Raw genomic sequence first — 71,425 nt, forward strand, 5'->3', positions numbered from 1 at the left:
AAATGACAAGGGTAAACTCACCTCCAGTCAGGAGGAAATTAAAACAATAATAAGAAATTACTTTGCCCAAATGTACTCCCATAAATTCAACAATCTAAACGACATGGATGATTATTTTAAAAGACACAAATTACCCAGACTAACAAAAGTGGAGACTGAATACTTAAATAACCCCTTCTCCGAAAGAAAAATTGAACAAGCCGCCAAGGAACTCCCTAGAGAAAAATCTCCAGGGCCAGAAGGTTCACAAATGAATTCCATCAAACATTTTAAGAACAATTAATTCCAATATTATACAGACTATTTAGGAAAATAGGGAAAGGAGTCCTCCCAAATTCTTTTTATGATACAATTAAAGTTTTTATACCTAAACCAGGAAGAGGCAAAACAGAGAAAGAAAAGTGCAGACCAATTTCTCTAACTAGCATAGAGGCAAAATTTTTAAATAAGATTTTAGAAAAGAGAATATTAATCACGAGAATAATATAGTATGATCAGACAGAATTTATACCAAGAATGCAGGGGTGGTTCAATATTAGGAAAACTGTTAATGTATTTGATAATATCAACAACAAAACTGACAGAAACTACATGATTATCTCAACAAGATGCAGAAAAAGCTTTTGACAAAATGCAACACCCATTCCTATTGCTAAGAATAAATGGAACTTTCCATAAAATAATAAGCAGTATCTACCTAAAACCTTCAGCAAGCATTACATGCAATAGGGATAAGCTAGATGCACTTCCAATAAGATCAGGGATGAAACAAGGATGTCCATTATCACCACTATTATTCAAGATGGTACTAGAAATGTTAGCTGTAACAATAAGACAAGAAAAACAAATTGAAGGAATTAGCGTAGGCAAAAAAGAAACTAAGATATGATGATATTCTGAGAGAATCCAAGAGAATCAAGTAAAAAACTACTTGAAATAATAAACAAGTTTGCCAAAGTTGCAAGTCACAAAATAAACCCACACAAACCTTCCACATTTGTGTATATTACTAACAAAACCCAACAGCCAGAGATAGAAAGAGAAATCCCGTTTAAATCTAGGGTAGATACTATAAAGTATTGGGGAGTCTACCTGCCAAAACAGACCCAGGAATTATATGAACACAATGACAAAACATTTTTCACACAAATAAAGTCAGATCTAAGTAAGTGGAAATACATCAGTTGCTCGTGGGTCGGCCGCACCAATATAATAAAAACGACAATATCACCTAAATTTATTTACTTATTCAGTGCCACTCCAATCAAACTATCTGATAATTATTTTGTAGTGTTGGAAAAAAATAATATCAAAATTCATCTGGAAGAAGAAAAGGTCCAGAACAGCAAGGGAACTATTGAAAAGAATTGCTAGGGAAGGTGGCCTAGCTCTACCAGATCTGAAATTGTATGATAAAAAAGCAATTATCCAAACCACTTGGTACTGGCTAAGAAAAAGAAGGGTAGGACTATGGAATAGGTCAGTTACCCAAAACCCAGTAGTCAATGAATATCAGATTGACTAACATGACAAAACAGGGTGATGATAAATGTTGGAGAAGATATGGGAGACTTGGAACATTAATTCATTGTTGGTGGAGCTGTGAGCTGATCCAGCAATTCTGGAGAGAAATTTGGAACTATGCCCAAAGGGCTACAAAAATGTACATACTCTTGGACCAAGAGATCATAAAAATGAGAAAGAATTCCACATGTACAAAAGTATTTATAGCAGGACTCTTTGTGGTGACCAAAAAGTGGAAATCAAGGGGATGCCCATCAACTGGGGAATGACTGAATAAATTATGGTATATGAATGTAATGGAATACTATTGTGCTGTAAGAAATGATGAACAGGAAGAAATCAGAAAGGCCTGGAAAGACTTCTGTTAACTGTTGGTGAGTGAAAGGAGCAGAATCAGAAGAACTTTATACACAGAAACAATCTCAGCGTGCAAGGATTTTTTCTGGAAGTGTTTCAACTTCATTGCAATGCAAGGACTTAAAAAATTCTCCATGGTCTCTTAAGGCTAAATGCCTTCCACAGCCAGAGAAAGACCTATGGAATTCGACTGAAGAATGTAGCAGATCATTTTCTTTTGTATTTACACTTTGGTTTGTTTTATGATTTCCCCCACTCGTTCTAATTCTTCTATGCAACGTGACTAAGGCGAAAATGTATTTAATAGGAATGTATGTGTAGAACTTGTATAAAATTTTATGCCAACTCGGGGAAAGATGGGGAAAGGAGGTGGGAAGGAGGGGGAGGGAGGGGGAAAAATCTAAGTTATATGGAAGTGATTGTAGAACAATGAAAACAAATAAAATAATAATAATAATAACAACAACAATAAAATAACGCCTTTAAAAATAGGCTAACTCAATTGGCAAGTGAGTTCCAAAAAGGAAATGAGAAGAAGAATGCTGTAAAAGACAGAATTAGCCAAATGAAAAAGAAGGTTCAAAAGCTGACTGAAGAAAATAGTTCTTTCAACATTAGGATGGACCACACGGAAGCTAATGATTTTTTGAGAAAACAAGAAATTTAAAAATAAAACCAAAAATTGAAAAAAAAAAGAAACTAATGAGAAATATCTTATTGGAAAAGCAAATGACCTGGAGAATAAATTCAGGAGAGAAAATTTTAAAATTATGGAACTACCTGAAAGCCATGATCAAAAAAAGAGCCTACACATCATCTTTTATGGAATTATCAAGGAAAACTGCCCTGATACTCTACAACCAGAGGGCAAAATAAATATCGAAAGAATCCTCAGATCACCTCCTGAAAGAGATCCAAAAAGAGAAACTCCTAGGACTATTGTAGCCAAATTCCAGAGTTTCCAGGTCAAAGAGAAATTGTGCAAGCAGTTAGAAAGAAACAATTCGAATATTGTGGAAATACAGTCAGGATAACACAGGATGTGGCAGCTTCTTTGCTAAGGAATCAAAGGGCTTGGAATATGATATTCCAGAAATCAAAGGACCTACGAATAAAACCAAGAATCACCTACCCAGCAAAAGTGAGTATAATAATTCAGAGAAAAAAAACGATCATTCAGTGAAATAGAGGACTTTCAAGCATTTTTGATGAAATGATAAGAACTGAATAGAAAATCTGACTTCTAACTACAAGAGTCAAGAGAAGTATGAAAAGGTTAAGAGGAAAGAGAAATCATAGAGGAGTTTCTAAACTTGAACTGTTTACATTCCTACATGGAAATATAATTTTTCTAACTCTTGAGACTGTTTTCAGTATTCAGGTAGTTGGAGGGATTATAAAGACACACACACACACAAATACACAGACACACACAGAGAGAACACAGGACGAATTGAATCAGAAGGGATGATACTTAAAAAATAATAAAATTGAGGGATAAAAGAGGAGTATATTAGGAGGAGAAAAGGAGAAATGGAATGGAGCAAATTGTCATTCACAAAGGAGGTAAGAAAAGGTTTTTTCAGTGAAGAAGGAAAGGGAGGAGGTGAAAGGGAAAAAGAGAAGTTTACTCTCTTCACATTTGGCTTAGGGAGAGAATGACATGCTCCTTCAGTTTGGTGTGAAAATATTCCTTGCACTACAGAAGGGTAGAGGAGAAGGGGACAAGCGGGTTGAGGGAGGTGATAGAAGGGAGGACAAATGGGAGAAGGGAGTAATCAGAAGCAAACACTTTAGGGGAGGAACAAGGTCAAAAGAGAGAACGGAATAAATGGGGGGGTAGGATAAGATGAAAGGAAATATAGTTAGTCTTACACAACATGACTATTATGGAGGTATTCTACAAAACTACATTTATACAGCCTATGTTGAATTGTTTGCCTTCTCAGTGGGGATGGGTGAGGAGGGAGGAAGGGAGAGAAGTGTGAATTCAAAGCATTAGGAATGAATATTGAGAATTGTTTTTGCATACAACTGAGAAATAAGAAATATAGGTAAGGGGATATAGAAATCTACCTTGCCCTACAAGAAAAGAGAGAAGAAGGGGATAAGAAAAGGGAGGGGTGTCATAGAAGGGAGGGCATCTTGAGGGAAGGGACAATCAAAATGCAAGGTGTTATGGGGTGGGGGGAGGGCAGAGATGGGGAGAAAATTCGGAACCCAAAATTTTGTGGAAATGAATGTTGAAAACTAAAAATAAATAAACTTAAAAAAAAACAAAACAACAACAACACCACACTGACTTCCAAACTGTCCAAAGATATGAATGCTCCCTTAACTGCCTGATCTAATGGTCTTTTCTCAGTCCTCATCCTACTTGACCTTTCTGAAGCCTTTTCAAACTAGAACCCTTTTCACCTTGATATTCCTAACTCCCTGTGTTTTGTAACACTACTCTTTTCTGGTTCTCCTCCTAAGTTTCGGCTTCTCTCCTCAGTCTCCCTTGCAGATTGCCATCCCCATTAACCTGACCTCCTAGAAAGCAGGGACAGCCCTCAGATTTCTTTGTATCTTTTGTGATTAGCTGGGTTCGTGGAACATAAAACGAGATTAATAAAAGCAGAAAGCATTTTTCTGCTTTGTTGCTTTTACACTCCTTATATAGTGAACATATTTCTCTAGATGGCAGGTAGGTGGCCCAGGGAATAGGAGTGCTGGGCCTTGGATCAAGGAGACACATCTTCATGGGTTCAAACCTAGCCTTACACAAATATCAGTTACGTGGCCCTGGTCAAGTCATTTAACCTTGTTTGCCTCAATTTGCTCATCTGGAAAAGGACAAGGAGAAGGAAATGGCGAACCACTCTGGTATGTATGCCAGGAAAATCTCCCGAAGGCCTTCACAGAGAGTCAGGCACAAGTGAAAGGCTGCAAACAGCATTTCACTAGAACAGGGTACCATTTGCTCCCACCACACCACTGGGAAAGCGGAAGTCAGCTGGAGGCTGGCTAAAGGAAAAGTGAAGGAGTTTCCCTTCATTAAAAATGGGTAGGCAGGAGGGGAAGGGGGTGCCAGCAGTCAGGACTTGGGATCCACTCTCCAGTAGGCAGAGCCTGACCCTGCGCTGTCCCAGATGCTGAGGGCAAGAGCTTGGCCAAGGGGTAGCCCAGACACAGGCACCTCCGTGGAGGGAGGAGGAAGGGGTGTCTGAGGCTGTTCCTGGGGGCCGTCCCTTCACTCTCCCCCACTGCCCTCTCACCTGCACTTTTCATCCACATCGTTGACTCCAGGCTTTTCGTGCAGCAGCAACTTCCACACTTTCTCCACATTCCCGAAGGCGGCAGCTTTATGGATCTTATCGAGGTCCTTGGCTTTCAAGATGTAACCAGTAGCCGGGTCGAAGGGTCGGATCCCGCTGTCCCTCCGGGAGAAGTAGGTGGGAGCTGTGCCTTCAGCCCTCCTGCCAAAGATATTTAAAATCTTCTTCATGTTGTCAGCGGGTCTCAGAGAGGGTGGGGGAATTCACGAGGAGTTCTCCCTTGGTGTCACGGACTTCTCTGGGCCTTCGCTGATTCTCCAAAGAAAACTTTTACCGCCAGAGGCGCCAAGTGAAGTGACTCCTAAGCCAGTAACAGCAAGGAATCGATCCTAGAGACGGCTGTAGCCCTAGCAACGCCTCGAGGGGGACCGAAATGCGCATGCGTTCTCCAGATGCAGGAGTCACGCGCATGGGCCCAACGGTAAAGCTAAGCCTGGGTGAGTGCACACGTGCCAGGTCAGTTAGCTCTCCGCGGGAGGGGTCCACAGCTCAAGATCACTAGGGTGGCTGAGCCCTGGGCTGGCTGCTTCCTGTGCTGGAGGTTCTGTGGAGCCTCGAGCTGTGACAGGATGCATAGAAGACGCGGGGGAGGTGATGGGGGCCATGTGAAACCTAAGGGGAGGGTGGGGCATGTGGATTGGGAGGACCTGGGTTCGAATGTCGAATCCCGGACCCGCTCTGTTGTTTCCCTTTGTGAAGTCGGGTAAAGCACTTCCTCTCTGAGCCTCAGTTTCTTCTTCTGTACAGGGAAGACTTGGGTCTCGATATCTTCCCAAGTGTCTGCCAGCCATGAATAATTCTGTGAAGCCCAGACTGAAAACCAGCTCCATGTTGGTGCTCTGATGTCTGATGGATACCCTGGGGCAAACGCAGTCTAGGTTCCTCTCTCCTCTGATTCTTACTTCAGGAGGACAGGGCAATGATTCCTCTGGGACAGGGAGCCTGGCACAGGGAGGGTGGAGCTGGCCTTAGCCAGGCAACCCTGGGTTCGAGCCCAGCCTGAGCAGAATTACAGTTGCCCTATTGATGCTGTTATTAGGGTGGGGCCTGAGGGAGTTACAGCAGTTCTTTGGAAAAAGATATCTCAGGTTCAGCTGATTATATGTAAGGCTAGAGAACAGAATGAGACTATTTTTTTTTTTAACATGGCCAAAGCAGAAATTTATTTTGCTTGACTTGACAAGCGTATCAGTGGAGTTTTGATGTTCTTTCTTTCTCAGTGAGGAGTAGGGCAATTGGATGAGAAAAGGTAGATTTCTTTTTGAAAAAAAAAAATGATAAAACAAAATTTTAAAAATATACCTATTACATACCTACATGATAGTGATAGATTATTGCACAGGAAAAAATGATGAGAAACAGGAGGCCCCAGTAGAGAGCAGGCCAGCCTGTAGGTCAAGAAAATGAGAGTTCAGGTTCTACCCTGCCATATTCAAACTGTGGAACCCTTGGAATGCCATTTAACCTTTCAGGGATCTGAGGCAGCTCTCCTATAAGCCTCTAAGGATAGAGATAAGTTGTTTATCTACACAAGTGGAAGGAGTTAACACTGTTGGAATTGCTAGTAAAATGACAGGTCTGAAAAAAAGAAAAAGAAAAAAGAGGAATTGTACATAACAGGTATTCAGAGAAAGGTGGGAAAATGTATGTGGACTAATAGAATTAAATGAACATAACCAGGAGAACAGCACAAAACAGGAAAATCACAATGGAAATGAAGCGCGCAAAGACAGTCACATTGTAATTGTGATGACTAAGCTTTGAGATTAGCCCAAGAGAATTAGGAAATGAAGCTTGCCTACCCACTCTGTGGAGATGGGGAACTGTGGGAGCAGAATGTCACACAGGTAGTAAATGTCTGAGGCCATGTGAACTAAGGGCTTCCTGACTCCTAAGGCTCTACCCCCTGACCACATTGTTGCCTCTTAGACTAAATGGGTTAAGCGACTTTCTCAAGGTCACACAGTAAATATCTGAGGCCATTTGAACTCGGGTCTTCCTGCCTCCAAACCCAGCATTCTATCCACTGAACCATCTAGCTGCTCCCCCTTGCTGAAGTTAGTAAATGACTATTCCTGTCTTCACAAGGGAATCCTGTGATGACAGCAAAGATGCATCCATGATCAAGAGCTTGGTACCCAGACCAGACTTTCCGCATGCTACCATTTGCGTGAAGGACAAGACTGCTACCCTGAAGGTGGAACAATTTTTGTTTTCAGTCTCAAGAGAGGTACCTACTGAATGCCCAAGAGTGCCTTTGCTGTATCTCTGGAGATGCAGGCGTGGCATCTACTAGGACCACATCACTCTAAACAGTGGAGATATATACATACATACATACATACATATATATATATATATATGTATATATATATAAAGAAATACATATACATATGTGTGTGTGTGTGCGTGTGTGTGTGTGTGTTGCTGGACTCAAGATCACAGCCTCGCTTGAGAGGCAGGCTGATCTTACTTCCAACCCCTCCTAAAGGGATCCTTCTCCAAAGCCCTCTCTTAACTCCCCATCTTTTCCCTCCTTCCTTCCTGGAAAGTGGCTCCTCACTGTTCAGCCCCAAAACCTCTATCCACTGCCAGGGAGCCCTGTTTAAAAGCAAAACTCCAACTCCAGCACCAGAGTGAAGCCTCTGCACTTTTTATTCCTAGACCTACTCAGCTCTGGTCCTTTGTATACTGCACCCTGAGGTCTATGAAGGTCTTTCCATCTGACTCACAATGGAAAGATCCTCTGTTTTTTGTCTTCAAATATAAGCTCCTTGAGGACAGCCTTACTTTTCTAAATACATTCCCAGTTCATTTCATAAACGTCTAATAAATGCTTTCCCATTCATTGTTTATTCCTCATTCATACGAAGTAAACAGAACCAGGAGAATCCAGACTGTGACTGCAATAGTGGCAAGGAAAAGAAGACACTTTCTTAGGGAACAGAGGAAAAAGGAAGCAGAGTTTGAATTAAAATGGCTAATGTTTGTCCAGGGAAACAGATCATCAAAAAGGCTTGCATCCTCTCTACTTGTAATCACTCAAACGTGTTGGAATGCTCTCAGGTCCTGTTGAAGAGAGAGTCACTGAGACTTTCTCTGTAGCCCTTGGGAGCATTATTGAAGCCAAAGCGGTGGGCCTGAGATTTAGCAAGGAGCTAAACACAGGCCATGGTATAGGAAAAGGACCAGATTTACGTGGGATGATTTTAGGGTTTCCTTGTGGGGGTTGGAGATCTAGGGTAAGTCTTGCAAGATAAAGGCACAGGGTGAGGAATGTAAAGGACACATAATAATGAAATCCCATTCCCCAGGAAGAGGGTTGGGAACAGGGAAATTTATGTTCCCCCAGGATGAGGGGTGGGAACAGGGAATCTGATGGTTCAGGATAAGGGGAAGTTGTGGTAAAGGGAAACTTCAGGGCACCAAGGGATTCACAAAGTCACAAAGAATATTGGGTAAAATACCTGCACAGTAGGTACCAAAATCTTTAAAAATTGACCACTCCCTAATCACTCCCCAAAATACCTAGTTAGCATATTTGGCACACATCTTACTATACAATGATTTATATAAAGTTTTTCTATAACTCTTTTACATGACAAGTTCCCTAAGAACTCTTGCCCGCTGAAAAGCATAATAATAATCAACTTTTTTGCCTACTTGATTTAAGACTGCTTGAATCCAGCGAATTCTTTCCAGACTAGTTGACAGGGACCTCTAGCGGTTCCTATACCTTTCTTGACCCTCATCATATTTTTGGCGACTCCTCCAGGGCATAGTCAGACATCTCAAGTCTTCTCCAAGTCAAGGGGAGCTGTCTTTTCCCTTAAGCTTCCTAAGCTTTCCCCTCTCCTTGCCCTATAGTTGAGGTTCACCCCATCCGCACTTACGAAGTCTTACCGGGGTTCAGGCAGAGCCTCCAATGGGCTCTGGCATTCTCCCGTGAAACAAGAGATGCCTTGTGAGGTTCAGTGCACTTTCTCTCCCTTGGGACGCCTGGAGACGATTGACTGTCGGCACTGTTGGTACTCTTTCTCCCTTTTGCCTATCCTCCTAAAGCTTACGTGCAGAAAAGATGCACCAATCTCCTCCTATACCTCGAGATTTCTCTCTAGGCACTCTTGGAAAAAACTTGGTCTTCAAGACCTCAACAAAAAGTGTCTTATGTTCTTTTGCAGCACTGCCTGGCCTCAATACATTCTGGAGGATCAGAAGCAATGGTCTGGTGGTGGAACCCTAAATTATAACACGGTCTTACAGCTACATCTCTTTTCCCACAGCGAAGGGAAATTTACAGAAGTTCCCTACGTCCAGGCTTTTATGACTCTGTCCCAGAATCCAGACGTCTGGAAGCAATGTAGGATGCTCCTAGTTAAACTTCAACCAGCAAAGGGGAATCAGAATGAACTTCACATACTTGATGATCCCCTCCTTTCAGAACCCCAGCTTTGGCTCCTGGAGAACCTACATAATCTCACAACCCCCTTGCCACTCCATCGGCCCCTCCCCTTCTTCTTCCCCTTCCAAACCATATAAGGAAATTAACAGACTCCTGCAACTAATCCCTCCCCCTTACCTGCCAGTGCCACTTGCCCATTGGTCTCCTAAACCTACACCTTCAGGGAATTCACCACTGGCAGCACTCCCGAACTACATTTCCCAGGAGCCTCTGATATTAGCAGAACCGCCTGCTCATTGGTCTTCTGGGCCTCTGCCCCCACACTTCATTACCCAGAATCATTCGTTCCTTAGTCCCCCTCTCACTAGTCAGGTAACTCTTTACCTTACCCAGTCCAAAGCTCCTGAATCCTCCTTTCCCTCCAAGGTATTCCCATTAGGGAAAATGGCAGATACCACTACAGGAACGATTCGGGTGCATGTTCCCTTTTCAATAGCTGATCTCGCCCAGGTTAAGGAAAAACTTGGTCATTTCTCAGAAAACCCGACTAAGTTTACAGAGGGCTTTAGAGCAATCCGTCTCCAATTTAAATGATCATGGGGAGGCTCAAATATCATTCTTTCCACTTGTTGCACCATTGAGGAGAATAAGAGTATCTGGAATTCAACCCAGAGGTTTGGGGATAATCTGACTGTACCCACACCCACCAGGTACACTCTGGGAGCCACAGAGGTCCGGTTGTGGATCTTGGATGGAATTATCAAAGGGATGCAGACAGGGAAAAAAGGGACCATATGTTGTTATGCCTAATAGAAGGAGTGCAAATGGGAATTAAAAAGACTATGAATTATGACCCTCTCAGAGAAATTACCCAAGGAGCTTATGAAAGCTGAGCCCTCTTCCTAGGATAGCTAGTGGAAGCCTTAAAGCAATTCTCTAACCTGGATTCCAAGTCCCCTGAGGAGGCAACTATTGTGGGCATGCATTTTATTGGCCAGTTCACTCCACACCTTCAGCATAAACTTGGGAAGTTGCCCATGCGACCCCAGGCACCCCATCAGCTGGACTGAAAGATCTGTGAATGATTCAGTGTCACCACAGCAGGAGGCCTGTAGACCTGTAGAAATGTATATTTGGTGGCTAGAACTTGCCTCCCCAAGGTCATTTAAAGTCATTATCAATAATTCTGATAAATTCTTAAATGGCTTATCCACCAGATTTGTCAATGTCACCAAGGTGGAGGGATAATATATTCAAATACAAACTCAGGATTCAAAAGAATGTCAATGAGCTGGATGTAATGGGATTCATTTGGATGTTGAAAAATGTAAAACTGCATAGTTCAACTTCACAGGGATAAAATTAAGGATGTTGGTCTTTAGATGGCAATTCTTCTCAAAAAGATCTGGCAGTTGTAGAGGATTCTAGTGTGAAAATGATTTTTAGTTGTCAAATCCAAAAACCTTTCTCAATCGTGATTCTCCTTGCCCTGTACACAGCCTTGGACACTCGATCAGTCCCTTCTCCTTGATGATCTCTTCTCTCTAGACTTTTGGTTCTGTCTCTCCTTTTCCTCTTACCTATTTGATCATTCCTCAATCCAAATTATGACCTGTAACCATGGGCATCTCTCAGGATTCTGCCCTGGGTTCTCTTCTCCTCTACTATTTACTTGTTAATCTCATAACCTCCAGAGTAGATTTAATTAACGTAGAGATTAATTTATCTCTATGCTGACAATTCTCAAGTTTACCTTTCCTGCCCAAATCTCTGTGCAGAAATGCTGTTTCACCTTTGAGGCCTCTCCAGTTGCAAGACATTTGCAAAACAGAACTCATTATCTTTTCCCCAAAACCTCCCCCATTCCTACCTTCCCTATTATTGTAGACAGCAACAACACCTTCCCATTCTCTTTGGCTCACAACCTACGAATCAGCCTGGATTCCTCACTGTCTCTCATCGCCACTCCTCTTTTCCACCACATCCAAGCTCTTGCCAAGGCCCATTGATTTCACCTTTGCAACAACTCTAGAGTATGCCCTCTTCTCCCTTCCCAAGCAGACTTTCATGAACTTATGTCTACATTCTTGCAGTGGATGCTTGCCTCTTCACATTACAATTCATTCTCCATTCTAATTCTAGAGTTGTAAATTAGTTAATTGGTTCTGGACTTGAAACCTAGGACAACCCGCTGGAGGGACATCAAAGAAGTAGCCAGTGTAAAAATATAGATCAGGTACGGAGGAGGTAGCTGTATTCCTATACAGAAAAGAGTATGCTGAACCAAAAAGAATCATAGAATGCCTGCAATAGAATATATTCTAGTTCAGCCAGTCCAGGAGTTAATATTCAAACCTTACTGGAATAATAATACCTACAGGAGTATTAACTACTCTGGTGCAGGTAACACTTGTTATCTATATTTCTTAAGTATAAAAATGCACACATTCAAGGGTAAGTTGAATTGTTCTGTTTCCATCACAAAAGCTTTCCCCATCCCTTCTTGAAATTCAACTGGTGTGAAAACTCACCTTCATTTTGACTGATTTAATTTTTCTTATTAGCTGCTGCATAATGGTGTTTAAAAGAGATGTATATTTATATATATTTTTAAAGTTTCTAACCTATACTCCTTGTGCATGCTTGTACAGGAATTTTTACCATGCTAGCCTAATAAAGGCTTCTTTTGCTTTATCTCAAGACTCTTGCTGAGGTGTTATCCCAGACTTATAATGACTCCTTAGGGTCAACTTCAAATATTATTCCACCACACCCATGATCTATTCATATAGACTCAGATTCCAAGGATGAAATGGAGTTCTGAGGGGGTGTACTATCTCTGTAGTGTATTCAAGGAGTTGCAGTCCATTAATTAATTAGAAGGCTTTTGTCATCTGACAAAATCTGAATACATCTGAGTACATCATCTGAGTACAAAGACCTGAGTCTTCATGGTCTACAGAAATTAGTTACAGGATATCTATATATGTTCTGGAGGTAATTGGGGAAGGTGTGTGTGTGTGTGTGTGTGTGTGTGTGTGTGTGTGTGTGTGTGTGTGTGTGTGTGTGAAAATAGCCTTGTATATGATTGGAATGCCACTGTATCACTTTCTAAGTCGGGGACAGGGTGGGTGTACACAAGGGATGCTACACATGAATACATTCCCTCTAGGGGTAGCTCGGTCGTGCATTGGATAAAGCACCAGTGCAGGAGTCAGGAGGACCTGAGTTCAAATCTCACCTCAGACACTTGGCACTCACTAGCTGTGTGACCTTGGCCAAGTCACTTAAGCCCAATTGCCTCATCATGGGTCATCTCCAGTCATCCTGATGAATATCTGGTCACTGGATTCAGATGTGTGTGTTCATCCTTCTTTGCCGAACTAGACCATGCCATCAGAGAAATAATGACCTGACTTGCACTTGACTTTGTTTTGCACGGTGTGCAGGTCACCAGCCTCACTTCTCCTCCAGAGCCATCTGAATCCAGTGACCAGATATTCATCAGGATGCCTGGAGATGACCGGGGATGAGGCAATTGGGGTTAAGTGACTTGCCCATGGTCACATAGCTAATGAATTTCAAGTGTCTGAAGTGAGATTTGAACTCAGGTCCTCCTGATTCCTGCAGTGGTGCTCTATCCACTGCACCACCTAGCTGCCCTTATGCAACATGATATGGCTCTACACATGCATACCTTTTAAACATATTTTATATTAGTTATGCTGCACAGAAAAAATTGCAATGAATGAGAGAGAACATGAAAAAGAGAAAACAACAGAACAAAAAAAGAAAATAGTTTGCTTTGATTTTCATTCCAACTCCATAGTTCTTTCTCTGGATATGGATGGCATTTACCATCATGAGTGTTTTGGAATTGTTTTAGGTTCTTGCATTTCTGAGAAAGGCTAAGTCTATCAAAATCAGTCATCTCACACTGCGGCTGTTATAGAGAACAATGTTCTCCTGCTTGTTCTGCACACTTCACTGAGCATCAGTTCATTTAGGTGTTTCCAGTATTTTCTGAAATCTCCTTGTTTATCATTTCTTATAGTACAGTAGTATTCATATATATGTGTGTGAGTGTGTGTGTGTACACATATCTATGTGCGCATATATACATGTATATGTATATACATATATGTGCTTACATATGCATGTATATATGTGTATGTACATGTGTGTACACACATGTAATATATGTGTGTTTATATATATTTATTCATTCATATACCACAGCTTGCTCAGCAGTTCCCCAGTTGATGGGCCTCTCCTCAATTTCCAGTTCTTGGCAACCATAGGAAGAGGTGCTATAAATATTTTTGTACATGTTGGTCCTTTACCCGTTTTTATTATCTCTTTAGGATACAGTGCTCGAAGTGATATTGCTGGGTCAAAGGGTATGCACATTTGTTATAGCTCTTTGGGCATAAGTCCGAATTGCTCTGTAAAAAAACAATTTTTTTATATTCATTTTTACAACTTTCAGGTCCAGATTCTCTGCTTTCTTCGCTTCCCACCAACCATCATTGAGAAGGCTAGCAGTTCTATATAGGTTATACATGTGCCATCTTGCAAAACATTCCCAAATATATATATATATCAGGTACATGAGACTCATTCAATAGTAAAAAAAATTATAAGCAAAATTAATCATATCAATAACAAAACCAACATGCAGGAGATAATTATTCGAACAGATGAAGAAAAATTTTGACAAAATATAACAACCATTCTAGTTAAAAACATGGGAATAAAGAGAACTTTTCTTAAAATGATAAGTAGTATCTAAAAGAGGGAGGAAGTATTATTTGCAGTGGAAATAAGCTAGAAGTCTTTCCAATAAGGTCAGGATGAAGCAAGGATGTCCATTATCACCATTACTATTCACTATTATACTAGAAATAGCAATAAGCTATAGCAAGAAATTGACCAAATAAGCTCAGGCAATGAGGAAACAGATAATACGATGGCTTAGGGAAACCTAGAGAGTTAACTAAAAAAATTGTTGATACAAGAGAATAGAAAATAACCGCACACAAATCATCACTATTTCTGTCTATTACCAAGAAAATCTCAGCAAGAAGAGAAAGATAAATATCATTTAAAATAACAACAGATTGTATATATGGGAGTCTATCTGCCAAGAAACACACAGGAATTACTTGAACACGATCATAAAATCAGTTTCATACTAGTAAAACAAATCTTAATAAACTGCAGAAATATTCATTGCTCATGGATAGGTGAATACAACATAATACCAAAAACAATACTGCCTAAATAAATATATTTATTCAGTGCCATATCAATAAAAGTACCAAAGAATTAATATGCAGAGCTAGAAAACAAATCATTTAGAGGCACGAAAAGTCAAGAAAATCAAGGGAATAAAAAAAGAAAGGCAAAGAAGGGGGGCCTAATCAAGAGCAGATTTCAAAATATACTATAAAGCTGCAACCATAAAAGAAATTTGGTATCAGATAGGGAAAAAAGTGGCTGATGAATAGAAGAGATTGGGTACATAATTTATAGAAGAAAACGTGAATAGTAAGTTAGTGATTGATAAACCCAAGTATCTTAGCGATTGGGGCAAGTATTCACTATTTGTCAAAACTATTAGGAAAGTTGGAAAGGAATTTAAGAGAAGTCAGACATAATCTAACTTCTCATACCATTTACAAAGATAAGCTCAAAATGGGTATATGATTTAGACAGAAAGGGTGATTTCATAAGCAAATTAATGGAGCATGTAAGATATGATCTCTCAGACCTATGGATAGAGGAAGAGTTCATGACAGAACAAGAGAAAGAGAAGGTCATGGGAAGGATACAACTTTTATTACATTAAGTTAAAAAGGTTTTAATGCAGTTAACATTAGAAGAAAGCAAGAAACTGGAAAAAAAATATCTTCACAGCAAGTCTTTGTGATAAAGGTCTGATTTCTCAAGTATATCAGAAACTGAGACAAATTTCTAAGAATAAGGGCCGTCATCCAATTGGCAAGTTAACAGGCAGTTTCTAGAGGAAGATATCAAAGTTACTAATAGTCATATTTTCAAAAAAAATCACTCTTTGAATTATTAATAATTAGAGTAATGAAAATTAAAACAATTCTGAGATACCAAATCACACCTATCAGATTGCCTAACGTGACAGAAAAGCAAAATGACAAGTGCTGGAAAGGATGTGGGAAAATAGGCATGTTATCCATTGTTGGTAGAGATGGGAACTAGTCCAACCTTTCTGGAGAAAAATTTGGAAAACTTCTTAAAAGCTGGAAAACAGTGCATGCCCTTCAACTCAGCAATACCACTACTACATCTACATCCTCAAAAGATCAAAGAAAAGAGGGAAAGTACCATATATACAAAACTGCTTACAGCAGATCTTTCTGTCAGGGCAAAGAATTGAAAGCAGAGGGGATGCCCATTAACTGGGGAATAGCTAAACAAGTTACGGTACAAAAATGTGGTATATTTCCAAAAAATCTCAGAAGACTTATATGACCTGATGCAAAGTGAGGTTAGCAGAATGAGGAGAACAATTTACACAGTCACAATAATGTAAATATTGTTGTTGCTTTTCCTTCATTTTTTGAAGAGGACAATGACATCACAAGTTCATATTTTGACTTGCTTGTGAACTGTGAATTGATTAACTCCTCCAGCGTTCCTCAAGTCCAGTGACAGCACAGAAGTCAAGATGATTGGTCTTTCCCCAGGGTGCAGTGGATGACCATGGTGTCTTTGATGTCTGACCGAGCTCTAAGTGCTCCACAGCACATGCTTCAACCACTTTCATGGTCATTGAAACTGCCCATCCTCAGGGAAGTCTTCATATTCTTGAGGTAGATATCTCTTTAATTCCCTGACAGGTTTGACGTCTGTCAGTTACCCTCAACCTGGTTTAGCCAGTCTGGGAGATGGTGTTATCAGAGTATGGCTATTGGGCATGCTGCAGCTTCTTCAAACCAAAGATGAGAACCACCCATCTGTTGCACTGTAAATATAGCCAAGCAAAACTTAGCAACTCTGATCAACACAATGACCTACCAAATTCCAAAGGACTTATGATGAAAAATACTATTCACCTCCAATTAGAGAACCGATGGACTCAGAGTTTAGATTGAAGCATATTATTTCTCATTCTTTTTCTTCTCGAATGTGGAAATTTGTTTTGCATGGCTTCACATTTGTAATGGGCTTTATATTTCTCACTGGGTGGGAGATGAGTGGGAAGCAGGATAGAAGTCCCACTGAAAATAGAATTTAAATGCATATATGTAATTTTACGCATTCGATATTTAAATTCAATTTTGTTTTTAATTATTAAAATTTTAATTTTTATTCATAAAAAGAAAGTGTATTCATATAATGAAATCTAGGAACCGAAACAGGAGAAGAATAGGGGAAACAAAATATTTGGGAGACAGTCAATACAAGGAAAAACAAAAGTGATGTTATTATTGGACCTAGTCTGGCAAGTGTCTTAGATTAAACGAAAGTAGATTTCAAAGGATTCGGAGGAAACACAGGGTAGTAAGATCCCACAGAGTAAAACCTTTTAGGGGAATTCTTCTCAGGAGGGATGGGAGATGTTCAAGAATGAAATTCTGAAGACAAGAGGAAACCACGCCAATGAGAGGAAAATCAGATTTGTTTCAGAAGAGTGATGTGGGTGCATAGGAAGCTGAGATTACAGTTTTGGCTTAATCAAGAAAAGAACATAAAATGTAGAGAATGTTAGGTAATGAGAATGAATATGAGTGGTCTTGTAAAAATGTGCTTTTCAGTGTTCTGATACGACAAGAAGGCAAATATTCCAGTAATAAATTGGTAATACCATATTAATAATGTTTCAGTACAGATAATGTTGACCCCCAGATTTTTAATACAAATTTTGTATTAAGTGGACTGAATATTTCATAGAAATTGACTGAAAATGTCATGCTAATTTGCCTGATGTGGACGGAATTCATGAATTATATTGATATGTACCCATATTACGTCATAATTTTGTAAAGAAATATCACCAGTTATAGGTGATAATAAGCAAGGGTTTTATACTGCCCCTTTTTCTAAGCTTGGAAGGAAGATGCAAACAGCAAAACACTGCCAGCCCTCAGGGCCCTTAGGGAAACAGAAAAGGAAGCCAAAGGGGCTGGGCGAGTAATACTAAATGGTAGAAAAAATCCAGGAGGTGCAGCCTGGAATACAATGAAGACATGTTGGACTTGGTCAACCTCCTTCAAATGGAAACCCTAGAAGGAACCAGCCAATGTGAGGAAGACCTAGGGTTTTTGCCCTGTGACAAGTTCAAAAATGAAGTGGAGTTGGCTTCCAGTGTGCAGAGCTTTTTGTGGCATGGGTAACTGGGCCAAAGGAAAGGCAAGCAAAGCGTGGGTGGCTCTGCATCCCCAGGACCACCACTGCTCCCCTAGGCTTGGGTCATGGAGTCAGACAATGGAGATAGATGAACCTCACCAGAGCCTGCTTGGAGGGAGTATTTTCTAAAGCAGGATGGGAGGGAAGGTTGGTGCCCAGGAGATGGCCACCTCCAAAGCCTTGGGTTAAGCTCTGCTGAGCATCTGGGTGGTATAAAGTGCCTGGATCAAGAACGTGCACTTTGGGTCAGGGTATAGCTGACCAATTAGTCTGGTCAAGGTGAAGCTCTCATCCCATTAAGGCACTTGCCCCACCTTCCTTTCGATTTTCTTCCTTCTCTTCCTTGCCAGCTTACAGGACAGCCCCAACACACGTGCCTGAAGCAACTATCACCTTCAGTGAGGCCATCATTTTGGGCATTCGTAGAGAGTGTCCCTGTTCCTTTCACTACATTTCCCAGAAGATCGCGGGGCTTACTTTTGTAAGATTTCATCCTGTATATTGAATACAACTGGGCGTGCATGGCCGGAAGCTACCCTGGTGAGTCTGGAAGTTGTGCAGATAGGCTCAGTCCTCTCCCCTCTGCCCTGCGGGCCCTCCTGCTCAGGATGGTGGTACAGCCCTATGCCCAGCCAGCCTCGGAGCCCTGTGGGGCAAGCGTGGGGACAGGCAGGGCCGGGAAGAAGTGCAGGCAGCCTGGCTAGCCCCAGCCTGCCAGGTGAGGGAATCCCCGGGAGGGTGGGCAGTGCCCCGTGGATGAAGGGGCCCTCCCCTGCACTTGGTCCTTCTCTCGTTCGTTGCCTCAGGGGTTCACCAGTTCATTTATTCCTGTAATTGCTCCTCATTCCACCCCTCCAGTTCCTGGGGGGTCAGCTTCACTGTGTGTGACATCAGCTTCACTGTGCATGGCGTCAACTTCACTGTGTGTGATGTCAGCAGGTTTGAAGGCCACACCAAATGTCAGAGAAGCCTTTTATTCTCGAGGTTTCAGTGACTTTGGAGAAACGAGCCCAAGCCTAACCTGAATGTATTAGACATGCATTTTGATTTATCGCCTTTGAAAAAAAAGAAATACGTTTTGATATCTTTTCCTTCTCAGTCATTTTCATTTCCCAACATCAGCCTTCCTCTCTCCCTTGATAGGCATCCCTGAAAACATGTAAGGGAGCGACTGACTGACACAGTGACACAGTCAAAGGTAGTCAGAGACCCACACCACAAAGCGCTGACGTGGAGGCACTTTCAGGGTTCTGTTCTGTTTTCACAGTACTGAGTTTGAATTGCCTTGTTTTCAGCATTGTATTAAATGTACAGGCGGTTTTACTTCACTCTGCATAGTTCATAGAAGTGTTTCACGATAGTGTAGTCATCATATTCATCATTTTTATGGATGAATAACCTCTCACATTAGGGTACTTCCCCCAGTCCATTGGTATTTACTTACTCCAGCTCCTTGATATTACAGAAAGTGCTACTGCAAATATGTTGATGCATGTAAGTCCTTTATTTTTGTCATTGACTTCATTGCGGTAGATTGATAAAGGGGCTAGGGCTTCAGGAGGGGGCTACAGTGTGAACTTAAATTGCTTTAACAAAGAGTCAGGATGGAAAAAAGAGGAGAGAGTGAACAGTACAGGGAGACAATTGAGGAGTCAAGAAATCAGAGTTCATGGGGTAGGAGAAGAGGAAGTCTGGGAGCATGGTTGAAGAAAAAAGGGCAAAATTTGATGCTTAGGAGGGACAGGGTTGGCATGACAGGTGAGGCTGGAGGGAAACAGAGGGATTTCCTGGCTAGAACTAAATTGAGGTAAAAAAGGTGGCAGAATTTAGGTGGCAAAGAGTCAAGTTTACATGGGGAGGAAGGAAATCAGAGAGCACCCTAACTGAGTAGAGGAGGGGTACCCAGTAGGAGAGGGAGCAGAACTACTGGGACCAGAGAGATGATGAGGTGAGGGGACTGAGCCAGAGGCTGGGGTCTTAGGTGAGGGCCCTAGTGCGGCTTGGGTAGTGGGCAGGGTCAGGGATTCATGAGATTTCTATGAGGGATTGGGGCTAGATTTAGGCCAGCTAGATGTTGCATGCTGCAACCCAGAGTAGCAGCAGTCATGAGCCCCAGTGAGACCCTTTGGGGAATGAACATACACATCAGGGAAGAAGTGTTTATGTGAGGCATTGAAGGAGATAGTGAAGTGTTAGAAGTGTGTGTGTTTGTGTGTTGGCCCTTCGTTGCCAAAGATGACCATGCCATCAGAGATGACATGACTTGACTTGCCCTTGACGTTGTTTTGAGTGAGGGAGGGCTGTTTAGGTCACCAGCCTCACTTTTCCTCCAGAACCATCTGAGTCCAGTGACCAGATATTCATCAGCATGAGTGGAGATGACCCAGGATGAAGCAATTGGGGTTAAGTGACCTGCCCAAGGTCACACAGCTAGTGAGTGTCAGTGGTCTGAAGTGAGATGTGAACTCAGGTCCTCTTGAATCCTGCACTGGTGCTCTATCTACTGGACAAGTAGGTAGTGCAATGAAGGATGAACACACAAACACATAGGAGACCTAAAAGGAGTGGTCAAACAGGAAAACCAAAAGAAAGAGCATTGACGAGGAAAGGATGGTGAAGATTATCAGATGCAGCAGAGAGGTCAAAATGTATGAGGACTTTCAAAAAAAGACTATCAAGTTTGTCAATTAAGAAAGCATTGAACATTTTGGAGAGAGCAGTTTCATTTTGTAATGAATTCAGAAGCCAGATTGAAAAACTTGAGGAATGAGAGGAAATTAATGTAATTGGCTTTAATTAATAACTTTTTGGCAGTTATTAAACTAGGACAACACAGAAATAGTATATTTATTGTAATCCTTGGCGCAGAAGCGTTCATTGCTTGTGTTGCTTAATGTCAGAAGTTGCAAAGAGTTGGTGAAAGTGGGAGAGAAGAGAAATTCGTAATCTTTAAACTTCCAGTTCTGAGAGAGAACACGTGAAATTCTTAACTTTTTTCAGGTTGATAAAGGGAGAAAAAAGACTTGGAAGAAGCTGATACTGTGAAGGAGTTGTCAGTCTCTTTCATGTCCTTATCCCCAGTTTGACACATTAGACACTTCAGGAATTTCTCCTTAGGTGAGATCTGAGACTCTCTCTCTTGGTTGAACTGAATTATTTTAATCACAATGGTAGGAATCATCTACTATATATATATTGCTTGCCATATATTCTACATATTTTTTCTGTAATTTCCAGTTTGTTAACTTGGATAAATGAATTTATTTGCTACGCTATATCTGTCCATTGTGAAATAAGCATTTGGTCAGAATGGGGTCAGTCTTGGAGATATGTATATGTGTGTATGCACGTGTGTGTATGTGTAGATATAACTAAGTGTATTTTCATACACATGCATTTGCGAATGCACACATGTACACATTGTGTGTGTGTGAGAGAGAGAGGGAGACATACACACACTCACACACACACACACACACACACACACACACACACAGTGCTTGGGACGCTCCTTCCCATAAAGGAAGAGTTATCGAAAGTGAAGCTGGGAGGGTGGAACCAAGATGATGGAGTAAAAGGAGCATTCCTGCTGAACTCTCCTACCATTCCACACCAAAAACTTCAAAATAACCCCTCAAATAAAATTTTGGAGTAGCATAGCTAACAAAAGCTCAGGGTGTGATATTTTTCCAGAACAGGACAGCTTACTTAAGAGGGATGAGAAAAGGTCTTTGACATTGGTGTGGGTGGCATGGAGGAGTGTAGTGGTGTTGCCAGATGTTGGGTTTGAAGGCTGTAGCATTGACTGCATCTTCCTGCATCCCACTACCTTGGAAACCCTAAACATAGAGACTCTAAGAATCATCTGTGAAAACAACAGATTGAAAGAAAATGAGCTAGGGACAGTTCTCCTACTTCCCAGTTTTAATATAAAGCATTCAAAGTCAAGAAAAAAAGCTGGAACAATGAGCAAAGAACAAATAAAGACCCTGACCATAAGAAGCTGCTTTGGCAATGGTTAAGATCAAGAACAAACTCAGAAGCCATTGGTATAAAAAGACGTGCAAGCAAAGCCTCAACGAAAAAATGCAAATTAGATACAAGCTCAAAACTAATTTCTAAGGCAGCTAAAGGAAGAGCAAAAGAAAAATTATGTTAAAAATCAAGTAAGAATAGTAGAGGAAAAACAGGGAAAGACAGGAGAGCGGTGCAAGACAATTATGAAAAGGCAAACATTTTGGTAAAAGATGAGCAGAAAATACGAGGCTAGAGGGGGGGGCGAAATACCTTAAAAAATCTAATTGACCAAATGGTAAAAGAGGTGCAAAACTAGGCTGATGAAAATAAAAACCTTTTAAGAAGCAGAATTGCCCAAATGGAAAAAGAGACTTAAAACCTCACTGAAGAAAATAATTCATTAAAAATTAGAATTAAGGAGCAGCTAGATGGTACAGTGGATAGAAGACTTACTTGCCTTGGAGTCTGGAGGATCTGTATTCAAATTCAGCCTGAGACACTTAATACTTCTGTGCCCTTGGATTATTCATTTAACCCTTAATGCCTCAAAAAATAAAATAAAATTGGGCAAATAGAAGCTAATGGCTCCATGACACATCAAGAAACAGAATAAAGCGAAATGAATGAAAATGTAAGGAAAAAATGAATATTTAATTGGAAAAACAACTTACCTGAAAAGTTAATTAATGGGAGGTAATTTTAAAAGCCACAAAAAAGAGTCTAAGACACATTTCAAGAAATTTTAAGGAAAATCTATCCAGATATCCTAGAATCAAAATGCAAAATAGAAAATGAAAAAAATCACCAATCATCTCCTGAAAGAAATATGAAGATGGAACTACCAGGAATATTACAGTCAAATTCCAGAACTCCCAATTCAAGAAAAAAACAACGCCAAGGAAACTACACCAATATATCACGAAGATCATAACACTGTGATCAGGTGGAATTTATGACAGAAATTCAGGAGTGGTTCTATATTACTAGAACTATAAGTGTAGTTGACCTGTCAATAACAAAAACAACCACATCAATGAATACAGAAAAAACTTTTAACAAAACATATCCATTCCTATTAAAGACATCAGAAAGCATAGGAATAAATGGAGCCTTTATTAATATGGAAAGTAGTATCTGTCTAAAACCAAGAGCATAGATTTGTAATGGAGATAAATTAGAAGCCTTTCCAAGAACACCAATTGTGAAGTAAAGATGTTCATTATCACCACCACTATTCATTATTATACTGGACATTGTAGCTATAATAATAAAAGAAAAACAAATCCCAGGAATAAAAATGGGCGGTAAGGAAACAAAACTATCATTCGTTGTGGATAATGAAGAACTAGACATTCAATTAAAAATCTAATTGAAACCATTAAAACCTCCAGGAAATTTTCAGGAAATAATACTAACCCTAAATACACCATCACCATTTCTGAATATAATCAACAAAACCCAGTAGAAAGAGGAAGAAGAAATTCCACTTAAAATAACTACAGACAGTATAAAATACTTGGAGTCTCCCTGAAAAGACACACTTGCAAACCTGTTTGAATACAATTTTAGAACACTTTTCACATGAAAAAATCTAAATATCCAGGGAACTATTCATTGCTTAAGGGCAGGCTCAGCCAATATAACTCAAATGACAATTCTACTGAAATTAATTTATTTATTCAGTTCCATACCAAGGAAATTACCATGTTATTTTAGAGAGTTGGATGAAATAATAACAAAAATTATGTAGAACAACAAAAGGTGAAAAATATCAAGGAAATCAACAGAAAATACATGCAGAAGGTAACATAGCCATACCGTATTTAAACTATATCACAAAGTGACAATCATCAAAACAATCTGACATTGGGTAAGACAGTAGTAGAACAGTGTTAAAGATTGGGTATGCAACATAGGAAGGTAAATGACCATTGTCATCTAGAATTTGATAAACTGAAAAATTCAAACCTTAGGGACAAAAAGTCATTATTTGACCAAAAAACAATTCTGAGAAAACTGGAAAGCAATTTGGCAGAAACCAGTCATAGAAAAGATCTCACACTGTGTACTAAGAAAAGATTCAAAGAGAAGGGTGATATCATAGGCAAATTAGGGGAACATGGTAAAAAGGTACCTGGTAGATAAGGGAAATTTTATGACCAAACAAGCAATAGGTAGCTTGGGAACTAAAATGGCTAATTTTGGTTGCATGTAATAAATTTTAAACAAACAAAACTAATGCAGCCCAAATTAGAGTTAAAGCAAGAAACTGGCAAAAATATTTGACAGCAAGTTGCTTCAGATACAAGTTTCATTTCTCAAAAATATGGGGAACTGATCCAAATCTATAGAAATAGAAACCATTATCCGGTTGATACGGACAAGTTTTCAGAAGAATAAATCAAAACTCTGAGGAGTCATAAAAAATGCTCTAACTCTAATGCTCCAATCTAAACTAAATGCTAATAATCTGAGAAATGCAAGGAACAAGTCTGAGATGTTTACCAGATTGGCTAATATGAGAGAAAGCAAAAATAATAGACGTTAGAGGGGATATGAAAGAACAGTTACACTAAGGCTCTATTGGTGGACTTATGAAATAGTCCAACCTTTCTGGAAAGCAATTTGGAATTATGACCGAAGAGCTATCACCCATACATATTCTTTGACCCAGAAGTACAAGTACTTATTCTATAACCCCAAGAGATCAAAGCAAAAGGAAAATAATTTATACATACAAAAATACTTGTAGCTGCTCTTAAGGCGGCAAAAAATTGAAAATTGAGAAGTTGCTCATCAGTTGGGGAATGACTGAAAAAGTTATAGTATATGACTGTGACAGAATACTATTGTGGTATTAGAAATGATGGTTTTAGAAAAATCTGGGAGCTGATGAAAATGAAGTGAGAAGAACTACATAGTACTGTACACAGTAATGGCATTTTTGTAACATTAATCAACGGTGAAAGACTTGGCTACTCTAATTAATATAGTGATCCAAGGTAATTCCAAGAGTCCCATGATGAGAACTGGTACTCACCTCTAGAATGAGAACTGATTAATTCTGAATGAAGATTGAAGCACGTATCTTTTCACTTCATTTTTCTTGCTTTTTTACAACATAGCTCATGTGAAAATGTTTTACATGGTTTCACATATATAATTGGTATACTATTACCTTCTTAGTTGGTGGGGGGAGGGGATTGAAAACAGGGGGAAAACTTTGAACTCAAAAAAAATTTTTTTTAAAAAGAGTAGCTCAAACCTGAAAAGTATTTCCCCTAGACTTACAGTACTTAAGGAAGAAACTATAAATCTTAACCCTTTCTAAGACGAGCAGAGTGGCCAGCTACTACCTCCAATCTCCTGCTTTCTTTCTTGGCAAGAATCAAAGACTCCTTGGAGAAGGATGGAAGGATGACATTCTAGAAATATCTGCTTTTGCCTCCCTGAAAGTCACATCGAGACAGACCCACATAAACACTCATAACCTACATGGGTCAACCAAAAAGAACCACTAGCCTCTTACACTAGATTTTGGTGAAGTGTTTGATAAACTATCTCATGCTATTCTTATGGAGAAGATCGAGAGCCATAGTATAATCAGATGGCATAGCTAAGTTTAGAAGTCATATTAGATGACTTTGGAACTTGTTGAATGGCATCCCTCAAAGAATATTTGTTAATGAGCTGATGTTAACCAGGAAAGAATTCTCTATTAGCATGTCCCATGCATCTTTGCTCAGTTTGTTTAACCCTTTTGTCAATGACTCAAAGATATAGATGGATATGATTAATTTTTAGATTATTCAAACTGTGTGATGTAACCAGCATAATGTAAGATAAAATATTCATCCAAAATAGATCTTAACACAATGGAATATAGGGATTGAATTTTTTAAAAAGAAAATTGCATACAAATTTAATAAATTTGTAACCATTTATACTTTGCATCAAAAAACAACTCTACAAGTACAAGTTAAGTAGGCATGGGCAGTAATTATTTGGGAGAAAAAAGATTTGAGCAGAGTTTGAGGTCGAACTGAGTCAACACTGATGTGGCAATCCAAAAAGGGAATGTGACTGAGCTGCATTAAGGGAATTTTATCTGTTCATAATGAGATATCCCAATGCACTCTGCCCGTGTTAGATGACATCTGGAGCATTGGGTTCCATTCTGAGTCCTACTTTTTTGAAAGACCATAAAAGGGCAATCCGGATTGTAAATGGTAATGATTCCATCATATGAACGAATGCCAGTTGTACTGGAGATATTTAACTTGTAGAAGACAAAACTGGAACACAGTGTCTTTAAGCATTTAAGACTGTGTCACATGGGAAACGATTTAGATTGTTCCATATGGCTCCAGAGGGCAGAATCAGAAGAAGTGGGTAGAAGTCTCAGCAGCAAATTTGGACTTGAAGTCTGAAAAAAAAAATAATTGTTAGAACTCTTCAAAAGTGAAATGATCTGCCTTGCATAAAGTAGTGGTTTTCCAAAGGCCACCTAACCTCCCATAGACTGTATCATAGTGGGGACTGTTTCAGGCATGAGTTTGACTAGATAAAAACTGGGTTCCTTCTGAACATGTTGACTTCCCAAATAGAATCCGAAGTCCTTGAGAATAAAATCTATTTTTTTGCCTTTCTTTGTATCAGGAGAACTTAGCATATATAAAATGTGCTTGTTCAATTAACTTTTCTAAAATCTCTACCCAATGAAAGCGCAACAGACTTGGGGTTAGAAGAAACACTTGCTAACTTCAGACAGTTTCTTCTCTGGGTCCCAGTTTCCTCATCTCTAAAAGAGGCAAATTGAAATGTTTCTCTACAGATCAATTTCCAGTTTTTAACCTATGATTTCCCCCACCTCTGATTCCCTCTCCCTTTTGTTCCCCTTACCCTCTGTCCTCCTTTCTCTTCTCTCCCCACTCAAACCATCACTTTCTAAATTATGTCGTACTCATCTGAAGTTAAGTGACAAGCAACCGGCAAAGAACTATGAGCAAACAAAATATAATCAACCTAAGTATTAGATAAGGAACGAAGGAAGTCACTAACATGTAGCAGTATTGAGAAAGGCTTCTTGCAGAACATGGGATTTTAGCTGGGACTCAGACAAAGACTGGGAAGCCTCGAAATAGAATGGAAGAGAGAGAATTACAATTGCATTGGAGCTTTCACAGAGTAACCAAGGTGTTTGTTCCAAAATACCTAAGCATAGCTTTCAAAAATGTATTTATTTAAAGGACTGATATTGAGTTACCTAAGCCTAGGGAGTATTGAATTTGTAATGACTTAGCTCCAACTGGAAATGCGTTTAAGCAGGACACAGTTTGGTAAAATTAGGCAAGAGATGAAGTGGATTGTATGAAAATTGTGCCTTCTTCTGGCCCCCTCCTTCTAATCAATATAGTCAGTAAATTTATAGGTAACCGCTATAAAGGGACAATAGCAGGAAAAGGGATTGCAAAGAGGAGCCTGAAAGTCATGTACAAACTGTCTTAAAAGTCAAAGGAGCATGATTTGCAAATTGTGTCATACATTAATGAAAATTTATATCTCAGTAACATGTGCTAGTTCAGGGGAAACTATCTAGGTGTTGATGTCAAAGTTTTGATCCTGGGAAATGTGAATTCCAGACCACATCCAGCCCCTGCAATTTCAGATCAGCAGTGTATCCAAAGGGTGCTGATGACTTTCAGATGATGTGGATATGCCAACGAACTATCTCCAAACTGTCATAGACAGTTGGTCTGTTTCCACAAAAAATAAACTCTTGCTTCTTCCTCACCCCCAGTACTCTTCCATCTGAATCAGGTCCATGCTGGCCGACTCTAACCCACAGTTACATGAGTGATATTCTCTGCCTCTCCCCTTCCCTATCCTTTACTCCACACCACCTGCCTTCCTTCCACTCCATCCGTTTCCACGACATCTGTCTCTATCACTCTTCACCATTTGTCTCTGCTTTTAAAGGATATTTTGCCCCCATATTCTGTATCATTAAAGTGTTATTGCCACCTCTTTTCTCACTTCCAACTTGTGGTGTTTTCTGGCAAGTACACGAAACACTAGATATGCCTGCCCCCATTTCAAAATTTCATAAATTATCAATTCATAGATATTTAGCCCCTCAAGCCTCCTGTGTTCTTTCCAGCATTGATCCTTCTCTGATCACTTTCAGATGCCTAAAAACTCATGCTGTATACACATTCCTTTCATATCTTTCAAAACCTGTTCTCTGGAAAGAATATGTTTCCGTTAAATATAAAGGACTAATATTTAAAAATCTTTATCTTTTAGGAGGGAATAGGGATGAGGAGAGTTTTTTTAATTTAATTGACTGACAAAGCACATATCTAAAGAACTAGAATTCTAGGTAGAACCTGAGTCCTGCACTTCTTGAGGTGGGGGAGGTATTTGGGGGCTTCCAAATGACAGCAGAGTAAAATGATAGTGTTTAGAATGGAAGAAAGTTGGTTTCCTTGCAGTGCCTTGTGCTGGAAATTATCTATTTTTACACTTCATGGCATGCCTTGGCTCAGAATGGAGAATTAATGGGATCGCTGAAGGTGAAGGTGCAGGTTTTGCTCAAGATAAGATTTTCTCAGAAAAGGGTCGAAAAAGGCTGCCTTAAGAAGTAACAAGTTCTCTGTCATGAAGAATGTTGGAGCAGATTTTGGATGAACACCAAATATACAAAGACACGTGAATAAAAAAGGATGGGATTGACTACCTAAATTCTGAAGTTCCTACTAATTTTAATCATTGTATTTTCAGATTCTATATATTTTTTCCCACTCTAAGTTATAAGAATGTAAGAGCTTTAAAGTTTTCCTAGCTAAAGTTTGTAGGCTTTAAGTTGTAAAATAGAAGCATATAGTTCATAATTACACAAAGCCTCTGAAAGCCTGCATCCTCTCAAAAAAAAAGCCTACTCATATGTACTGAAATTTCTTTTCAACGTGTTTAGAATGTACTTTATTTTTAAAGAAGTATCTTTTTGCACTGACTAAACTGTGGTCCTCATGGACAACCCCTTAAAAGAAAGCTGTTGATGCCTGTGTTGAATCTTACTCAAATTGAGGAGAATTGTACTCGTATAGCGTTAGAGCTAGTAAAGGGTCCAATTCCCTCAATGGAGGAACAGGGAGGGAAGGCAATTTGCTCAGTGCTTGCACCATGAGGTATGTCTTCTGCCTCCCAGTTCAGTTCTTCTCAGTGCACAACATTACATTTCTACCTGTAGGACTGGGAAATGACTAGTTACTCAGTCAAGTGCGTACTTCTATGTAAGTGGGGTGTTTCTGTTCTTCAACTGTTTTTCAGTTCAACCCTAAATGCCTGACTCTTCATGACCCTGTTTAGAGTTTTCTTGGCAAAGATGTGGGAATGATGTGTCATTTCCTTCCGCAGTTCATTTTACACATGAGTAAATTGAGGCAAACAGGGTTAAGTGGCTTACCCGGGGTCACACAATAAATATTTAAGGACAGATTTGAACTCAGAAAGATGAGTTCCTGACTTCAGACCCAGCACTCTAACCACTGTACTACCTAGATGCCTGAAAGTAGGTGGTATAACTTCAGTAAAACTTCTCTTACCTTAACTGCTAACTTCAGGTTTATCATTTTTTCAACTTTGCCAGGAATAGCATTCAAAGACTAAGTCTTCTGGTAGTGATCCTCTCAGTCCCTCTTCCATATATACCCCCAGGAGCACTTGTACATCATCATCTAAAGTGAAGTTCTGAAGACATAATTAATTTGAATTTTTATTTAATTTCCATGATACAATACATGCAGTACAAATCAGACAAAGTGGTACATCCAGAGCCCTCTGGTCTTGCATTCTAAGAAGTCTGGCAATAATAATGTTTCATGTGTATGTGTGTAGGTCTTTTAACTTTCAAAGCACTTTCTTTATTTTCTCAATCAATCTTTCCATCATGCCTGTGGGAGGAAAATGTAGCAGAGTCATTATTATGATGATTCAGCAGGTGAGGTATCCAAGGCTTCAGAAAGCTTAAATTTGAAATAATTTACATTGAGATGACCTTCTTTTGGTGTTTTTCACTGAAGAAGGAAACTCAAATACTTGTCCATGGGCTGGTGTGGAACCAGCATTGTCAAATGAGTTTCCCAGAAATCTTTTCTTTCTTCTGAAACCCCCTGTCAGGGAAGCAGCAGATTCTTTACTGTTATTTTCATTAAAGCTTAAGCTCCTGGTCACTAAACCAGTGGGAGGCAAAGGCCATTCATACTGTCTTCACACAGTGCTCCATTCTCCTGGCACCTGGATGTACTCCAGTACCTGTGACTTTCATTAAATCTTGCAGCAGCCATACATTTGGCAGCAGTCTGACCAGAGGAGCACAGGAGCTTCTCACATAGACTCTGTCCTCTATCTAAAGAAGCAAAAGCAAAAGAATGAACAATTCAAAATGTTATGCCCTTGTCACCAAGAATAATTCATGGGTGTATAGTGAAACTTTACATTTTACCAACCCTTTCCTTATAATAGCCTTGTGACACAGGTAGTTTGATATTCTCACCCCCATTTTAAAGATAAGGAAATTGAGACTCAGAGAGTGACATGCCTTGCCTGTTCTTACACAAAAACTGGCAGTATCTGGATTCAGACTCAGATCTTCTCAAATTTGAAGTTGAGCACTCTTTCTACTTCATTACCTCTTACAGAGAAATTTGTTAACTAGAATGCCTCTTCAAGCACAATTTTGTATTATATAATGTGTTGAAATGGAATCCCCTGCTAGATTATAAACGACCTGAAGAGTTGGAAGGGACTTTGGAGATAGTCTTCTTCAGTCTCTACCTAAAACAAAGCTAGCACCTATAGCAACTATGGAGACCAGAGAGCCTCTGCTTGAACATTCCCAGCTCATTTAAGCATGACCCTCATATTTAGGAAACTTTTATGTTTTTCCTACATATTCTTCCTTATAAATTGTACTCATTAGTCCTACTTTTGCCTCCTAGAGTCAAGGAAAATAAACCTTTGATTTCTCTTCTGAATGATAGCCCTTAATAGATTTGAAGATCCCTGTATCTTCCTACAATCTGGTCTTCTTTACTGCAGTCTAAACATCTCCAATGCCTTTAGCCAGTCATATAGTAGGGATTTCAGTTCCCTTACCATCCTAGTCACATCTCTCTGGACATACCCCAACTCAACTGAGCTCTTTGTGTTATGTGATGCAGAGAACTAGACACAATACACCAGCTGTATTATGACTGGTGTGGAGGAAGACAGAATGATCACCTCCCTTACTCAGCATATTGGTCTTTCATAATTTATATCTGCCCTAGAATCAGGTATAGTAATCTTTACACAACAGGCACTGAACAAATTGTTAATTAATTGAATTTATTGAATTTTAAGGTCTGATAGGAACGACAATTGCTCTATTAGAACATAGGCATGTCTCAAGGCATATGTGATGTCTTCACACATTAGAATGTAAGCTCCTCGAAGGCAGAAGCCTTCTCTTTTATTATATTTGTATCACTACAACTTGGCACAGTACCTGGCACATACTGAGTGATTGGTAAATGCTATCTCTCTCTCATCGATCCACCTATCTATCATTTATCTATGCATGTATGTATGTATGTATGTATGTATGTATGTATCATTTATTTCTCTCTATCTGATTGTCCTCTCTTTAAAGAGTTACAGGAATGAAAACTATTATTATTAATCATAATATTATTTTTTCACCTGGTAACCTAGCCTGCTCTTGATCTCTCAGGTTCTTTGACCTGATCCTGATTTTCAGTATTCACAAATCAACCATTTCAGGCTTCTTTCTCTCTTACATATAGCCCTTCATTTAGCCCTGTTTCTTCACTGATCATCCCCTGTACTTTCTCGATTCTGCATCTTCTTCACTTGCAAATCATTCTTTTGCAGTGTTGCAAACTCTTTGCATCTGTAAATCCTGTCCATTTTTCAAAAGTCAACTCAAATCCCATCTCGTCCATGAAGATTTTCCCCTACGAAACTTTTTAAGTCTGATCCTTATTTTTCACCTTTTCCTACTTGGCTTCTAGCCTTGTCATTTAATTGAAATTAAGATAATTTTTTTATACCAGGTTCAACTCCAATTTTACTTCTTCCATGAAGACGTCCCTGATGATCTCAGCTGATCTCTCCTTGCTTTGATCACGTGGATACAATTCTACAAGGCTTCAGTAAGTGCCTACTCTGCTGGAAACCCTGTTTTTGCCACTCATTTGACCCGTATTATATGATGTTTTGTATTGTTAATTCTTCTTATTTGTGTATGTATGCTCCTTGATGAAAGGACTCATTCTATTTTTCCCTTTTTATGCTCAGAGTTGAGCACTGTGTAAAGTGTATGACAGGTACTGAACGAATGTTTATTGGTTGATTATCTCTTCTGCTAGATAACCAATGACATAGGCACAGTGGCTGTGCCTTCCTGGAAGAATAGACATCACAGAGGTAGCCTACACCCTTATATCCCTGAACAGTCTATTCTATTTCCTCTATAGATTCCTCAGTAAGTGATCATCCAATTTTGACTTAAATGCTTCCACTGACAGGGAATTTATTATATCGCAAGAAAGTGACGCATTCCACTTAAATTTCTAGTAAATTTTCCCTCAGATTTCTCCTCGATCTGCCTCTTTGCAACTTCTTTCAATTGTTTTTAGTTCTGTCTTCTTAGGTCAAGCAAAACCAGTATAACCCTTCAATATAACAATCCTTCGTGTATTTGATAATAGATCTCATGCTCCACTGAAGCCTCCTCTGCTCCACTTTAGACGTTCCTACTCCCTTCAGCTGTCTTCATCTAATATCACCTCCTTCCATTGTATACTTGTTGATAGGCCTCAGAGTGCCTTAAATACATAATAGATGTTCAGTGAATATTCTTTGCTTGATACGCTGACAAATGGTGCTTCCAGTAGGAGCTAAGGCCATTGAAAATAACAATTTCATGGAATTAGGGAAGTTTAGAGTCATCTTCTCTTGTTGCTAAGTGAAGCATAAATACCATCACCATAAGATGATGGTGAGCATCCAGCCTCCATTTGAAGACCGAAATAAGTAGAATGAGGGGAATAACATATACAATGATTACCATAACCTAGACAAGGTAGTCAGGCTCAGATCAGTCACAATAATCAGTCTTTGGAGAGTACGTAATGAAACATAGCTGACAGAAAACTAAGGGATTATGGAGGCAGAATATACATATATTATTGGACCACTGTTTTGTCCATGGAAATGAATTAATTTTGTTATTTGTATAGAGGATTGGGGTGGGTGGGGAAAAATTGTGTAAAAAACAAAGGCATCGGTAAAACTTTTAAAAATCCAGTATAGTCAACATTTGAATTATTTAGAGTTTTGTTAGGTCTCTTGTATTTGCTTTTCCCATATTAATTTTTCTCATGTTTTTCTTATTGCATAATTACTTTATAAAATACTTGAAATTTATTTCATCTCTATTTATACATACATTTACACATACGTATGCATACATACATAGAAACACAAATGTATTTGCACATTATTGTGTATTTATTTTTTCTTTTGTTTATTTCCTATCTCTAACCAGATTATTCAGCTGATTGGAGGGAAGGGCCATGTGAACATGTAGCTTGTACTCAATGATTCCCTGCTAGGTTGACCTGAGCAACAGCCTCCGTGGGATCACTTACATTTTATTTTGTGATTCTCACATGTCACTTTGAATTTTGGACTACTCTGTAACTCATCGTCAAATTTCTTCCCTCGTCCCAATCACCAATGATGTGAAAAGCAACACCTACAACGAAGCAAAACGTTTCTTGTTCAAAGGTATCAAGTGTCCAGGCACAACTTTGTTTTCTCTTTAAAAACAAACTCCTATGGCTCCTCCTTTATGGAAAAAAAGCAGTGTATTAACAATGCTCTCTTGTAAACCAGCCCTATCAAAATAGCATCCCTAAAACTATATTCTATGAATCCCTGGGGTAGGTGAAACAGCCAAGGAATTCTTTGTGGAAACAGAGTTAGAATGGTGGCCAAAAACAACAAAACAAAACAAAACACAAAAACTGTCATCATATTATTCTGTACTGCTCACTGTGCCAGGAGTGCACAACTTATGTAATAAGCTGATGCAGATATTGATTGAAAATGTGTTGGTGTCCCCACAATTGTTGAATACTTTTAAACAGAATGTGATGCAACCAACAACATGACTGTTCAGTTAGTTCAGCAGAGTTCAAGTAGGATAATCAGTGTCCATTTGTATTCAAACGGACAACATTTCTGATAATTAGTATTGCCAAGCACTATTCTAAGTGACAAGGGTGCAAAGTAAGGTAAAAAACAGCCCCTTCTCTCAAAAAACTTACATTTTAATGAGAGCAATGTCAGAAAACAGGTGCACACAAGTTACATATGGAACAAAAAACACTTAATCTTAATGGAGAAAGCACTAACAGCTGGAGTGCCCAGGAAAGGCCTCTTGCAGAAGCATGCATTGGATATGAGACATGAAGAAAGTCATGGAAACTCAAAGTTGGAGGTGAGGAGGGGGAGCATTCTAATCATGGAAAGTAATAAATGCAAAAGTAGATGGAATGCCAAGTGTGGCAAGCAGCGAGCAGATCAGTGTGGCTGGATTTAGAGCATGTCAAAGGGAGCAAAGTGTATTAATGTTGAGAAGGTAGGTTGTAGCCAGGTAGTGAAGACTTCCAGTTTCAGATGGCCAATGAATGACACATTTGAAATGTCCCGAGTAGGCATCTAGTGATGTAGGACTCCAAGCAAGAGAGAGATTTCTGCATAGAAGTTATGATTAAAACCCATGGAGGCTGATGATATTCCCAGTGTGGCACTATACAATGAAAGGGCAGAAAACCCAGGAGAGAACCTTGAGCTATGCAAGTCATGTAGGCATAAGATTTATGCATTTTATTGTACCCAACACAGTTGAACAAAAGGAGCATGATAGCAGACAATAACCCTAGTTCTGATGCAGTTGGAGACATTTGGGCGCCTAATTCAAGAATCAAATGTGAAAGTGACCTCCTAGATGAATTGGTGGCCCTTTCTAGACCCTTAAAATCTCACTATATAGACAGTCACGTTCATGTCTCTGAACCGTGATTTCTTCATCTGTAAAAGGAAGAGGTTGGCTTAAAAAACTTCTGGACTAGAGAAGCTCTAAGGCCCAGGTTAGTGCAGGGCCTGGTACTTAGTAGACAATCAATGTGAAATGAACTCCATTTAATTACAGATTCTTTCAGGTCTAAGAGTTTATGATTGTGTGCAGAGAGTAGCAGCTCTGAAGTCAGGAGTACCTGATTTCAAATATGGCCTCAGACTTTCACTAGCTGTGTGATTTTGAACCAATTTGTTCAGTTAACCCTGAAGATACTTAACCCTGTTTGCTTCAGTTTCTTCATCTTAAAATGATCTAGAGAAGGAAATGACAAACTGTTTCAGTATCTTTGTCAAGAAAACCCTAAATATGATCAAGAAGCATCAGACATGACTGAAAATGACTGAACAAGAACTTTGTCGTCCCAATAAGTTCAAAATAAGCTTGTTTTGTTCTCTTTGTTTGGCCTTTTTTATCCAGCAGAGAACAGGAGTAGTCTGACATCGACAAGGAGGCAACATAGAAACACTAAAGACTTGTGATAAAAAGAAAGGCAAAAACATACTCATTACTCTCCAGGTGCTCACATTCAAGTGGGAGAGATAAGCAGTAAATTAGTATGTACGTACAATTCATATGTAGTCTAAATGGAAGATAATCTTGAAAACAAAGAAGCAGGAGAGAGGAGGGGCAGACATAATTTGGGGAAGGGACAAAAGGACTTGGACATGCTGGATTTGATCACTTCTCACATTATTTTCTTCACATACTTTGCAACTATCTAGTTCTATATAAACACAGATCGTTTAGAACATGAATATTCCTTTGCCCACATTTGTAAATAAGTCTATCAGGTATCCTAGTACTTCATGATGGGCTTTGGTGATAAGACAAGCTTAGGATCACTCATAGCAGAGGATTTTAACAAAGAATATAGAAATCCCCAAGACAGCTATGAATAGATTTCAGGGGGCCTGTGGACTTGGATAGGATATATATATATATATATATATATATATATATATATATATATATATATATATATATATATATATATACATAATTCAATATAATTGGCTTTCCTTGTAGCACTTTGTAATTTATTTCATGTATTCAAAAACATTATTCTGAGAAGGGGTCCATAGGTGTCACCAGACTTCCACAGATCCCATCTCTCTCTCTCTCTTCCTCTCTCTCTCTCTCTCTCTCTCTCTCTCTCTCTCTCTCTCTCACTCACTCTCTCTCTCTCTCTCGCATACACACACACACACACAGACACACACACACACATACACACACGAAGCTATGGAGCTTGATTCTACAAGTATTCGTGATCCTCACTATCTTCATGAGTCAGGGCTTCATTGTAATGAACCTATGCCAGTTGACCTTGTGCCACTACTGTGTACTTACACGACATCCATATCACACAGCTATAATCCCCCATACCTATTTACAGGATCAATTGGGACTCCCCTTCCTCCTTGACCACAGTAACAGTCATAAGATTCAGATTCCTCTGGGCACTGAGCAGTCAGACCAAAGAGCATTTCTCCAATCTGGGGCATCTCCTGCTTGACTTCTCCCCTGTCTCCCAGTTGAACAAAGGTGAATCTGTCACAATCCAATTTACAAAAGAAAGAAAAAGAAAATCAAATATTCATCTTTCAGGACATCACAGGATCTGAGTTTTAACAGAGTGAAGTTCATGGCAGTCCATAAAAGAACACTACAGGAATACTTTTGGAAGGCAATAAGATTTTTAGTCCAAAAACCTGGGTTCTAGCCTTTTTCCTGATATTGTGTGACCTTGGGAAAATAACATTATTTCTCTGTCCATCAGCCTTCTTATCTGTCAGATGTAGACGAGTGGAACATGCTCGCTTTACAGATGAAGAAGTTGATGCCCAGAGGGATTAAATTTCTCAGGTTCAACACTGCTAGTCAATTTCTCAGATGAGACTTTAACCCCAGGCTTCTTAACTCCAAGTCCAGTGTTCCATCCATTGTACTATTCTGCTTCTCCTATAAATCAAGCAATCCTCTGTCAACAATCATTTGTTAAATACCTACTTTGTCTCAGGCATTGTGCTAAGTACTGCGGATACAAGAGAGCAAAAAGACAACCTCTGTCTTACAGGAGAATATGTGTTTTTACTAATTTTTTTTTATTTTTTACATTCTTTTTTGTAAAGTGTGTTCCAAATTCTTTCTCTCCTTTTCTTTTTCTAGCTCACCCATTGAGAAAGCAAGCAATACAATATCAATTACACATATTAAATCATGTAAAGCACATTTCCATATTAGCCATGTTTCAAAAAAAGATAAAAACAAGAAATGTAAAGGAAATTTTAAAAATCCCTTAAATCTGCACTCAGACTTCACCAGATCTCTCTTTAGAGGTGAATAGGATTTTTATCATAAGTCCTCTGGAATTTCGTTGGGTTATTGTACTGATCAGAGTAGCTACATCTTTCAGAGTTGATAATACTGCTTTTACTCTGTATAATCTTTGAGGAATTTACAGTCTGATGTAGATAACATTGGCCTTATCTATTCGCAAATCTTAAGTATTTCGGAGTTATTTTTTATTTATCCTGTTGTTGCAATAGTATAAATAGTTATCCAGGTTCTGCTCACTTCACTCTGCATGAGATCTGGTCAGGTTTCTCTAAAAATATCTCTTTTGTCATTGACGGGGATGAAATTACATAATTCACATCAAAGTACTTCGAGGAGACATTCACAACCTTTAACAAATACAAGATACTATCCTTATCATTCCTTACAGTTCATGAAAATTTCTGGGGATGATGAAGGAATTACCTATGAACAACTCTGATTTCTCCAGCTCACTCATCACATTCGATGTTGCACTAAGGTCATTAAGAATGTGTCTTATCCCTCTGCTTTAAGAAAGTCTGTGTAATTGAGAACTGTCTATTTTTTCACCTTTGCATGACCATCACCTCGCACATACTGACAGCTGACTGTCTGTTCAATACACCTATCATAAGTGTGAATGTGAATATCACCAAAGAAATTTCCTAGGTCTGTCCCTTTACCTATCTTTGTAAATCCCCTGATCCGAACTGCTCACCTCACTACCTTCCCTCCTCCACCTGTAAAACTATTTGATGGGGTGACAATTCCTACATCTAGGGCTGTCTATCTATTTAAGCCAGGATTCAATCATACTGGGTAGTCTGTGTCCCCATCAGCACTTATATCAACACTAAATTTAAAATGGACAACAAGAGCAGCCTTGAAAGAAAAGCTACATGATGTTAACAGGCTTCTGGAAAGATTTCTATAGAAGTTCTTCTTGTAGGTACAATAGTCATAAATTTTCCCTTCATCTAGCATGAGACTAAGGATAGTGTCTTGTCTAAACATAGTATCCCCAAAATTGTTATTGAGAGGGATCAGAGAAGGCTCTCAGATGGGTTTCTAACAGGATATGTTTCTCCCCTCCTCCCATCTTAACCAAAGGCAGACTACCCTTACTTTCAAGCCCTGGAATTATTTCCAGTTTTTAGGGAAATAGGAAATAGCTCTCTTTCCTCAAACTATTATGGAATGCTGGAGGGATGTATGGAAAATCTAACTAATGTAAAAATCAGTCAAATCAATAAGCATATATGAAGCACACTGGCTATGTACCAGAAACTGTACTAACACCTGAATATACATAGAAAGTCCCAAACATGATCCCTGTTCTGAAGGAACTTACAGTCTGACACAGAAGATATCAATTAAAAACTATTTTCAAAATACATTAAAAGGCCAAAGGTGATTAGGTTGAAAAACAGTTGTAGATTCGCTGAAGTATACATACTCTTAAGGATACTATTGCTAGGTACATATCCCAAAAGAGAGCAAAGGAAAAGCAAATGGACCCTTATATACATAATAGTTGTATCAACTCTTTTCACTGAATCAAAGAACTAGAAACAAAGGAGGCCATCATCAAATGAGGAATGGCTCAATAAATTATGGTATATGATTGCAGTGGAATATAATTTTACATCTAGAAATGACAAAAGGGATATTTTCAGAGAACCCTGACCAGACACCTATGAGCTAATGCAGAGTCAAATGAGTGGCACCTGGGGAACAATTTATACCACGGCAATTTATTCCATCCCAGCAGGGATCTCCAGACCAAGACTGGAAATCTTCATGCACAGGGTCCGAATAGAATGATGGTATCTCATGCAGAGCTGGCCTTACATGTGGGTGCAATGGGTGAATGGTTCTAGATAAGTCTTGTCCCTACAAAAATGTCTTCCATGTTGACCCAGGGTGTCTGAAATTACCCATAACTTACCCCTTAAGGAACTAAAGGTGGCTATTAACATGCTGATGTTACAACAGCACTGGGTGCGCCAAGCTCTATGGAAACTGGTACTGCTTTTTGTAGACAGCAATAAGCAACTTATATATTAAGGAAAAATCTTTTTGATTGGTACATGTAATTATGAGGACATGAGATTAGTAGACATGCATAGGACATCTTATGAACATTAACTGCTACATACTCAAAGTCTATGGCTTTAAAATGGAGTCGCTGAGGCTTACTCATCCCAAGTAAATGACATTACACACATATATGTATATGTTAATACACATGTATGTATTTATTTCAATGTGTATATATTTATATCGTTATGCATGCCTTTTTCACTTTAGCTCATTTCAATAAACATTAAGTATATATCTCCTGTATGCCAGGCACTGTGCTAAATGTGGGATTACAAATGAGAAAAACACAATCCCTGTCATCAAGGAACTTGTAATTCAATAGAGGACTCTTTTTGAACAGGGAGGGAAGGCCAACAGGGAGCATTATAAACACGTCATATATACACCAAAAACTGCCCCCGATACTGTTGGGTTTTTGGGTAATAAACTCTTTTTATCTTATTTCTTGGGTTTGCCTTAGAGACCAGGATGAGGCCCTACCAAGATACTCTCTCTCTGTTTGTCTGTCTCTTTCAAACACACACGTGCATGCACACACATACATATACTCGTGTATTATATACAGATATATAGTTACACACAAATGCACATGTACAATGTACGCACATGTAGACACACATATATACATGTATTATATAGACACATGCATTGACATACCTATGCACAGGTATTATATACACATGTGTAATTGCACACACATATGTACACATGCATTATATACACACATGTAGTTAAACCAAACATACACATCATGTATTCCATATTACAATACTGCCATTTTGGAGCTCAAAATCAAAACCCTCCTTCCAAGGATTTAATGGCTCTCTTTTATCTATATGGGCAGGAGGCACTCTCTCTAACTGAATCCAAGGACACTGCTGGTATTCCTACTCACCTTTTCCTCTCATCTCCTTAGGGATCAATTCCAAAGCCTGAAAGTCAGAGTCCTCAGATTTAAGACCACACAAGGCACTTGTTGCTCCTCTCATTATGGAGACAGGCTGCAAGGGACCTAAAAACACATAGATGATAGCTCATATAGAAACTGTCAATAGAGAGATTAGTCAGTGGTCTCTGTATAAATGCAGAGACATAAGCTGGGTCTATCCAAAAGACCAAGATCTTTTCTTCTGATGTCACAAATGCTGGGCAGACAACTCTAAAGTTCTCTTCCATGAGAATTCCTTAGAACTTCTTTCTCAAAGGGTCAGTGTCTCTTCTCTGCCCTCTAAGGTTTTATTGTTTTCCTTCTTGTCCTTATTTGTAGGTTACTCATTTGTATTGCTAATGGCCTTCCTTCAATGAGCATTGTGATTAGAATGATGAGATGGTTTAGAATGACGCCAGCAGGAAGAGCAGCCTGCTTGGAGTCAGATGCACTGGGTGTGAGTTCTAACCCTTATTCACTGTATTCCCTTTGACAAATCACAGCACCTCACTAAGTTCTCCTTTCCTCGTGTATAAAACAGAGATAACAACATTAAATCTGAACTTCAGAAGAGAATATGATTACTCCTCAAACAGGTATTTTTGCTTATTGATCACACAAGTCATTTCATCAGCCATCTTTTTTCTTTTCATATGCTAACCTCCACTGTTCCCCAGGCCTGGGACACACTGCCTCCTGACCTCACACTTTGTAGAATCTTTCTTTCCCTCCAAATTTGGCTTAAATGCCACCTTCTACATGAGGCATCTTCTGATTTTTCTAGCTGCTAGTGCTGTCTTCCAAATGACATTACATTTATTCTGTACATAATAGTTACAGATATACATATGGTGCCATCTTTCCCCTAGAGATTTAAATTTCTGGAGGGAAGGTAGGATTTCATTTTTGTCTTTGTTTCTCCACACCTAGCACAGTGCCTGGAACATATCAGGTGCTTAGTAAGTACTTGCTTGCCTGCACACACATAAACTACTTTGAAATAACACAGAAAAATAATATGCATATATATATATATGTCCGAATACATGTGTGTATGCACACACACATATGTATGTGGGGGGTTATTGCTCTTCCTTGGATAGTTCTATGATTTATGATTTCATCAACGTGGGTAATTCAGCTCAATTAATAGGATATAAGTTATACTGGCAAACCCAGCCCTCTCATTCTATGTTACTCTTCTCGAAAGACCTCCCATAAATTCCACTGAAAAAGCGCTCCACTCAACCTGCTGGGAATCTCTCCGTGTTTCTTCCTACATTGTTATGTAGGTGGAACGTGTGGGTTGTCCATTGCTTGTCTCTCAGTCTACGACCATCTTCTTTCCAAATCATGTAACTCTTTGGTGATCTACTCCCCTAGGCATAATTCCTCATATTGCCTAGTACACCTTGCTTCTGACTATCAGGTAGCTCTCCATTGCTCTGCGGCTAACCCTCAAATGTAATTCTTTTGGAGACCATGGGATTCAGAGCAATATATCATCACTGGAAAAATACTGAAAAAAAGATTGTGTGTAAACATATCATATTCGTGTGTATATACTTATATATATATACATGTATATATACACATATATGTATGCACACACACATATACACACACGTACACAATGTCTAGACATAATACATGTAATGTGTTTATATTGATTTTGAGTATGCATTGAATATGCATACACACACAGACACATGTATGATTTGTGCAGGCTCATACAGTTTACGAGTATCTAAGGCTGGATTTAAACTCAGGTCTTCCTGGCTCCAGGTCCAGTGCTCAATCCACTATGCCACTTATCTTTATGATATACCACCATGTGCACATAAATATACATATTTGTATATGAAACTGTACTTGGAGTTAGGAAAATCTTGGTACCAATTCTACCTCAGACCCTTATCTGCAGTGTGACCATGACTAATTCCCTTCACCTCTCTGAGGTTCAGTATCCTCCTGTAGAAAATGAGGTCAGACTTGAAGGCCTCTTGGGTCACTTTTTACCTCTAAATATAAGATTTAGTGATCTAACTAATTACAGATCTCAAGCCAAGGCACATTCTTTCTCCCCTTGGTTTTTCCTGCATTCATCTCAATTCTACTGAGTGAGTATAAAACTCTGGAGCTTTAACCTACTAGTACAATTTCATCTATAAACAGGAATATCTGGAAAGACTCAGCATTTATAGGAAATCCCTCCTCCATTGGGACTCAGAGCTGGGCATCCTTTCTGACAGCAGCAAAGATTTTTGCTGATCACTCATTGTTCTGTTTTAAGCCTCTTTCAATGTGAAAAGCAGTTTTCTTAGAAAGTCACCCACGTGGTTACAAGACTCTTCTGAGTTTTAGAGCAGTGACAGGAGACATCTTATTGGAGAAGAGCCAACAAAAGGGGCAGTTTCCTCTTGAATCAAATAATTCATAGTTTAAATAATGAGTACAGTGGGATTTTGTAGTTTCTGCATTTTTCAGGCAACTATGGGACAGACTTCTATGTGGTTCTACTGTAGGATAATTTGCCAATGTCTACTTTTTCCTTCTTATACCATCTTCAATAATATCCTCTAGTGTAGTCCAAACTAATAATCTTATGTATGGATCTGGCCATTTAACTTCACTGATCAAAAATCTTCAATATGTTGGTATATCCTGTCAAATTCAAAGTCTTCTCCCTGGCATTCAAGGCCTAAATTATCTGGTACCATCTTACTTTTCTTGCTTTATCTCATTCTTTCTCCTCATCTAAGCCTGTTTTGCTCCACTCAAACCAGACTACTCTATGTCCTTCTATGAAAACACTTACACTTCTGTTCAGGCCATTCCAGGTCTCTGGGACTGTATCCTTGGATGTGTGTCCATATTATTCACATACAATATTTGTTGACATGGGAACGTAAGTTCAGTAGGAAAGTGTTGCTATTCTCTCAGTTGCCTTTTGGAAATTTGTGGAGTGGAGGGACAAGGGGGGATATTATTTTAAAATTCTTGATTTTTCCAAGCATTTGGCGTCATTCCATGTTTCAGACATCGTTCAAATCCCCTGATTCTCTCTCAACTGTGTTAACTCTGGCATATATCTCCACCGTGTAGAGTCCTGGTCCACTCTGAACTCTACTTCCACGTGTTATACTTTGCAGATTTTGATATTAAAGTCCTGAAATAGTGATTCCTCTGCCATTGACAGAGAAAAGTGTTAATAATAAAAATCTTAATATGTCTTTCCCATTTTTTTTTTGTCTGCTCTTCTCCTAGTTTTTAATCTTTACATACTCTTACCATGATCTGGCTTAACTGAGTTTCAGTACACTTCCTGTAAAAACTTATTTTTTCCCTGCATTCAAAATTATTATCATATCAGTAGCCAGTATTTCCTTTCTATTACAATACAATACATTTCATTCTTTTAAATGTTACTTGAATCTCACTATGTCCAAGTCTCCTCACACTTCTCAAAATATTCATGGTAAGTGGGCATGAAGTTTCTGCATAGTGTTCAAGGTTTTAGCTTTTCTTCTTTCCTCCATGTTTTCCACTTTTTTTTTTTGCACTTACCTCGTGGCATAGAACAGAGAGAGATCTAATAATAACAATAGCAAGAATTTATATAGCACTTGAAGTCTAGTAAAGTGCTTTACAAATACCAAATTTTATCTTTAGAACAACCCTGGGAAGTGGATGTCATTGAGGTAGACAGGCATGCACGGCTACACACATGAGTTAAGTGAGTTGTTTAGTGTCATACCTCCAGTAAGTCTGGATTTGAACTAAGTTTTTCTGACTCGATGTCCAGCACTCTATCCACCATATCACCTAACTGATTCCTATTAGAGGGCATATTGATTTAATGTTGGGTCTTCCTGAGCTCTTGTTAGAGCTTCTTTATCCCCAAATTATTTGCAACATATGACAAAAAGCTATAATTATGCTCATGGTTGTCTCTTTGCAAATATTCCTCCTCAGTAATGCACGAAGAAGTGATCCACGAAATAATGTTTTTGATCAGCAGGAAGGGGACTAGGGAGGGAATAAGCCTTTATTTAGCATCTGCTATGTGCCAAGCACTGTACTAATCATTCTATACTTATTATGTCACTTGTTTCTCATTAGGCAGTAGGTGCTGTTCTTACCCCTAGTTAAGGAAATTGAGGCAAACAGAAGTGATGTGACTTTCCCAGGATCATATACTTAGTAAGGGTCTGAGGTTGGATTTGAACTTGGGTCCTCCTGACTCCAGGCCTAGTTCAATAAAATCAACTAACTACGTCAACTATTGCTACAATTCTCTTTTGTCTTCTAGTATCATTTTTAGCAAGTATGCCAGGACTTCTATGATTCAGTTCCTCTAGCATATTGGTCACTAGGCAAGGATCTCACTTTTATTGAGAACTAAGGTAAAGGTAATAGAAGGTCTAAAATTTGTGTGATTATAGAACCCTTTAGGGACTTTAGTTTTTTTAAGTGCTATGATCAATGCAGAACCAGAAGGGGCCCCCATAAGACTAGGAACACTTTTATACATAATTTTTCTTCATGTGTTTCCATTACCAAGGGTCCTAGTGGTCTACTTAATGAAGCTGTCTATACTATGTCATTGTGACCCTTCTGAAATCCACTTTTTATGTGACAGAATTTGCCAAATCCTGCACTCTCTGTTCATGGCCATAGAGAACCCAGGGTCCCCCTCATGTCATGAGGAGGGACCAGAGTGGAGTTTTTGGAAGGTTATTATTTTTCATGTTTGGACAGGGCATAGAGCATAGTAATATAGACTCTCATCCAGTCCATCTCAGTTTCTTCCCACCTGGGATCACATAGACAGGATCTAAAGCAAAAGCAGTGCTGTTCTTGTGACCCTTTCTCTTCTATCTTTCCCCTACTTGGGATCAGGGGTGTGCTGGGGCTAGCTCAAACTGGCTCATGAGAGCTGGTTGTTAAATTTTCAGTGTTAAGTATTTACACCTTAGAAATCAGCAAATACTACAAATCAGGGCTTGTTGTTTGTCAGTCATCTGGAAAGTAATGGCAAAAATGCTGGTACATTTTTTCCCTATATGGCTGGTTGTTAGACATTTTCTGCCTGTCTGGGACCCTTTGGCTTGATGGTTTAAGTGCCACCTTGCTCAATTTTGTCAGTGATACCATGTTGGGGTTGCTAGGGGGCACAGTAGATAAAGCACCAGCTCTGAAGGCAGGAGGACCTGGGTTCAAATCCAGCCTCAGACACTTGACACTTACTAGTTGTGTGATCCTGTGGAAGTCATTTCACCCTGATTGCCTCACAAAACAAAAACCAACCAACCAACCAACCAAAAACCACATAAATCATCAAGTGAGCGTTCATTCCTATGCTAGGCATAGTGGCAAGTGCTAGCTATGTTACTGTGGTAGGGCCTGCGTCACTGTAGCAGTCATCTCCAGAAGGAGTACAACAGAAGTGCTCACAAGCAGATGCCTTACTTCACTCACTAGCTCAGTGATGTTGCTAAAGGCTTTAGTATTCTCCTTAAATAAAAAAATCTGAAAAACACTAGACTTAAAGCCAGTTGAAATTCTGCCTTAGACATTTAATAGCTCTGTGATTCTGTACAAGCTACCAGAGGCAAGCCCAAAAGAGGGTTGGTGCTAACCAGCATGAATCATTTCCCTGATGGCCAGGCAAATTAATCCCCCCTCAGCTCTCAGAAGGTAGAATCCATTATGACAGAAGAGGAAATCAATTAGAAACCTTTCCTTGGCTCCTTCTTGGGAAATGTGTGGGTATTCATGAATTTGGGACAATACGGCCAGTGGAAAGCACATGACTAAAAATCCAAACAAGTGTTTATTCATTAAGAGCAGCAAGAAATAGCTGGTCTTTAAACAAACAGAAGCAAAAGGCCAGGGTAAAATTCTTTTTAAAACGAGGAAGCAGGCACCTGCCTCCCCAAATGCGTAAAGATCTTTGCACCAAGGGGGACAGAGCCAAGATGGCGGAGTAGAAAGACACACATACACATAGCTCTGAACCCACAACACATCGAATTGCTAAAAGGAAGTAACTCACGGCGAATTGTGTACCCAGAGGCCACGGAACATTGGAGCGAGGGAGATTTCTGTTCTGGAGAGACCTGCAAACCTCTCGCGGGGAATCCTTCGCGCTGCGAACTGGGCGCCGGGACTGGGAGCTGAGAGCAGGCCTGCCGCGGCCGCGGCACCGAGAGGAAAAGATCCGAGCGGGCTTCAGGGACGGGATCTCCAGCGGCCACGTGGGTCCCTCCACCCACAGAGGGACCTGCAAACCTCTCGCAAAAGGTCTGTGGCGCTGCAGACACGGAGCCCAGTCCAGACCTGCTGCGGCTGCGGCCACAGCACCGAGAGAAACAGATACGACCAGGCTTCAAGGACGGGATCACCAGCAGCCGCACAAGTACCTCCACCCACAGGTGACGGGGGTCGGTGAGAGAATCTCTTTGGCGGGTCGAGAGGGGAGTGGGGGGCCCCCAAAATTCAGACCCCCCCCCGGGACGTAGAAGCTGAGAGGCGGCTGCAGACCTGGGCTCCCCAAGCAGGCGGGAGCCTGAATCCATTGTGGTAGGTCTGTGCATAAACCCCCTGAGGGAACTGAGCCTGAGAGGCTACCCTGCCCATACCTGACCACCTGAACTTAATCTCACACAGAATAGCAGCCCTGCTCCCGCCAAAAGCCCTAAGGCTGGAAGCAGCATTTGAATCTCAGACCCCAAACGCTGGCTGGGAGGATCCGGAGTCGAGGTAGGTGTGAGGATAATATTCAGAGGTCAAGTCACTGGCTGGGAAAATGCCCAGAAAAGGGAAAGAAATAAGACAATAGAAGGTTACTTTCTTGGAGAACAGACATTTCCTCCCTTCCTTTCTGATGAGGAAGAACAATGCTTACCATCAGGCAAAGACACAGAAATCAAGGCTTCTGTGTCCCAGCCCACCCAATGGGCTCAGGCCATGGAAGAGCTCAAAAAGAATTTTGAAAATCAAGTTAGAGAGGTGGAGGAAAAGCTGGGAAGAGAAATGAGAGAGATGAAAGAAAAGCATGAAAAGCAGATCAGCTCCCTGCTAAAGGAGACCACAAAAAATGTTGAAGAAATTAACACCTTGAAAACGAGCCTAACTCAATTGGCAAAAGAGGTTCAAAAAGCCAATGAGGAGAAGAATGCTTTCAAAAGCAGAATTAGCCAAATGGAAAAGGAAATTCAAAAGCTCACTGAAGATAATAGTTCTTTCAAAATTAAAATGGCACAGATCGAGGCTAATGACTTTATGGGAAAGCAAGATATCACAGAACAAAGAGAGAAGAATGGAAAAAGGAAAGATAATGTGAAATATCTCATTGGAAAAACAACAGACCTGGAAAATAGATCCAGGAGAGACAATTTAAAAATTATGGGACTACCTGAAAGCCATGATCAAAACAAGAGCCTAGACATCATCTTTCATGAAATTATCAAGGAAAACTGCCCTGAGATTCTAGAACCAGAGGGCAAAATAGATATTCAAGGAATCCACAGAACACCGCCTGAAAGAGATCCAAAAAGAGAAACTCCTAGGAACCTTGTGGCCAAATTCCAGAGTTCCCAGGTCAAGGAGAAAATATTGCAAGCAGCTAGAAAGAAACAATTCAAGTATTTTGGAAATACAATCAGGATAACACAAGATCTAGCAGCCTCTACATTAAGGAATCGAAGAGCATGGAATAGGATATTCCAGAAGTCAAAGGACCTAGGACTAAAACCAAGAATCACCTACCCAGAAAAACTGAGTATAATACTTCAAGGGAAAAATTGGTCTTTCAATGACATAGAGGATTTTCAAATTTTCTTGATGAAAAGACCAGAGCTGAAAAGAAAATTTGACTTTCAAACACAAGAATGAAGACAACCATGAAAAGGTGAACAGCAAAGAGAAGTCATAAGGGACTTACTAAAGCTGACCTGTTTACATTCCTACATGGAAAGACAATATTTGTAACTCTTGAAACATTTCAGTATCTGGGTAGTGGGTGGGATTACTTACACACACATGCACACACGCACACACACATAGAGACAGAGTGCACAGAGTGAATTGAAGAGGATGGGATCATATCATAAAAAAAAATGAAATCAAGCAGTGAGAGAGAAATATATTGGGAGGAGAAAGGGAGAAATTGAATGGGGCAAATTATCTCTCATAAAAGAGGTAAGCAAAAGACTCATTAGTGGAGGGATAAAGAGGGGAGGTGAGAGGAAAACACGAAGTCTACTCTCATCACATTCCACTAAAGGAAAGAATAAAATGCACACTCATTTTGATATGAAAACCTATCTTACAATACAGGAAAATGGGGCATAAGCAGGTGGGGGGGGATGATAGAAGGGAGGGCATGGGGAGGAGGGTGCAATATGAGGTCGACACTCATGGGGAGGTATGGGATCAAAAGAGAAGAGAAGTAATGGGGGACAGGATAGGATAGAGGGAAATATAGTTAGTCTTATACAACACTAGTATTATGGAAGTCATTTGCAAAACTACAGAGATTTGCCGTATATTGAATTGCTTGCCCTCCAAAGGGAAGGGGTGGAGAGGGAGGGAGGTAAAGAAGTTGGAACTCAAAGTGTTAGGATCAACTGTCGAGTAATGTTCTTGCCACTAGGAAATAAGAAATACAGTAAAGGGGTATAGAAAGCTACCTGGTCCTACAGGACAAAAAAGAAGACGGAGACAAGGGCAAGGAGGGATGATAAAAGAGAGAGCAGATTGGTCATAAGGGTATTTAGAATGCTTGGTGTTTCGGGGGGGGGTAGGGGATAAAAGGGGAGAAAATTTGTAAGCCAAAATTTTGTGAAAATGAATGTTAAAAGTTAAATAAATAAATTTAATAAAAAAATAAAAAAAAGAAATAGAGAATATGGAGGGAAGATTTGTTAAAGGAGTAAATCTGTAAGGAAAGTAGACTTATAAAAGATGGAATGAGGTGATGCCATGGAGAGGGTACTAGATTTGGAATCATTATGAGCTGAGTACAAATTCTGCCCCAGATAATGATTAGCAATGTGTCCATGATCAAGTTACTTAAACTTTCTTAATCCCAGTTTCCTCATCTGTAAAACCCGAATAATATATCCCACCTTCCAGAAATGTTGAAAGAATCAAATGATTTAACCTGTATAAAGTACAAATATAAATGCTTTCTAAAAATGCTAGCTGCAGTAGCAGTAGTAGTAGCAGTAGTAATAGGAAGAGGAGGAGTTGGAGAAGGAGGAGGAGTAGGAGCAGGAGGAAAAGTAGGAGTAGGAGTAGTACGAGTAGTAGTAATAGTAGTAGTAGTAGTAGTAATAGTAGTAGTAGTAGTAGTAGTAGTAGTAGTAGTAGTAGTAGTAGTAGTAGTAGTAGTAGTAGTAGCATTAGAAGTAGGAAGATTACTACTACTACTACCACCACTACTACTAGTAATAAAATGAATAAGTATGTAAAAGCAATATATCTGTAAGTAAGAAAAAAGTAAACCTTATAAAGAGAGTAAAGTAGTAATAAAATTACAAAGCATGGAATCTTGCTTTTCAAACAAGGAAGATCAAAACATATGAATAGAAGAAAAGCACAAAGTCAAAACTCCTACATCCAAAGCCTGCAAGAAAAATATGAATTTCTCACAAACCCTGGAAGAACTCAAAAAGACTTTTGAAAATCAAGTAAGAGAAGTAGAGGAAAAATTGAGAAGAGAAACGAGAATGATGCAAGAAAATCATGTAAAATGAGACAGCAGCTTGCTAAAGGAGACCCTGCCCCAAAAGAATATTGAAGAAAATAACACCTTAAAACACCCAAATGGCAAAAGGGGTTCCAAATGCAAATGAAGAGAAGACTGCCTGAAAAACAATAACTGACCAAATGGAAAAGGAGTCCAAAAGTTCCTGATGAAAATAATTCCTTAAAAATTAGAATGGAGCAGATAGAATCTAATACCTTTAGGAAAAATCAAGAAATCATAAAACAAAAAAAAAAGAACCAAAAAAAAAAAATAGAAAACAATGTGTAATGTCTCACTGGAAAAACAAACAACCTATGAAATTGACCTAGAAGAGACAAATTAAAGTTTGGTGGACTACCTGAAAACCATTATCAAAAACAAAATAGCAAAGACATCATCTTTCAAGAAATTTTCAAGGGCAACTGCCCTGATATTCTAGAACCACGGGGTAAAATTGATATTTAAAGAATCTACCAACCACCTTGTGAAAGAAATCCCAAAAGGAAATTCTTAGGAATTTTACAGTCAAATTCCAGAGTTGCCAGATCAAGGAAAAATCTTGCAAGTAGCCAGAAAGAAACAATTGAAATATTGTGGAAATACAATCAGAATAACACACGGTCGAGCAGAGATGTTGTATGTTCAAGTGGCTAGATCTTGTGTTATCCTGATTGTATTTCCAACAATACTAGAATAGGTAATCCAGAGATCAAAGGAGCTCTGGGATTCACACCAAGAATCACCTGCTAAGGAAAACTGAGTATAAAATTTCAGAGGGGGAAAATGTATATTCAAAGAAATAGAGGTCTTTCAAGCCTTCTTGATGAAAAGACATTTTAAGGTTGGAATCCCTAAATGCGCTGAATAGAAAATTTGACTTCCATATACAAGAATGAAGAGAATCATGAAAAGGTAAATAGGGAAGAGAAATCACAGGGGACTTACTAAAGTTGAAATGTTTACATGCCTACATGGAAAGATATTTTGTAACCCTTGAGAGTTTTCTTAGTATTAGGATAATTGGAGGGAATATTACATATATACATATAAATACATATGTATTTATGTGTGTATATCTGTGTGACATGTGTGTATATGTGTATACATACATATGTGTATATATGTACATATGTACATCCATATAGCCATCAGATCAATACCCATCTGAGAGCATGGGACTGGCACCCACCATAAGACCAATGGAGACCCTGTGCAACAATGTATCGAACAGACCCCATATCAAGCAGAAAACAGGCCCAATGAGAAGACATCAGTTATTCCAGAACATCGTAATTGTGAGCTGCCACTCCACAGCCCCACACTTTCCCTGGCAGATTGCACTTCAGGTCGGATCCTTATATATCCCTCCTCTTCCCAATCATGCTGTGTATATATATGAGAAAATATGCCTTGGTTTTTGGGGTGGGGGTCTATTAGGACTTTTCTTACCATGTGATTTAATTTCTTTCCCTTGAAATAGCTGTGTCCTCAGGGAAGGCAAACGACCTGTACATTACAGACCTTCACCAGCAAATATGCAGGGGTCTCTTTCCCTTTACTTCTCCCTCTCGAGCCCTTCCTCCCAGGCCTGTCTCTCTGCCCCCTTATCCCCACCGCACCCTCTTTGAGTCTTCTCTGAGTCCCCTTGAAGCTGGTCTTCCCTTTTTCTCCTCAGAGTCCCGAATGCATGGTGGTGCCGCTGCTGGCTCTCTCTTGTGTGGCCGCCTTGCTTTTCAGACAGGTGACCCTGTGTAGTAATGAGACAGAATGGAATCTGGAGTGACCTGAGCTAGATCCCCACCAGTGGAGGCTCTACAGGCACTGGCTGGTGAATAGAGTCACATGAGGGACTTAAACTCACCTCTGTCTTTAGATAGCACATTCACATGTACTATCCTGCCTGGGGGGCTCATCAGGGAGTCAGTGTGCTAAGAAAATAACCCTTCAGTTATGTAATAAAGATGATCTCCCCAGAGATGTTCTGCCTGGGACCTGGAGATCAGGACTCAAACCAGTTATCATTTACTTGGTGCAAAATTCACTTTTATCTTTCTTGCTAGTGACCTGCAAGGACTAGGATTTGATTTTGCCAAAAGTTGACAAATGTGTGGATTTAGAAGTGGGATATCAGCTGTGTGACTGATAAAGTTTTGTAAATGATGTTCCAAAAAATAAAAAAAGAAAGAAAAAGCCTATTCTGTAATTGTCGCTTCCTCTCAGAAAAGCTCTGATAGAAAGAAACAACAGTGTCCCATAAAACCAGAGCATACTCTCTCATAGAGACACAGCATGAATGGGAAGAGGAGATATGGGAAGGGATCGCACCTAAACGGCAAACTTGTGGTAAACAACAAATCATTGTTGAGGTCTTCAGCCCATGATGGATTTGCGTTAAGAAATACTGGACTGACAGAACCACACATGATAACAGACCTATAGGAAGCCATCCAAGACCAAGATGTTGGAAATATGTGCAGATTGAGAGTTTATAATATTACCCAGGATCACAGGCACATCCCCACAAAGCCCTGGAAAAACATATTGCCTATTGAGGATATAGCAGAATTCTTTGTGAACAGAATCAAAGCAGGGATGGAGAATGGACCAAGAGAGGCCTGAAAACAAGAGAACCCCTCATCAGGTGCAGAGGAATGGTCAGAGCAAGGTGAGGACTCAGAAGAGAAAGTCTTAGATGAACGTAAACTAAGTTTTGTTGCCCATTACCCAGGGAAAATGGGATAAAAGTAACCAAAGGCAGAAAAAAGACAGAGCTGCCCAATTCTTACTACCTTACCTTTTTCTCTTCTTGAGAAACCTTTGAAGAAGGACAGAATGAAAATGGCTAAGTAGAAAATTTATAGAAATTAGAAAATATATACTATATATTCATCAATGCTTAGAAATCTATTTCATTGGCAAATAAAAGAGATCAAAGAGATCCTTGATGGATTCAAATCATGTAGCCTAAGAAAATTGCATCCCTCGGAACTGATAGAATTGGTAGGTGAGATTGTTGAACCACTGACGGTGATAGTTGTAAGAAAAGGCCTTGAGAAGAAAACGTTATGTCCTTATTTGTTTTTAAAAAGGAAAAAAAGACTGGAAAAGATCTTGATTGGTTTTGAATATTGTGCTAAATCTTACAGGATTAATTCAATATGTGCAGGCTTACCCTTATGTTTAAGAAATAAAGTTCGGAGGTACTACATAATTAGCAGTTTGCCTGGAAAAAGATCTGAGGGTTTTAGTGAACTTGTAATGTAAAAAGACGTACAGCTTCTGTGATAAGGATGTGATGGTCCCCTGTTCAAGGACCAAATATAGTTTAGCGTTCCTTTCTGAACCCCACATTTTCAGATGGACATGGATGGGCAGGACAGTATCCAACATGGGCAATTTCCATAATAAATAGCTTGGAGCATATGCCTCCTTGAGACTGGTTGAACAATTGGCTGAATTGTTTACCCTGGCAAGAGAATACCAAGGAATAACAGAATAACTCTCTTTAAGTACTTGAAAGGCCTAAAATATAGCAAAGAAATTTGATGTATTCTGTTTGACTCCCAAGAGCAGACCTGCGAGCAGTGTATACATTAAGCCTAAATTTGAATTTGTTCTAAAGAAAAATGCTCCATCACTTAGAGCTATCCAAAAGTGGAGTGGCTGTCATTGTGACTAATGCAAGTTCTTACTGGAAGTCTTGAAGCAGAGGTTGACAGTTAAGTTTCAGTGACCATCCTTTTTCAAGTATGTAGTTTGAATTAAGTAGTCACTTTGTTTCCTTTCAACTCTGAAATTCTCTGATTCTCCCTTGACAATAAGTGCTCATGACAATGCACCTGTCAACAAGATATTTTGAGTAGTTCATTAAGGGAAGTGTTGGTGAGGTTCAGGGTCAACCTTCTTTACCCAAGGAACCTTTGAGTCTGTTAGGATATGTCGTTGAAGTAAAACCACATTGGCAGAGAACTGAGGTGGAGAAACATGGGAGGTTTTGGTAAATGCTCAGGTGACTAGTTTTTGATCTTGTATAATTCCTGAAAATGGAGCATCTCAAAATTGTGTTATTGGAATCATTTCAAGAGTGAGATGGACAGTGTGAGGGTTGTTTGTTTTTTGGTTTTTTTTTTTTTTGAGAATACTCAGTAATATCTGCTTAGTTCATCGTGCTTTAGTGCATGATGGAGAAGGTGCTTCTGACTGTGTTAGATGTAAAAAGGCTGCTTCAGGAATTGGTAGTCAAGGATGAGTGACTGCATAGTAGATAAATCTGTTGCTCCAAATAGTTGCCATTTTATTATCAGTGAATGTCATCACAAGGTAGTGGTGAAAAGCACTGGTTTACTTAAAATAGAAAAATAATTCAGTTGACATTCTGGTAGTCTTCCGAACTTATTAGCAGCAAATGCGAGTTAGATGCCTCTTTAGGTAAGTCAGAGGGGACTGCAAAGAAATGACAAAACAAACCATACACAAATTGGACACATTTCAAGCAAACTTTAGTGGGTTGAAAAGTGAGGATTAACCCTTGGTCTCCCACAGATAGGAACGGGGTTCTCAAAGTGTTTTCAGTTCAGGGAATGTGGCTCTAGGTCTGAGGGGGTGTCTGGCATTAGACCCGCTACTGATCCCTAGTGGTATAAGTGCTAATGACACACAGGAAAATCCCTGAAGCTTGCAACAGTCTAATGGTGGGCCTTGGTTCTTTTTCTCTATGTAGAAATAATGGCAACACTGATGATGATAACAATAACTCACATTTATGTAGCAATAAACTATGTGCCAGACACAATGCTAAGCACTTCAGGAGCAATTTACAATTGCTTCATTTGATTCTCACAACTGTGGGAAGTAGCTGCTATTATCACCCCCATTTTAAAGTTAAGATAATAAAGAAAAAATTATTTGTCCAGCATCACCAGATCAGACAAAGACAAAATAAAAGGCCTTGGAAAAATATTAATGTTAGGTAGGAATGGTGGAATTTAATTTTATAATTAATGGTCAATTCATGAATAATATTCATGTTACAATTTCGCATTCCTTCAGTAAGTTCCAGGGGAAGCAGTATCACGGATTGATCTCTGGAGCAAGAAAGTCTACGTTCATATTCTGCCAGTAAAACACACTAGTCATGTAACTACACCTATGAATCCTCTGGGCAATATTCTATGATCATAAATTGGAAGACAATTGCTGATCCAATGAATGGTAGAAGTTTTCTCTCTGAGAGTTCCCTAATTAACTGCCATGAAGGAAATCCAGACTCAAACACAATACAGCCTCATAACTTTGAGAATTCAAATACTAAACACTCAAATAATGAGTAACATATCTTTATTTTTCTGTATTCATATGCATATAACATTCTAATATGAGATTTTTCTGACTAAAATAATAGAAATAATAAGGCATTTATACCTACATATGCGTACAAACACACACACACACACACACACACACACACACACACACACGAAATTCATTGATTCCGTACTTGACAATGAATTTATCTACCTCTAATTGGGGCTGCTAGATGGTGCAGTGGATAGAGTACCAGTGCAGGCATCAGGAGGACCTGAGCTGAAATCTCACTTCAGACACTTGATACTCAATAGCTGTGTTACCTTGGGCAAGTTACTTAACCGCAATCGCCTCATCCTGGGTCATCTCCAGTCATCCTGATGAATATCTGGTCACTGGATTCAGATGGGTCTAGAAGAGAAGTGAGGCTGGTGACATACACAGGGCTCTCTCACTCAAAACAAAGTCAAGTGCAAGTCATGCCATTATTTCTCTGATGGCATGGTCTTCTTTGGCAATGAAGGAGGAATACACATCTACCTCTAATTACTTCTACTAAATATGTTTGTGTTTCTGTGTATGAGAAATCACCAATTTTATTTCCCCACCCTTTGGATTAAGCACCACTATGTGCTAGACACTGTGTTAATCTCTTTGCTAATATTTCCTTTGATCCTCACAACTGTAGGAGATTGGTAGTTTTATTTTCATTTTACTGTGTCTTGCCCAGGACACAGCAGTAAAGGACCCGAGGACAGGTTTGTACTTAGACAGTCTTGACTCCAGACCAGCTGCCACCTAGTTGCCCTCATTTCATAGAATGGTAGTTTGAACAGAAAAGAAGGAAAGCTATCTTTTACAAAGCAAAGTATAGAAGCACAGTGATTTTGGTTGTTGATTTCCCTTCCTTTTGAAGGAAATGGGTGTGGAGAAGTATTTCACTCTTTTATTCATAAATAAATATGGGAAATGAAAAAAAGGCATTAATGAGGAAATCTCTTTAAGTAAGATGCATACACATGAGCACAAAGATTGCTTTATACAACTTTGGATGATAAAATTATATGTTTTAATAAATATCCCTTCTTATTTCTTACTGAAAAGAGAACTCAGATTTTTAAATGAAAGCACTCTCCCCCCCCCCCCATATGATTTTAGGACTTTTCTTAGGAAATACAGGAGATCATTGCTGATTATCTCTCCTGCTAGAAGGCCCCCACACACACACCGACAGAGTGAACTGAGTTTAGCCATTGAAAATTTATGTGAATGAGAGAAAAGAAATAGGACATAACATAATCTTTTCACTACTGCTTTTAAAAAGGCTAGGTGAACCTACAGGGTGAGAGGAAGGGAACATTTTGATCAAATACCTAATTGAAGAATAACACATTGTCTACGGAAACGTTTGTCATTACTTCACCATCTCTGGTCTTATCTTTGAATTGAGGTTGAAAATTGAATTCCATGCAGAGAAAATATGCATGAACACATATATGCAGCAGACGTGCATATTTGTGTATGTCTATATGTTTATGTGTGGATATAGGTAGATACAGATATAGATACAGATTAGATACAGATATGAACATAAATATAGATATAGATTTCAGATACCCATTACATATGCATAGGGATAGGAATATAAGGACATGGATGTAGATACACATACAGATATGTGTTCCATATATACCAATATGGACATAGATACAGATGAGCTATCGATATGGACATAAATATAGGTATAGATTAATATAGATATAGGTACAGATACAGATTGGATATATATGTAGAAATAGGACCATATACAGATTAGACACAGATATCGATATAGATATGAATACAGATACACTGATATAGATGGGAAGATACATACAGATACAGTTCATATATAGATCTGGACATGAATGTATATAGATAGATAGATAGGTAGGTAGATAGATGGAGATAGATATAGCTGCAGACACAGATTGGATGGACATAGAAATGAAAACATAAGCATATTAGAGAGGGATATAGATATGGACATGAGTATAAATGTACATACAGATAGGTATAGCTATAGACACAGAATAGGTAGATATGGAAATAGAAACATAAGCAGATTAAACAGGGATGTAGACACACATATAGATAGGTATATGAATATAGATACACTGATATAATATAGAGATACATATAGATACAGATATAGGTTAGATATAGATATGTATATGCATATATATAAGTATATATATATACATACATCTATACATATATATATATATGTATGCATGTATAGATGCAAAAATTATCTTGGAATTGAAAGAGCTGGGTAATAGGGTAAATTCAGGAAAACACATTAACACCAAACCCTTTCAATGCCCATGTCCCAAGGGAAAACATCAAACCTTCTCTCAGTCTTTACGTACTGAAGGTTATGAGTCTAGCCCTGTCCCAGGCCTCAGCTTCAGGGGAACATGGAAGGTTAATAACTTGCTCCTCTGCTGACCACTAAAAGTGGCTCACCTTGCTGTCTAGCTCACTTTTCTTGATCACCTCAGATACACGGAGGGATTGGGGCTTCTGTCACCAATACTCCCAACTAGGATGGCGGGGTGTTCTTGGACAGAAGGAAAGTGGTACAAGCACTTCTCAAGCCAGGTGCATCAGGAATTGGGGACCTCTGGGAAGTGAGTCAGTCGTGCTGCCTCGGTGTTATTCTCCTGGCCTCACCAAGAGAGGAGGAGGATTCTCATAGGCCATAAAGTCCTAAAATCCAAGAGGCCTCTGCTGGGATGCCAAAGGCCATGCCATTGTTTTCCCCTGCTTTAACCTCCTCCTTCAAGAATCCCCAGCATCCTTGTAAAACTCCTTCTTGGTCATCTTGGAGATGAATTACACCGAGGAGAGGATCGTGTGTGTGGCGCTGGAGGTGAGAGGGCAGATGACCTAGCCTCTTTATCTCTCCCCATTATCACCCCCAAATCTGAAGATTTCAAGTACAGAGGGCATCTTTTGATTTTGGGAGGAACCAACTGGCACCTCATTGGTCTGAAGTGACTAAACAGAATGCTGTTTACAGCAATTTGGGGCAGAAATTGTGGGGGCACCATAGAAATGGCTATCTGTCCAGGGTCTAGGTGTGCATGGTGGTCTATGACCCTTGTGCTGCTCACGGTCTCTTCCTAACCACAGAAGAAAAGCTGTGGAGCAGGGGTTGCAATGAGCAGGTGCAGCTGGGACACGGTGATACCAAGAAAGCGGAAGCCCCTAAACTCATGGAAGTCCGTAACAAGGAAGTGATGGTGTCCGCTGACTGTGGGAGGAACCACACTCTGACTTTGACAGAAACTGGCTGTGTGTTTACTATTGGAGAGAACAAGATGGGGCAACTTGGCCTTGGACGACAGCAATGCCATTCTGAGCCCTGCACAGTTAATGAACAACAGCCAGCCAAAGAGGAAAATGACTTGTGGCGATGAATTCAGCATGATAATGGACTGCAAAGGAAAACTCTACTCCTTTGGGTGCCCTGAATATGGTCAGCTGGGACACGTTTCTGACAGGAAATTCATTGCCCGGCCTCAGAGGATAGTATGTGACTGTGAGTTGGTCCCCTGCTAGTTGCCATCTGCATTGAAATGACAAAAGATGGACAGATTTTGCCAGTCCCCAATGTCGTTGTCTGAGATGTTGCCTGTGGCACTAATCACACTCTGGTTCTAGACTCTTAGAAACGTGTTATCTCTTGGGCGATTGGAGGGAATGGCTTGCTGGGCCATACAGAGCACAAGGATGTCCCTGTGTGGTGAAGCTGTTCAATTTCCTGGGCCGGGAAGCCAGGCAAATCTTCACTGGCTACCCCTGCTACTTCAAAGTCAGTGAAGTTGGTGGCTTGTTTTTCTGGGGTGCTGCCAACACTTCTCTGGAGTTCACCATGTATCTCAAAGCTGCTCAGGACCTCTGTCGCTGGAGAATTACCAACTTAGCTTGTGGGAAGAGTAGTATTATCCTGGCTGCAGATGAGAGTATCATCAGCTGGGGCCTGTCTCCAACCATTGGTGAATTGGGCTACTGCTATCACAAGCCCAAGTCTTCCACAGCTGCCCAAGAAGTGGAAACGCTTGATGGCATTTACACAGAGTACATTGCTATATGCTACTCACACCTTTTGGTGAATGGGAGGGAACAGAGGGAGACTAAAAATTAAAGTAAAAAAAACCTCCCTGAATATAATTCCTGCATCCTCTCTTGATGCTGGGGGCAGCAAGGCTGCCACCAGGCTCTCCACGCCCCTCCAGGCAGTCAGCATTGTCAGTGTGCCCTGGAACACTAAGAAGGCTGATGAGACGAGATTCCTCAGTGAAAAAGTCGCAGATGCTCCTATTTGTTAGTCTTGCCAGGTTCACTTTTATAAGCAAATTCAACATCAGCTACCTTTTTACTGTAGAATCTCCGAAGTCTTTCTCTCCCCCTTTCTCTACTTTCTCCCTTCCCCTACCCCAAATGTTCAGTTAAAATATTTGCTTTCAGTTGAGGACTTTAGGATTCCCAAAATAGGCACACAAAAAAACAAAAAACAAAAAGTAAACCCCTGTTCTTCCAAGACCATCTTTGTTAAAATTCCCACTTCCAAGAAAGTCTTGTAAAAAAAGACTCCCTCTTCCAAGTGCGTTCTCTTGCTCCAAATGGAAAGAGATTCTGCAGAGGTTCTTTGCAACTAAATATACCTATTCATGCAATTTTTCCTTTCATATTGACTCCAACAATGACGTTGTGCAGGGTTAGCTATTGTGCTAACAGCCTAACAAGTGAAATTTGATTTATTTTCCTAAGTAGGAAGCTTTTCCTACGACAGACATTTAATCATAGAAAGAACAAAATAAGGCTTTTCCAAAGCGTTGAAAACAACACTGACTTATGACAAAATATATGGCTACCAGTATCCTGTGACTTTTAAGAGATACTGAAAGATCATTGCACTCAAAATCCATGCTCCTGTCTGCCAGCTAAACGATTTCAATCTATTATTTTTCAAGAGTCACAGAATCAATATTGGAAGGAAAACCCAAAGTTTCTCCCAATGAATTCATACAACTCATCAACAAAGAGAGTTTTCAAGAACTTCCCCAAATGGTCAGAAGCACAATGAAGAGGAATCTCTGTGGTTTCCTACTTTATCAGTATTTGAACTGAACCTGCCCCTTGATTCCAGGCCACAGCCGCCCTTAGCCACCTGTCCACCTTTCACCTCCAATAACCCCCACTTCATCTGTCCTCTCGTTCCCGCACCAGTCTCCTGCTCAGCTACCTAGTCCCCCGGCCTCATTTCCCTCCACCGCCAAACCAGCCTCAGCCCCAGTGGCTGCACAGCCTTCACCGCCCCCATGACCACATCATCCTCCTCTCATGTGTGGCAGACCCACCACCAGGACTCAGACGCCACCATCAACTGCCAGATCAAGCTGGAGCTCTATGCCTCCTGTGTCTACCTGTCCATGTCTTACTACTTTGACCCATATTATGCAGCGTTGAAGAATTTTGCCATTTACTTCCTCCACCAGTCCCACTAGGAGAAGGAGCACGCTGAGAAGCTGATAAAACTTCGGAACCAGCACAGTGGCTGCATCTTCCTGCAGGACATCAAGTAACCCGACCAAGAAGACTGGGAGAGTGGACTGAATGCAATGGAGTGTGCTGTGTACTTGGAAAAAAAGTCAGTCAGTCGTTACTGGAATTGCACAAGATGACAAATGACAAGAATGTCCCCCATGTATATGTTTTCCTCAAAACCCACTACCTGGACCAAAAGGTAAAGTCCATCAAACAACTGAGTGATCACTTAACCAACGTGCACAAAATGCCCTCCCCCCACAGCCCCTCTCCCCATTCCGTCAGGACGGAATATCTTTTTGACAAGCACACCCTTGGAGACAGTGACAATGAGAGCTAAGTCACATCTGGCTCCCCAACACCTGGAAACTGTGGGCATGACTCCTCCTGTATTTCAGGGCACGCATATTTTGGTTATCTGACCATAATCTGTATCAAAAAACTACCACAATATACATCCCAATAAAGTGACCTGGTACTTATGAGGAAAAAAAAAAACAATACCCCAATCAATAGTAATCTCAAAGGTTTGAAGATCACCACTATGGTGAAGATAACCCATGAAGACCTGAGGAATCCCATGGCATTTTCGACAGCCCTCCTTATTAGAAAGTGTTTTCTTTGTGTAGAGCTGAAAACTACAATTTATTACCTAAGGTAAGTGGATTTTGTTTCTGGAAGACACTGTTCATATGCAAGCATTCCTGGGGATGGGGTGAATACATTAACACTTGGAGCTTAGTTGAATTTCTCTGGTTTCTGATTGTCCCTTAGGGGAGTAGGTAGGACTGTGAAAGCGACATAGACCTGTTAAATTTTTTGATGTCATAAGGCTAAGTCAGAGGCAGGGAAAAGGGGAAGAAAAAGGGTGAAAAGAGAATTAGTAACATTTGAGGATATTGTGAAAATCCAGAGCTGCTCTTTTGGAAATGAAGACGTGGTGGCTAGGTGGCCCAGGCAGCAAGGATGCTGAATCTGAAGTCAGGAAGACCTGAGTTCAGATCCTATCACAGACATTTGCTAGCTGGTTTACCATGCACAAATCACTTTTCTTCAGTTTCCTTGTATGCAAAACTGGGACAATAATTGCACCTACCTCCCGGGGCTCTTATGAACATCAAATGAGATAACCTCTACAATCCTTTAAGTCCTTTATTAATGGCAACTTCTTATTTTCTGTACAAAAAAAAAATGAATTTTCATAAAGAAAATCCTCTTTTCTTACTTGTCTTGTTAATATTATTAGGAAAGACTTTGTCCTTGCTTCCTGTTCGTGAAGAATTCTTAATTACCATTTTTGAGAGCAAACGCTGGTGTACTGGGGAAGCCACCAGTCCAAAGAAACCCTGCACTGGTTCCTTTAGAAAGGATGAAATTCCCACTCAATGACTGGTTTGATAAGTCCTAGTTTCCTTTAGAGTTTACAGGAATCTTTCGGTGGTCTTTGATAGGAAAATGGTGAGTGAACATTGAGTCACCCTGCTGTCCAGTCCTTTGCTGCTGTCAACAGAGACTGGTACCCGAAGGCCATCCCTACTAAATCAAAACTGATCTCAGATGCAGCCAATTGTGGACTAGGCAGGTGAAGGAAGAATGGGTCCGTGTTGTGTGCCTTTCATCAGGCTGAATCACCTGGCTTATCCTGAGTCCTATCTCTAGGTTTCATAGCCTTGGAAGAACGTAGAGAAAAAAGAATAAGTTGTTTGCTAATTAACCTCAGAGTATATAAATAGGGGTCCTGCTGCCCAATGTCCTCTGCAGGTGAGTTTCTTAATATAGAGCCCTGAGTGTTCCAGTATGGATTACTCTGCCTCCCTTCGTCCAATTGTGTTATGACATTTTGTGAAGAGGTTCACAAGTGACCAGAGGCTGTTGGTTAGAAGCTAATCTCTTACACTGGGGATTGGGGGTATATATCACTTACTCCAAACTTTGTTCATAGCCATTATGATTCATTCAGCAGCACAGGCCTATTCAGAGAAGCATTTTTTATCCATGTGGCTAGGTGGGGGCACTTGAGTTTCATTGATGGGGCATAGAAACATCTCAATAGAGAGATGGATGAAACACTTACTAAGTTCTTGTTCACCTCTGCGAGGATCCGTGCTATCAAGAAATACTGATGAGGAGGAGAAAACAGAAAAGAAGAGAGGAAGAGGCACAAAAAGGTCAAGAAAGAAGAAAAAGATAAGGAAAAGAAGGCAAAAGATAATGAAAAGGAAGGAGATAGTAGGAACTGGAGAGAGAGGAGGCAAGGATGCAAAAGTGTTGGAGAAAAGGGAGCAGAGGAAAAGGAATATGGTGATGAGACACAGATGAGGGGGAGGACTACGAGGAGTAAAAGCAGGAAGAGAGGATGAGAAGGAAGAGGAGGAGGAGGACAACCACACCATCTGCAAGGAAAGAAGAAGGTATGACCAGGCAGCTCCTAGCAAGGGGAGGGGTTTTGTGGCCTTTGAGGGTCCCCCTCCCCTCCTGTTGGGAGTTTACCACTCAAGAAGCAGGATTGATTTGGTTTCTGGAGGTTTCCCAACCTGGCTTGGGACAGCCTTCCTTTAGTCCAGGAAGACCTTAGTCATCCCAGTTGGGAGTGGTAGTGACAGTCGCCTCTACCCTCTCAGTGTATCTGAGGTGCGCCAGACATCAACATGAGACACCCTTGGTGGTCATCAGATGGGTGAGTTATTGATCCCACCATGACCTCCCCTAGAGCTGGGGCCTAGATCTCAACTAGACTCAAAAACAACTTTCAGTCCCTGGGGTGGGGGAGTGGGAGGGGTGGAGCTATAGGAGGCTGGGTTGATAATGAGTGTAGGGGGAAAGTGAAAAGGGATAGGGTAGATTGTGAGGGGGATGTGAGGGAAGTTCTGGTGCCCTAACTTGGTTGGCTCATGGGCATTGAAACCTGCTTCAGTGTTATTTTGTTACACCCTGTTTTTCTATTTTAAATAAATTAACCATTTTCACCTTTACAGTGTAATTTTACAGAATTAATTATAAAAAGTAACTCACATACTGTCCCTCCCTTACCCCACTTGGGTTGAATGAATTTACATTTTTATGTAACTTGGAAATTTTCAAAATCCTTTACACATATTATTAAATAATAAATATGGCTTAATCTTTAGAGGAAGAAATTCAAAGGACTTGGGTATTCATTAGAATAAGTTTCAGGAGATGTGAACCCTCAAGCAAGCTTAAAAGCTTGTGAGCTGCTAAGGGGTCACTTCCTGGTGTGCTTTTGTCTCTGGGATTTTATTTTTTCATTGATAGTCGTGTGTGGAAAGCTCTCGCCCATAATCAAAACGTTCTGAATACTTTTTCCACACTCATATTTTTTCTGATTATACCAGGTGCTGTGCTGTGTGTCAACATGCAAATTGCTCATATAATATTGTTCATTTCGTTTAAACATTTGCATCCCTGTGCTCTGGAGATCCTGGGCTCCGTAACAAGGCCCAGTGCTTGGGCCGAACAGCTGGTTTGTGTAGCAGGTGTGCAGGCACCAAGAGGAAGATATGGTTGAGCAAGTCATGCTGTAGACATTTTGAGGAGAATGTCAAATGCAAGATGGGACATAGGAGTAAATAAAAAGAGTATTAGTTAAACTTTATTAAATGTTTCGCTAGGTACGCATTTCATCACCTACAATAATTGCTACTAATGAAAATGCTAGGGAATTATGCAACCCTTTACTACAATCAGAACATGGCAAGAAAATACAATGACATCCTTCTGAGAGAAGAAAATATCCCAAATCACAAGAGAGGTCTGTTAATTGAATAAGCATCACCTTGACAGTTCTTGATTCAGGATCAGCAGCATTCTTTAGAGGGCATGACTCAAAGAGTTACTCTATGTACAGCAAGTGGTGATGTCAAACAACTTTTCCACCCTATAGTCTGTAATATGGTGACCGTAACACCCCCAGGAACCCAGCTTCCAAGGGAATAGGATAGAAGGGAATAGAAAATGAATCAGATAAATTGAATGAAAAGAAGACAGAGAAGATTTGGGATGCGTGAAGAATTTCAGAGACTAAATATCGGGAGGAAAAATTTAGGAAAAGTTTAGGAACAATTGAATATGAACTTGAGCTGATGGAACAAGCGGTAGACTCCATCTAATCAGAATTCCAGATGGAGAAGAATCCCGAAAACCATCTCAAAAGGAGGAAGAAATTTCAAAGAAATGCAGAAGATATATAAAATAAGAAAATGAAAGTGAAACACACCGATAAAGATAGAAGGAATGTTACAATTGGATGCGTCTGCCTATATGCTGCTTAGAGAACTCACAGAAATAATTGGATATGACTGTCTAGTTTTTACGTGGTTAAAAAGTAAAGTGAATCAACCATAAAGGAAATAGAGAACATGGAGGGAAGAGTTGTGAAAGGAGTAAATCTCTAAGGAAAGTAAACTTATAAAAGGTGCTATGTGGTGATGCCATGGATAAGGTACTAGATTGGGAGTCAGTATGAACTGAGTACAAATTCTGCTCCTGGAAATGATTAGTGATGTGACCATGATCGAGTCACTTAAATTTCCATAGTCTCAGTTTCCTCATCTGAAAAACCATAACAATGCCTCCCACCTTCCATAGATTTTCAAAGGATCAAAAGTTTTTATATGTATAAAGTGTGTGCAAATATTAATTCTCTACATATATGCTATATGTAGTAGCAGTAGTAGTAATAGTAATAGTAGTTGTAGTAGTAGTGGTAGTAGTAGTAGTAGTAGCAGCAGTAGTAATAATAAAGGGGATATGCATGTAAAAGAAATATACCCATAAAGCAAGCAATAACGTCAATCTTATTAATTTAGTAAAGTAGTAATAAAACCAAAAAGCATAGAATCTTACTTTGGTCACAAGGAAGATCGAAACATACAAGAAGAAGAAGACAACAAAGTCAAAACTCCTACATCCAAAGGTTGTAAGAAAAATATGAATTGGTCACAGGCCCTGGAAGTCGTGAAACAGGATTTTGAAAATCAAGTAACAGAAGAAGAGGAAAAATTGGGAAGAGAAATGAGAATGATGGAAGAAAATCATATAAAATGGGTCAACAGCTTGCTATACCCACCACCAAAAAATAATGAAGAAAATTACACCTTAAAATACCCAAATGGCAAAAGAGATCCAAAAAGCAAATGAAGACAGGACTGCCTTAAAAATCAGAATTGAGAAAATGGAAAAGGAGGTCCAAAAGCTCTCTGATGAAAATAATTGCTTAAAAATTAGAATGGAGCAGATCGAAGCTAACGACTTTATGAAACATCAGGAAACTATAAAACAAAACTAAAAGAATGAAAAAATAGAAAACAATGTTAAATATCTCACTGGAATAACAAAGAACCTGTAAAATAGTTCCAACAGACACAATTTAAAATTTTTTGGACTACCTAAAAGCCATGATCAGAAAAAAAAAGAACAAACTAGGCATCATCTTTCAAGAAATTATCAAGGGAGACTGCCCTGATATTCTAGAATCGCAGGGTAAAACAGACATTGAAAAAAATCTTCACATCACCTTCTTAAAGAGATTTCATAAGAAAAACTTCTAGGAATATTGTAGTCAATTTCCAGCATTCCCAGGTCAAGGAAAAAATGTTGCAAGCAGTCATAAAGAAACAATTGGAGTATTGTGGAAATACAAGCAGGATAACACAAGATCTAGCAGACATGCTATAATGTCCAAGCTGCCAGATTTGTCTTGTCCTGATTTTATTTCCACAGTACTGGAATAGTATATTCCAGAGGTCAGAGGAACTCTAGACGTCAAACCAAGTAATTCCTGGGGGGAAAATGTACATTCAGTAGAACAGAAACCTTTCAAGCCTTCTTTATGAAAAGACCAGGGCGGAATAGAAAACTTGATTTTCAAGTACCAAAATCTAAAGAATGAAAAGGTAGAGAGGAAAGAGAAATCATAAGGGACTTATGAAAGTTGAAGTGTTTATATTCCTACATGGAAAGTTATTTGTAACCCTTGAGAGTTTTCTCAGTATTAGGATAGTTGGAGGGAAAATTGTATGATATTGTATATATGTACATACACATATCTGTATGTATGTGTATGTGTGGTGTGTGTGTATATGTCCATATGTATATACACATACACATATGTACGTATGTACACATGTATATGTATATAGCCATCAGATCAAAACCCAAGTGAGAACATATTAGCCATTACAAGACCAATGCAGAACCTGTGCAGCCATGTATCCAACAGTGTATCCAATGTATTCCCATACCAAGCAGAAAACATGCCGAATGACAAGAAATCAGCTATCCTGGAACATCACAAGTGTGAGCTGCCCCTCCACATGGAACGCAGACCATGCTTTCCCTACAAGTTTGCCCTTTAGGTGGGATCCTTACACATCCCTCCTATGCGCATTCATGCTGTGTCTATATATGAGAGTATATGCCCTGGTTTTATTGGGGGGAGTGTTATGATTTGTCTTTCCATGTGATTTACTTTAATAACTTTCCCTTGAAATACTCATGTCTTCAGGGAAGTCCCACAACCTGAATATTGCAGTCCTGCACTACCAAACACAGGATTCCATTTCCCTTTGCTCCTCCTTCCTCTGCCCTTCCTCCCTGCAACTTCTCTCTCTGCACCTTTATCACCACCCTGCCCTCTTTCAGTATCCTCTGAGTTCCCTTGAAGTTAGTCACCAGTTTTCTCCTTACAGACCAAAGAGACAGCGGTGCCATTGGTGACTCCTGAGTGCTCAGTGCTTTGATTTTCAGATGGGTCACCCTGTGCTGTAAAGACAGGAGATGGAGTCTGGAGTGAACTGGCCTACGTCATCCCCAGGGGAGGCTGTGCAGGCACTGGCTGGTGAAAAGAGTCTTGACTTAAGCTCACTTCTGCCCTTAGATAGCACATTCACAGTTACTATCCTGCCTGGGGGCTCACCATGGAGTCAGTATCCTAAACAAATAACTCTTAAGTTATGAAACACAGAGGCATCTCTGCAGAACTGCTCTGCCGGGGATCCAGAGATCAGGACTCAAACCACCTATCATTTACTTGGAGCAAGATTGACTTTTGTCTTTCTTCCTAGTGACCTGGAAGGATTAGGATCTGATTTTGCCAAAGGTTGATAGATGTGCCGATTTAGGGGAACTGAGATTTCAGCTGTGTGACAGATATAGAGCTGTCAATGGCATTTCAAAAAAAAAAAGAAGACTAAAAGAAAGTATACTGTGTAATTGTGGCTTCAGCTGAGAAAACCTCTGATAGAACCAAACCGCTGCGCCTTATAAAACCAGGGCATATTCTCTTGCAGACACATACCATGAATTGGAAGAGGACATATGGGTAGGGATCCCACCTAAAGGGCAACTTGTGGGGAACAACAGAGATCATTGTTGAGGTCTTCAGCCCATGATGGAGTTGTGTTAAGGAATCCTGGTGTGACAGGACCACACATGATAACAGACCCATAGAAAGCCATCCAATTACAAGAAGGTGGAGATTTATGCAACTTCAGAGTCTACAAGTTTACCCAGGGTAACAGCTAGATCCCCACAAAGACAAAAAATACCTTGGAACCACATATTGGCCATTGAGGACATAGCAGACTTCTTTGTGGACAGTATCAAAGCAGGGGTGGAGAGTGGACCAAGACAGCCTTGAAGTAAAGAGAACCCCCCATCAGTTGCAGAGAAATGGTCAGGGCAAGGCGATGGTTCAGAGGAGAAAGTCTCCCATGAAGATGCAACTAGGTATTGCTGCCCATTACCCAGGGTAGATGGGATAAAATTAAAGGAAAGCAGAAAAAAAGACAGAGCTGCCCAATTATTATGCTTTTTTCTCTGCTTGTAAAACCTTTGAAGAAGAAAGGACAGAATGAAAATTGCTAATTAGCAAATTAGTACAAATTAGATAATATTTAATATATATTCATAAATTTCTACAATTTTATTTCATTAGTGAATTAAGTAAGGAAATCAAAGATATCCTTGATAAATTCAGATCATGGAGCCTAAGAAAATTACCTCCCTGGGAAGTGACAGAATTGCTGGGTGAGATTTTTGGACCACTCTTGATGATATTTGCAAGACTGTTTAGCATAGGAAGGCCTTGAGAAGAATAACTACTGTCTCGATTGTCTTTACAAAAGGATAAAAAAGAATGGAAAAGATCGTGACTGGCCTCAAATACTGGCTAAATTTAATAAGATTACTTTCAAGATTGTAAGTCTTACACTTGGTTTTGTGAAATAAACTGCTGAGGTAGTATGTCATTAGCAGTTTGCCTGAAGAAAGATCTGAGAGTATTAGTGAACTTGTAATGTCAAGAATGGTAAAGCTTCTGGAATAAGGAGGTGATGGTCCCCTGGTGAAAGCCCAAATAGAGTCTAGTGTTCATTCCTGAACCCCACATTTTCAGAAGGGCATGGATTAGCTGGACGGTATCCAGACATATGCAGTTTCTATAATAAATAGCTTGGGGCACATGCTGCCTTGAGATTGGTTGAACAATTGGTTGAGTTGTTTATCCTGGCAAGATAAGACCACGGAGTAACAGAATAACTCTCTTTAAGTACTTGAAAGGCCCAACTAATGGAAGAGAAATTTGATTTGTTCTGTTTGACGCTCAAGGACAGACATGGAAGCAATGTATACATGAAGCCTATATTTCAGTTTGTTCTAAAGAAAAATGCTCAAGCAATTAGAGCTATCCAAAAGCGGGATGACTGCCATTGAGAGTAGCGCAAGGTCTTATTGAAAGTCTTGAAGCAGAGGCTGACAGTTAAGTTGCGATTGTCACCCTTTATCAAGTATGTAGTTTGAATTAAATGCTCACTGGGTTTCTTTTCAACTCTGATATTCACCGCTTCTCCTTTGACAATCACTGTTCATGAAAACGAGCCTGTCAACGCAATATTTTTAGAAGTTCATTAAAGGAAAATATGGTCAGGTTCAGGGGTCAACCTGCCTTTTCCAAGGCAACTTTGACTCAGTTAGCATATGTCGTTGAAGTAAAACCACATTGGCAGAGAACTGAGGTGGAGAAACATGGCAGGTTTTTCTAAATGCTCAGGTGACTAGCTTTTGATCTTGTGTAATTCCTGTAAATTAAGCATCACAAAATTGTATTCTTGGAATACTTGCAGGAATGAGATGGAGAGTGTGAGGGTTTTTCTGGAGAATATTGAAGAATCTCTGCTTAGTTCATCAGTTCTTGTGTGCGTGAGGGAGAAGGTACTTCTGACTGTGTTACATGTGAAAAGGCTGTTTCAGGAGTTGGTAGTCAGAGATGAGTGACTGTTTAGTAGATAAATTTATTGCTCCAAAGAGTTGCCATTTCATTATCAATGGATGCCATCACATGGTAGAGGTGAAACTCACTAGTTTACTTAACATAGAAAAACTGTTGAATTGGCATTCAGGGACTCTTCCCCACTTATTAGCAGCAAATGCTTAATAGGTGCCTCTTTTGATAAGTCAGAGGGGACTGCAAAGAAATGACAAAAGAAACAATACACAAATTGGACATATTTCAAGCAAACTTCAGTGGGATGTAATTTGAGGATTAGCCCTTGGTCTCCTACAGATAGGAACTTGGCTCTCAAAGTAGTTTAGATTCAGGGTATGTGGCTCTAGGTCTGAGAGGGTGTCTGGCATTAGACACACTGCTGACCCCAAGTGGTAAAAGCGCTAATGGCACACAGGAAAATCCCTGAAGTTTGCAGCAGTCTAATGGTGGGGCTTGGTTCTTTTCCTATATGTAGAAATAATAACAACACTGATGACGATAATAATAACTTACATTTCTGTAGCATTAACTATGTGCCAGGCACAACTCTAAGCACTTCAAGAGCAATTTACTACTACTTCGTTTGTTTCTCACAACTGTAGATGATATAAGGAAAAATTACTTGTGCAGGGTCACCACATCAGACAAGGACAAAACGGGAGGGCCTTGGAAATATGTTAATGTTAAGTAGGAATGGTGACATTTAATTTTAGAAGTGGTCAATTCGTGAATACATATTCATGTTACAATTTAGGATTCCCTCGGTAACATCCAGCGGAGGCAGTATAACAGACTGGTCTCTGGAGAAAGAAAATCTGAGTTCATATTCTGCCAATAAAATGCACTAGACAGTTAATATCACCTTTCAGTCCTCTGGGCAATATTGTACGACTATGTGTTGCAAGATAATTACTG

At 39.7% G+C, this 71,425-nt stretch overlaps 1 pseudogene; it reads left to right on the forward strand.

Moving 5' to 3' along the window:
- The first annotated feature begins 5,610 nt into the window (after positions 1-5,610).
- On the forward strand, positions 5,611-60,147 carry LOC140522577 (protein RCC2 homolog; annotated as a pseudogene).
- The last annotated feature ends 11,278 nt before the right edge of the window (positions 60,148-71,425 follow it).

Source organism: Notamacropus eugenii, chromosome 2, assembly GCF_028372415.1.
Source record: "Notamacropus eugenii isolate mMacEug1 chromosome 2, mMacEug1.pri_v2, whole genome shotgun sequence".
In the NCBI taxonomy this organism is placed as follows: Eukaryota; Metazoa; Chordata; class Mammalia; order Diprotodontia; family Macropodidae; genus Notamacropus; species Notamacropus eugenii.